Source organism: Stenella coeruleoalba (genome assembly GCF_951394435.1).
Source record: "Stenella coeruleoalba genome assembly, chromosome: 6".
NCBI lineage: Eukaryota > Metazoa > Chordata > Mammalia > Artiodactyla > Delphinidae > Stenella > Stenella coeruleoalba.
The window spans coordinates 7,013,138-7,081,324 of NC_137151.1; the positions used below are offsets into that span (position 1 = coordinate 7,013,138).

The 68,187-nt window shown below is 59.5% G+C and overlaps 1 protein-coding gene across 12 annotated transcripts; it reads left to right on the top strand.

The window, feature by feature from the left end:
- Window positions 1-3,322: 3,322 nt before the first annotated feature.
- BIN1 (bridging integrator 1) lies at window positions 3,323-59,209 on the top strand. Of its 12 annotated transcripts, XM_079925103.1 has the most exons (19): window positions 3,323-3,569; window positions 31,842-31,922; window positions 37,402-37,456; window positions 37,682-37,776; window positions 38,237-38,332; window positions 39,372-39,479; window positions 40,326-40,418; window positions 44,232-44,317; window positions 44,514-44,589; window positions 45,939-46,021; window positions 48,888-49,035; window positions 50,314-50,442; window positions 53,478-53,585; window positions 54,135-54,158; window positions 55,068-55,175; window positions 55,926-56,015; window positions 56,235-56,345; window positions 56,595-56,696; window positions 58,342-59,209. In XM_079925103.1, exons 1-19 carry the CDS (start codon window positions 3,486-3,488, stop codon window positions 58,447-58,449), a joined length of 1,785 nt encoding a protein of 594 aa, XP_079781229.1. In that variant the 5' UTR covers window positions 3,323-3,485; the 3' UTR covers window positions 58,450-59,209. The 12 variants fall into 12 exon arrangements, with proteins under 12 accessions (XP_079781229.1, XP_079781230.1, XP_079781227.1 ...); XM_079925104.1 differs by lacking the exon at window positions 40,326-40,418; XM_079925101.1 differs by lacking the exons at window positions 53,478-53,585; window positions 54,135-54,158.
- The last annotated feature ends 8,978 nt before the right edge of the window (window positions 59,210-68,187 follow it).

The following is a 68,187-nucleotide window of genomic DNA, read 5'->3' on the forward strand; positions in this document are numbered from 1 at the left end:
TATCTTTGTGATGAAAGCTTTGCTAAAATTTTATATTTCCTATACTTGGGATTCTAGGGTTGAAGAATATGGGTATTTTGATGATTCTTAATATATACTGCCAGATTACTTTCCAGAAATTCTGTATCTGTTATACTCTCAGAAGCAGTATGTGAGAGTATCTGTCTCTCTGGTTTTAACTTAAAACTTAAAAAACGATTTGCTGATTTGATGAAAGTGAGGGCAGGAATGGTATCTCATTGATTTAATGGACAGTTTTTTTTTTTTTCTTCTTCTGGTAAGACTGAACTTCTAAAAAAAAATTATTTATTTTTTTTGGCTGTGTTGGGTCTTCGTTGCTGCACACGGGCTTTCTCTAGTTGCAGCGAGCGGGGGCTACTCTTCGTTGCAGTGCGTGGGCTTCTCATTGCGGTGGCTTCTCTTGTTGCGGAGCATGGGCTCTAGGCGCCCGGGCTTCGGTAGTTGTGGCTCGTGCGGTCTAGAGTGCAGGCTCAGTAGTTGTGGCACGTGGGCTCAGTAGTTGTGGATCGTGGGCCCTAGAGCGCAGGCTCAGTAGTTGTAGTGCACAGGTTTAGTTGCTCCGTGGCATGTGGGATCTTCCCGGTTCAGGGCTCGAACCCATGTCCCCTGTACTGGGAGGCAGATTCTTAACCACTGCGCCACCAGGGAAGCCCAAGACTGAACTTCTAATACCTATGTATTGATCATTTGAATTTCCAATTTTGTGAACTGTCCATTTGTGCCATTTGCCCACTTATCTGTAGAAATCTTAATGTTTTTCTTATGAATTGTGAGTTCTGTTTTATTTTCAAAGATATTTCTTTAGTTTCTTACACTTCAATTTTTTATGTCAACTTTCTTTTCAAAACGGAAATAATTTTTTTCCTGATGGTGAAAACAATGGACTATCTTGGTAAAAAGTAAGACTAGAGAAAACCATAAAGAAGAAAGTAAAAATCGCCTACATTCCTACCCTTTGGCCTATACTAACATTTTTTGAGCATTTCCTTCCAAACTTTTATCCCGTGTGTTGACGGTATTTTTTGAGGTTTAAAAAAATTGAATTTTTGCGTACCCTCAAACAAGCGTTTTTTTAAGTCAATACTTCCTCCAATGGCTTTGTGCTTTAAAAAGTCTTTCCAATCTAGAGATCGGATAAAGAATTATCTTTTTTAAAGATAAGAGCTGTGCGTATTTTTTAGTTATGAAGGCAACATAGCATATTACAGAATAGTTAGGAAATTAAGGGGAAAAGATCAGCCATCACGCCTTGATTGTAGCACATCTATTTCCTTGTTCATGGTTCTTTCGAGTCTTTTATCATGAGCACTTACTTTTATGTTGTTGCAGGGAGAGGGCATGCACGATTTCCTATCATCTCCTTTTCACTCATAATTATACTTAAGCATTGTTTTCATGTTGCTACACAATCTCTGTAATTGTTTAAAATGATCCTCTAATGGTCTCTCTGGTCACTGCGCTGTCTAGCTAACCCTATCCTGCTGATAACCATTTAAGTTGCCTCCAATGTGTCTGTCAAGTGGTATTTTGAAACACCAAAGTCCAGCGAAGCAGAATCTCCCACTGTTCCCTGGAGGCTGACTGTAATATGATTTGACTTCTGCTCATTTCCTCCTTTCCTCAGAGGAGGACTGGAAGAAATCGCTCTTAGAGAACGGTTAGAAGAATGCCAGACATAAAATTAGGAGGAGAGGGACCGTGAGGTGAAAGCTTGGTGAGCTTTTAGGAGAAAGCTGCCTTAGAAACTGCACTGTTTAGGTTTTGTTCTTGTAACTCAGGACTCGGGCATGAGTTTATTATAATAATAATTCTGACAAAATGCCTTCCCCTCATGCAGTGCTTGGTGCTTTTCCTGGTATGCAGTTCTGCGTATCAGCTGAGGGCCTTAGTGCTGGAGGGCCTGGGTCTGAATCTCTGCTTATCTCTTGGACCTTCAGCAGCTGCAGAGCCTCAGTCTGTCTTTCTGCAAAAAGGAATCATAATAGGCCCGGAGGACTGAAGTCCTGAGCACTCTCGGGGAAATACCAGAGGAGTAGCCAGAGAGGTTGCAGAGGAGCCTTCCCGGGGAGCACAAGCCAAACCTTTTTTTCCTGGGCCTCGGTTTCTCCATGAGTATGGCAGGCTTGGTGTATGGTCTGCAAGAGCCTTTCCTGCTCCTCCCAGAAGCCTCCAGGGGACCCCTGCCCTGGCTCCTGCCTGGGTGCTGGACATGTCCAGTCCTCTTCAACAGGGCCTCCAGGACTCCCCTCAGCATTCAACTCAGCCCACAATTCCTGGGACACACCCTGACTTCCAGGACAGCAAAGTGCTGTGGCGTCCTTCCAAGGCCCTGACATGATTTTGGGGAGGGGTGTGGGTGGGATCAGTAAACCCAAGGCATATTTATTAATTTTGAACAAGTGTCATTGGTCTGTTGGCAAAGTTGTCATCGGTCGGTTAGCAATAACCATATCTTCTCTTTGAATAATGACAATTACTCATTTTTCTTCCAGCAGGGCATAGGAGACCACCCAGTGTATAGTGGTTGGAGAGCCTGGGATGTGGAGTCAGAGGTCTGACTCCAGGCCTCTCTGTGCCTCGTTTGCAAAACGGGAGAAATACTAGCACCTACTTCATCGGGCTGTCCTGGACACGGACCGAGATAATGCCTGTCGATGAGGCACTTAGCAGAGTTCCAGGCACACAGGAAGGCTCAGTACTGTTAGGCTGCTGTTATTATAATAATTATCTGCAAATTAGAAAACCGAGCGCCTGGTTGGCAAGGGACTAGGCAAGGGGAACAGTTCACAGGTGGCGCCCTGAGAGCCCAGGTCGAGAAGGGTGAACCTAGAGGCCAGGAGGAGGCCGAGCGTCGAGAGGGGGGGCCAGAGGTGAGCCCCGGGAAGGAGAGGCGGCTCCGGCTGGGCTGCGCGCTCCAGCCCGGGCTCCCTGATCGCCACACACTTTATCTTTGATTTTTGAAAGCACCCTTCTCCTCCATCTGGCCTCCTTTCCGGGGCTGCGGAAAGGAAAGACGGCCCGCGGCGGCGCCGGACCTGGGCCTGTCGTATTCGTCCCAGCCCCGGGGCGGTGTCATCGGAGGGTCCCGGGAGTCCCGCTCGCCACCTCAGCCGCGGCGACGGTGGGCGCCGCTCCCTCCTCGCCGGCCGAGCGGTTCCGGCGCCCGGGTGGCCCTTTAAAAGGCCGTGTCTTGTCCGGAGGGGGCGGGCGGGGGGCGCTGACCGCCGCCTGAGGCCCGGCCCCTCCTCCCTCCCCCTCCCTCCCCCTCCCTCCGCCAGTCCGTCCCTCCCACGGTCCCCGTGTCGCTCGCTAGCTCGCTTGCCGGGCGCACGCTCCGCCTCCGCCAGTCGGCTCGGCGGTCTAGTGCGCGGCGTGGAGCGGGAGCCCGGGCCGGACGCGCGGCCGGGGGCCGGGGCTGGGGGCTGGGTAGATCGGCGCCAGCCACCGGGCAAGCCTGAGCCGCAATGGCTGAGATGGGCAGTAAGGGGGTGACGGCCGGGAAGATCGCCAGCAACGTGCAGAAGAAGCTCACTCGCGCGCAGGAGAAGGTGAGAGAGCCCGAGACCCTGCAGCCGCGCCGTCCGGACACCTGTCCCCAACCCCTGCGCCGGGGGCTGGTCCTGACCCCGGGCCGGGCGCTGTCACCTCCAGACGAGCGCTGCCGAGGGCCTTCGGGGGTACACAGCCTGCGCCCCCCGGCGCTCTGGGTGCCCTTTGCCGTCCGCGTCCTCCGTCTCCTTTCACCCCCGGCGGGGTGCAGGAGAGGGCGCAGCTGTCCCTTCACCCCCATCCCCCCCCACCGCCGCCGCTTTGTATCTTCGCGGCACCTCTGCAGAGGAGCGGCGGCCCCCGCTCTTCTCCGGGCGCGAGGTCCAGGCTCATCCCGCCTTGGAGGCCGAGGCCCAGAGGCTGGGAGGCGAGGTGGCGCCCCTAGCCCTCCGGGACCACTTGAGCCCTGCGGGCGGGGCCGGCGCTGGGGCGAGGGGGGTCTGCCCCTTGTCCCCAGGGTCGCTTAGTTCCGGGAATCCCGAGGCTGCCCCTCCGCTCGCGGGTGCTTGCGCGCCGACTCCAGGCCTCTGAGCGCTTCCTGCGCTCGCCGTTCCCTTCTCTCCACCCGCCGCTCCACCTTCTGTCCCCGTGGGCCGAGGGAGGGGTCAGGTTTCCCTTCCCGAGAGGTGCCTGCGGCCTGGAAGCTCCGGCCCGGCTCCCGGGGAGCAGAGAGCTGCGCACCCCTCGAGAGGTGCCCTCGCCGGAGCAGGGGCTTCGTGTTTCCGGCCGCGGGGGGAGAGGGTGGCGGCTCTGCCTTTGGGAGCCCGCGGCCGGGGTGGGGAGCCGGCCCGGAGGAGGGGCGGCAAGCCGCCGGAGGTGTGGAGGGCCCCGCAGGAAACCCGACCCCTCGGCGCGGAGAGCCACTGTTTGCAGCCGGGGCTTCCCGTGGCCCTCGGACTGTGCAGGAAACGCGGGATTGGGCGGCAGGGGTCCGCGCCCGCCCGGCTTGCTATCCCTAGCCGCCTCTGGTTTATTGAATTGGATCACGCCAGCTGCTGACGCCACTTCCCCTGCCGACTCCAACTCTGAAATCTGAGATTGCAGAATCAGTGCTGCTGCCAGGGTGGCCCCCCAGTGCTCCCCTGGCCGGGTCTGTCCCCTCTTGCCGCCCGATCCCGGAGACCGGCTGGCCTTCCCCCGCCAGGCTTCTGGCTGTTTATAAACAATGACTTTTGCAGCCGAGACCTGCGGGCTCCCTAAGGATGCAGCCACGTGACAGTGGGGGTGGGGGTCGGGGTGAGAGCGGCGGCGGCCTCTGGAGCTTCCCCCGCGCTTCCCTCCGAGTCCTGCAGCTCATCCTTGCGGTCCCGGGCTAAGGAGGTAGGTGGGTGGCGTAGAGGGAAGGGCCCTCAGCCAGACTCCAGATCTGGCCTGTCCCAGCTGTCCTCCTCCCCTCCCCAGGGCGGGACGAGGGATTAGAGTACCACAGATAGCTGGCTGGGGGCTGGGAAGGCTTCAGTCGCCCAGGTTGGGGGGAGGGGAGGGGCAGATGCCTCTGCCCTTGCTCCCCTCCCAAGGCTGGGTAATCCATTTAGGTGCCTGGAGCCGGCAGCTCTGGGTCTAAGCCTGCTTCCTGCCCCCGAGGGGCTGAGGAAGATGAATGGGAAGCCTTGGGAAGGCAGAGGCAGTTTCCCTGCCCCCAATCCAGTGACGCCTTAGTCTTCCCCGGCTCCCCTTTGCTTTTGCTGTGTCCCCGTTGCCCTACTTGCCTTGTTTCTGCAGCAGCATCTTTCAGTAATTTCAGGGGCAGTGGGCATGGGCTGTATCCCCTCCGTGTACATGGCGAGAGGTCATCATTGACCCCACTGAGCGCCCCCCCCCCCTTAGCCTCTGTTCTGTGGCCGTGGGCAGTTGGCGGACAGCTGGTCAGCTGTGGATGCTGGCCTTGGCCAAGGGCTGGCCCTGCCCGAGCCTGGGCCTCATGGGACTGGAGTTGCTTAGCGTTCTTGCTGTTCTCTGCCCCGTGGGCTCTGGTTGGGAGGTCTTCCCCAGCGGAAGCCAGAGGGGCACCACGGGCGTCCTGGCTGAGTCTGGGGAAGTAGCCTCCCCTGTCGGCCCAGCTGCAGCCCCCTCCCAGGAAGCCCGATGACTTGACCCACACCAGTCTCTCTCCTCTGCCCTCCGGAGGCTCAGAGTCTGCGATGCCGCCTCGGTGCCGCTGACCTGGCTATCTCCTCGGCATCTTCAGGTGGCCCTCAGGACCGTGTCTAACTCGCAGTGGCAGTGGTCTCATAGGCACCCAGCCCCACCCTGCCTTGGTCAAATCTATGAGTAAAGGGGCAATTCCAGTGGTCCTGTGGCCACGGCAGGGTATTTCCTGAGCAGGGACAAGCAGGCGCTTGGGTGGAGGGCCTAGATTGTATCTGCATAGGAGGAAGGGCCCCCATCTCTCCTCTTCTTTTCCGCACCCTCCATTTCCCCCCGTGTCTTCTCTGCCCAGTCGTCCACCAGGATTCAGAGGGGGACGGTGAGGTGTGGGACAGCTTGCCCGCTCGTGCCCGTGGAGCCAGCTCTCCTGTCCCCCAGCTCAGTGACTCCCCGCTGGACCCTGGCATTGCCCACTGACCCGGCAGCATCCACCACCGGTCTGGGTGCTCCCTGGGGCTTGGGCAGATCCGTGTGGGCACCCAGCATTCACCTGGCCCCAGCAGGTGCAGAGTGACCGTTACGAAAAAACAAGGGCGTTTGGGGGCTTGGCTTGGGAGCCCTGATGCAGGCTCTGGGTGAGCTGATTTGTCCCATGTGTGCTCCTTGGCCTTCCCTCATTCAGCGAATCCCGCCTGCGCCTGGACCTGTGCTGTGTGCCTGAGCCTGGGCTGAACCCGGGGTGCTGCGGGGAGCAGGGTGTATGTGGCTCTGGCCGGCGTGGAGCTTACTGTCGTAAGGTCCTGAGGCCTCTGGAGGAGGAGGGTGTGAGAAGGTGTGAGACCACAGCGGAGGGCTCCCCGGGGTCCGCCAGCCAAGCATGGCACGGTCACCGCTCACCTCCCAGTCCCCAGCTGCCCCCAGGGTGCTCGGGTGCAGGGCATGTGCCTGGAGTTCGGACCCAGGTACCATGAGGTCATCTTCCCGTCGCGTTTGGCTTGTCGGATCCTCTATAAATGACTCTGTCCATTTTTGGGCCTCGGTAGGTGGCTGACCAGAGCCAAGTTGGGGTGGAGCCTGGGTCAGATGACAGAGAAGATTAGGGCTTGGTGGGCTGGGTCCCAGGGGTGATGGGACGGTTGGGGAGAAGGGACAGGTGAGGTGGGGGTATGCTCTGGCCTGCTTGCCCCGAGGTCCACTACCCAGTAGTCCTCACGGGGCATGCATGAGAGAGGCCGGCCTGTGCTGGTGGAGCCGGGCCCACGGAGGGCGCAGGGGAGGAGGCTCTGCCCACTGTCTGCCCCACCCCCGCCGCCACCCCGCCACTGGCCCAGCGCGCTGCTGGGAGTGGGGAGGCCTGGCCCCGAGGGGCAGGGCCTGGGGCTGTCCGAGCACGGAATAGCGCTGGCGTGTCACAGCAGATGCTCCCTAGAGGGAAGGTGCAGTGGCAGTTATCTATGGGACCCCGACACATGGCCATGATGGGGCCACGCTCATCTGGGTGGTCAAGGCCTCCCGGGCCGTAGCCACGGAGGCCTCCTCAGTAGGAGCCAGGCCTTTGCAACCGGTTCTTACGCTCACGGTGGCCTTGAGAGTAGCCACGCCACACAGAGGGCAGGGGGCAGGGAGCCCGCTGGGTCTGCTGGACGGCCTCTGAGGCCCCGGGCCCTGGTCAGCAGTGGCTCTCCTCGGCCCCGACTTTCCACTGTCCTCCCCATCGGGGTGTCTGTCTCGCCCCTGAGTGTCCTCTCTCTCGTCCCCTCCCATGTTGGCTTTGCCTCCATCACTCTGTACCTCCCTGCGCTGTGTCTCTTTCCTCTGAGCTTACACAAGTGTTTCTGCACCTCTCCAGGCTGGGATCAGCTGCTCCCTGAACCCGAGTTATTTATGTAGATGGTTCATCTTGCCGGCGCTGGAGAGAAGGCTCCTGAGCTAGGCGGCATCTCTGGGTGGGGTGTTTCTGGGGGCTCGGTGGACGTTTAGCTGAGGCCTGTGGGTGTGGGGAGGTTGCAAGCGTGACCTCCAGACTTCCCGGGCCCCGGCGGGCCGGGGTGGGCTGGGCCTCACCCCACTCCATCGAGCCTGCTGGCTCGTGGCAGGGCCCAAAGCAGGCTGTTTCGCCCAGGTCGGCTCACTGGGCTGTCTGGGGCCTGGGGAAGGTGTTCCCCGGGGGCGGGGGGGAACAGCTGTGGGTCAGGGTGCCTGTGGAGTGGGGGAGTGAGCCGCTGGTCACCCAGGGAAGGGGTGGGGTGTGTCGGGAGCGGAGAGGGGTGCCTGGGCCGTCGATTTGGGTTGGATGTGATCAAGTCTTGAATGCCGGTAGGATCTGTGGATCCTGTGGACTCTCAGAGAGGCTGAGGCCTCAACTCTTCACCCTCCTTCTTCCGCAGATGACCTCGCTGTGTCCCCTTCTCACCTTCGCTCTCTGCCATTGCCCAGGCCCTTGCGCCTGGATGAGGCGATCTCTGCCCAGCTCGCCCCTCACCAAGTTGTGCTTCTGTCCCCCCCTTTCTGCCTTAGCCCGGCCTTGCCTGGGCTTTTGCCATGAGGTTCTAGAATCCCTGGGTCCTACCCAGGGGCGTGTCAGAGACAGACCCCGGGCATGGGCTCGGCAGGCAGCAGGTGGGGATCCTGGGTTCCCCTGACCAGCCGGGACCTTGGGCAGATGGCAGGACCCTCCTGAGCCCAGTTTCTTCATTTGTAATACTGGTTCCCCTTTACACGCCCGTTGTGGAGAGTAGGGCCTCGGACAGTTGCCCGTCACACAGCAAGTGCTCAGTGGGCAGAGCCGCACGATGACCCAGAGACCTCCGTCCCTGCCAGGCCCTTGTCCCAGCCCTTCTCCCTGCAGTGTCCATTACAGGCCTCTGCAGACAGCTAATCCCTGCTGAGCCCTTGAAGGATCAGGGTTTGTAATGTTGTCCCAGCCCAGGGTGATATGTGTGCATGTGTGCGTGTGTGTGTGTGTGTGTGTGTGTCCGTGTCTGTGTGTGTGTGTGCAGGGGAGCGGCGTGTGGAGGGGGAGGGAATTGCACAGTTCCGGGGTTGGGGCGGGAACTGGACTCATCTGCACGTAAGTCCGGTGGCCCTGGGTAAGTGTTCCCCCCTCTCTGGGCTTCACTCCGGCCATCTGTAAAGTGATCACGGGGTTTGCTTCTTCATTTACTTGAAAAACCCACTGTGTGCTGGGCACCGTCTTGGTTCTGCAGGGCTGAGCAAAACCAAGCTGCTGCCTGCCTGATGTCTCGTTGGGGGAGACACTCAGGAAACGAAAAGGCTGGTGGCAGGTAGATACAAGAGCAGGGCAGGTTTTCCTCCGTGGAATGTGATGGGTCAGATCAGCCCTTCCTGAGCATTCCAGGGCCGGGCGCTCACATGGTGCAAGGGATTGGTTTGGGGAGAGGCTGAGCGGAAGCTTCTGGCTCCAGGTGAGAGGGCTTCTGGGGGATGATGCCTTCCTATTTGATGTCACCCTGCTATGTGGTTTTCTAAAGCTCCTTTTTTTTTGCGTGGCATGTGGGATCTTAGCTCCCTGACCAGGGATTGAACCTGTGCCCCCTGCATTGGAAGCATGGAGTCTTAACCACTGGACCGCCAGGGAAGTCACTAAAGCTCCTTTTTTGGCAAGTCTCCTTTTGGGATTAAAAATGCAAAGAAAAGGACACCAGAGCTGAAGGCACTGACAGTGCAGGCCAGGGCTTCTTTGTGGGCAGGGGCTCTCACCCAGGATGTAATAGGAGGTGGGAGGGGCCCATAAAAGAGGAGGAGGGAGACACCAAAGATGGCCCATCCCGGGGAGGACCACTTAAAAGATTTTCACATGAAGCAGCGACTCAGGGTGGTGGCAGCCACTCTCTAGGGAGCTGGGTTTGAATCCCTTCCCACACGTTACTACCTTTGGGCAGGTCACATTGACCTCTCTGAGCCTCAGTTTCCTCAGCGGAAGTCAGTGGTGAGAGCCACAGAGAACGCTGTGTGGATTAAATGGACACAAGTGAAGGGCAGGGCTGGTGGTTCTTGTACTGGGGATGGGGCATGACTCGTGGGACCTGGCTGGCATCTGGGGCTCCTGGGGCCTCCCCAAAGAGGCTGCCACCTCCCAAAGAGGCCACATGGTTCTGGACCGGGCAGCGAAGCTGGCTTAATGCTAAGGGCTGGCAGGGGTCAGGGCTGGGGAATTGAGAAGAGAAAGGCAGGCTCTTCCTGTCCCAAGGGAAGCCTTTGTCAAATATTAACTTAAAAATAACCTGGTTTGGGGGCTTCCCTGGTGGCGCAGTGGTTGAGAGTCTGCCTGCCGATGCAGGGGACGTGGGTTCGTGCCCTGGTCCGGGAAGATCGCACATGCCGTGGAGCGGCTGGGCCCGTGAGCCATGGCCGCTGAGCCTGTGGGTCAGGAGCCTGTGTTCCGCAATGGGAGAGGCCACAACAGTGAGAGGCCCGTGTACCACAAACAAAACAAAACAAAACAAAAAAAAAACAAACCTGGTTTGTTGCACACCCGCTGAGTGCCAGATGCTTGGTGAAAATTCTCATCCACACTGCAAGCAGGGGAGGTCATTATGACACCCATTCAGCAGATGAAGAAACTGAGGCTCAGAGCAGTGGTGTGACTTGCCCATGGGCTGTCCTGGTCCACTGTCCGGGGTGCTACCTCTTCCTTGGTGAGTAGGCCCTCAGGCCAGGGGGAAGGCCCAGATCATGCAAATAAGATGCGGATCTCTATCCAGGAGGGAAGGCCTGTCTGGGGGGGCGGGGTGTCATTTGACAGATTCTCGTCCCAAGATGTTCCCCACCATTAAATTAGATCTGGGGCTGCTTGTCTGCCCCTGGGTCCCCACGTGGGGTCTAAGCTTATACTTTGGGATGTGGCCTTTCTGTTTTGGGGGTGTTTGGTGGGCCCTGGGGTGAGGGGATGGCCTGGGGTTTCCTGAGGCAAGTCTAGGGACAGGAGTTCATACCTGCAAGTGAGGACAAATGAGGTGATGTGTGTGTGTTTTCCCAAATATGAAAGCTGAATCCGTTTTACTCAATATGAAGGAACACCCTTTATCCTGAGATTGTATCTACTTTTGTTCATATTGTTGCAACAGTGTTTCTTTTATGAAATGATGGTAATTCTGGTGGTTTCTTAATGTTTTGGGGCAGGAAATAGTCATAATGCTGACCGCACCCCCCCTTCCCGCAAAACACACACATACACACACACGCAGGCACGCCCACACACACACACATACACACTGGCCGAGAAAACACACACGCGCGCACACACACACAGGGAAGATTTTCCTGGTGTGGAATCTAAAAGTCTGGGGCCCAGTGCCCTGGGGCAGTTTGCTGCCCACCCTGTGGACTGGCCGCCTGGAGCCAGGGTGTTGTTGGCTGCCCTCCTGGGTCCAGGCTTGAAGCAGGCCCGTGGTGGCCTGGGGCAAGCCCCCTAGAATATCTGCTCCACAAGAGTGGGTCCTGCCTGCTGCAGTAGCTATGGTGCCCCCAGCTCCGCACACAGTAGGTGCTCAGTGCTTCCTTGTTGACGGGATGCTTGGATCCTTCAGGCAGGTAGAGGCAGGCGGACGGCTGGCAGAGGTCCGGGAGGCCCCGGGTTCAGGGTGTAGGGTGGGAGGGGGAAGGGCGATGTGGCTGCTGGATTTCAGGCCCCCAGAGAGCACAGGAGGCATCAGAGCCCAGGTCTTGGGGTCAGGTGCAGGGGGCGCATCCGGCCCTGGCACAGGCCATTCCGAGGGACCCCTGGGCATCGCTGCTTAGAACCTTCTCCGGCAGTAAAACGTCTCGGGGCTGTGATGGTGCTACCCTGAGCCTGGGGCTGCAGTGCTTGGGCCCAGACACTCGCGTTCTCAGGAGTGGGCTGGGGAGCCCACTTGGGAGCCAAGGCTGGGGAGCCCTCCTTGGCTTCGGGCCAAATGCCAAAGAAGGGTTGGCCTGGGCCGTCTGCAGGGGTCCCCTTCTGACCTGAGAAGGCTTTGAGGTGATCGGGGTGCCGGGGATCCCTGACCTGGGGGTCTGTGTGATTTGCTAGACCTGAGACTCACTGCTGCCCTCAGACCCACTGGGGCTTGCTGTCGGCTGGGCCTCTTCCCTCTGCCTCCTGGACCTCACCTTCAGCCCCAGTCCCTGACCCCAGGTCCCAGTGCCACGGCAGAGGGGGTCGGGTTGGGGCCACAGCGCTGGTGGAGGGTGGGTTTGGAGCCTTGGGGGTGGGCATCGGCCCTGGGTGCTGAGACCTGTCCATGGTGCCCCTGGGAGTGGACATGTGTGCCCTGTCCCCCCCATGCTGTACCTGGGGTGACCGGCTGGGTCTCTGCTGCTGTCCCTGCTCTGTGGACAGGGGGCGAGCTTGCAGACATCTCTGCCTCTGCAGTGCAAGGGCCGCAGTAAGGCGGGGGCTGAGCCCCAGGGGCTGGGAGTGAGTGGGCGGCAGCCAGCAGCAGCCACCGCAGTGCTGGGGGGAGGGACTTGTCGCTGTTGTCACTGCCAGTGGAGCTGGGGCTCTCGGGCCCTCAGAGGCCCTGCAAGCCCCCCCACCCCCATCCTGGAGCCCCCAGGGCACCTTTGTAGGGACATCAGAGCTGGCTCCTCGCTTTAGATGCCTGGACTTCTGGCGCCGAATTAGCTCCTCTTCCCCTTGTCATTCTCTCCTTCGTGGCCTGCCCATTGTGGGCCAGAGGGCTGAGGTCTGAGGGCTGAGGGCACTGGGAGGAGAAGAGCTGGCCCCTGCCCTCCAGGAGCTCCCAGCCCCACACCCAGTGCCCATCACAGCACTGGGGGGAGGTGACGGGAAGGACACTGGGGTCCTGAGGAGCCTCCCATCAGGCCTGAGCAGTCAGGGAAGACTGCTTGGAGGAAGTGGCATCTCCTCTTGAGGGAGTGACCTGGGTTAGGTTAGAATCCAGTTGTGCCCAGGAAGGTACGGGGGGGGGGGGTCTGGGGCAGGGCTGCCATCCTGGAGTCCACTGCATCAGGGCTGGGGTCACAGCCTTCCTGGAAAGGCTGCTGAACATCCTGTACCTCCTCCCAGTATGTGCAAACCTGCTTCTCTCTGCTTTGAGGTCACAAGGTGACACTGCGGAGGGGATGACACTGCCAAGCCTGTCGAGCTGGACAGCTGGGAGGGGTCAGTGGGCCAGCTCACCCCTGTTCAAGGCACCCCGGTGTGCTCCGCCCTTTGAGGCCAGACCAGATGGCCAAGTGGGGCGTCCCCTAGGTCTTGGATCAGAGCCGGGGAGGGTCCTCAGAGGACGAGGGGTCATGCCAGCTGGTGGGAACGCTGGCTCGGAGTGCAGACTGCAGGGTGAGGAGTGCACGGCCGTAAGGCAGCATTGTGTGCATGGTCTCAGGGCCAGTGGCTGGCTGGTGAGGGGTCCAGGGCTCCACCCAGGCCTCTGCTTGAGGAGCTTTGCAGGGGCCGTGGGGCTGGAAGGCGGCTGGGGTGACGGGAGCGCCTTGCCAGCCCTTTTTCCGACAGCTGCTGCTACTTTCTTTGGACCTTTTGGTCACCTCGGCCTCTCCCCAGGACTGCGACCAACATGCTGGAGCCCTGGCGAGCTGGGTCCCGTCGCTGGGCACTGAGGACAGACCTGGCCCAGGGAAAGCTGGCCCGAGGGGTCTCCCTGCTGCTCCCACCCCAGCCCCATGTGGCCGCCCCTACTTCTCTGCTCCGAGACGGCATCACCTCTCTCAAGTCGTGTCCTCCAGCCTGTCAGTAACTATCTCGGGGCCAGATGTGGGTGATGGAGAGGGTGAGGGTGCTGAACTGGGCCCAGGATCCCTGGCAGGTGGGCAAGAGTCAAAGAGAGATTGAACAAGGGAAGGGGAGGAAGGAGGTTGGGGTGAGTGCGGGAGAAAAACAGACCTGGACAGAGAGAAGGGAGCATGACCCCAGTGACCACCCACCTGCTCTGGGGTCCTGGGCAAGTCACGCCCTCTCTGAGCCCCTATTTCCTCCTCTGTAAACGGGAATGGGAGTTCCTGCCCACGGGCTCGTGGAGAGGGTCCAGGAGGAAGGAACATGATCAGTGCCCAGTGCCTGGTGGTGGTGGAGGAAGTGACGCCATCAGTGCCTGGCGGGGAGGGCGCACAGGTTCTGTTCCAGGGAGCATCTTGGGGAGCCCCTGGGAACCCGCAGGTAGGGACCGTTCTGGCTTTTGGATTCTTGAAATTGAACTGCAGTGCATTTTTGTTTCCTTTCTTTCCTGCATAGGCTGAAAACACTAAATCGGGAGGGGTGGTGTTGCCTCCCCCAGGAGGGAAGCCAGAGCCCCCCTGAGCCGGAGCTTGATTGAATGGGTGGGGCGAGGGCAAACAGTTCCAGGTGGGCTGGGTTGAGGGGCCTAATGAGAGGAGGGACCTGGGGACATAGGTGAGGGGTCTCCCATCATTCATTCATTCGTTCGTTCGAGGAACCCAATGCACAGCAGAGAGAGCTGGGGCTTGAGAGATGTGGGCTGAACCCTGGCTCGGCCACCGAGCCTCAGTTGCCCACCTAGGACCTGGGAAGCATGAGATGCCCCTCCCAGTGAGGGAAGGTGAACTCCAGGACTCCTGTAAGTGATAATGGTGGAGCTGAGTTCTGCTGGGTCCCGCTGGGTCTGGATGATTCTGGAGGGGAGGTCAGGGTTAGCATCTCCGTGGCATTTTGCGGTTTACTGAGAACCCTCCCACTTGCTGTTTTTCATTTGTTCCTCTCAGTGACCTATGAGGTCGGCGGGACTGCATTATGGTTCCACTTGGCAGATGAGAACACTGGAGCTCAGGGAAGCCCTGGGATTTCCTCCCTCCCAGTCTTGGACTTGGCCCCAGGTTGGCCTTTCCTGGGAGCTGCCACCACCATCCCTGAGCTGGGAGAGGGTGGTTGGAGGATGCTTGGAAGAGATTATTGTAGAGCAAATGTGAATGCTGAAATGTTTTCCATTAAAAATCAGTGGGTGGGGGGCTTCCCTGGTGGCGCAGTGGTTGAGAATCCGCCTACCGATGCAGGGGACACGGGTTTGTGCCCTGGTCCGGGAAGATCCCACATGCCGCGGAGCGCCTGGGCCTGTGAGCCGTGGCCGCTGGGCCTGCATGTCCGGAGCCTGTGCTCCGCAACGGGAGAGGCCACAGCAGTGGGAGGCCCACGTACCGCAAAAAAAAAAAAAAAAAATCAGTGGGTGGGGGCTGCCTTTGTGGGGCGAACACCTGGGGAGCGTTGTGTGTGTGTGTGTGTGTGTGGTGTGTATGGGGGCGGGGGGCTGGCCTGCTAGAGGAGAAGGTGACCCTGCAGAGCCACCTTGGGACTTTCCACATGGCCCCTGGGGGATCCCCCATGACTCCACCAGGCAGGTGGGGGAACCTGGCTTCATGCAGGAATCACGGGACTCCAGAGGGTCAGGGTCGGATGTGGAAGGAACTGTCCTGACTTGACTCCCAGGGGCAGCCTCAGGTAGAGAGAGACCTGAGTGCAGATTGAAAACAGAGTTGGGGAGGGAGGGGAATCCCACGGCGGGGGAGGGGAGGGGAGACTTGAGGAGGAGTTAATGGCCAGGAATACAAGTGGAGTCGATCTAAACGGAGAAATAGAATCCACAATTAATTGGGTGCATTTGCTGAAACTGGGACAGGATGAAAATATTGTGGTTTGAAATATAAACTAAGCCAGGAGCTAGTTTATAAGTTGTGTGTGTGTGTGTGTGTGTGTGTGTGTGTGTGTGTGTGTGTCCCTGCCACCCAGGCCTCCTGGTGGAGGGGACCATGGGCCTGGCAGGGGCCACAGCCAAGGGGGGTCCTGGGCCCTTCCTGTGGGTCTGGTGGACCAGGTGGGGGCCATCCTGGTACTGCACTGAGGAAGCTGAGGCGTGGGTGCAGGGCTGCAGGGCTGCCTGGGAGAGCTGAGTCAGCACCCTGGGAAACCCATGGTCAGCAGCAGGACAGAACCTGATTCCTGCGTCCCAGCTTTGAGTCAGTGCACCGTCGGGTCACGCTGTCCCACTGTGTGCGCTGTTGGTGGAGGTGAGAGACCAGGAGAGGCCACACCCACATCCTGCAGCCCGGATCCGAGCTCCTGCCCCCTCCCCTCCACTGGGGACTTGGGCCAATTACTCTCGCCTTCTTATTTCGATTTGCTCCTCCATACAATGGGATGACCGTCCTCCCTGCTAGACCCGAGTCTTCAGTGGTGGAGGCTGGTCCCGCTGTGAATGTGTGATCCTGACACCCGCACACAGTAGGCACTTAGAGGCTCCCGTGCACGAGGGATGGAAAAGGCTTCTCGGAGCAGCTTACATAGCGTGGCAGGTGGAAGGCCCACGTTCAAATCCCAGCCCTGCTCCTCCCAAGCGCTTGACCTTGGGCAAGTTACCTGTCCCCTCTGAGCCTCGGTTTCCCCGCATGTGAGGATTTAACGGGGGAAGAGGTGTCTCCATTTCACAGCCGAAGACACTGAAGGTTGGGGTTCCAGCTCTCGGGTGGGGTGGGGGTACTGAGGCGCCTTGGCGGATGTGGGATGTTCAGCTGTGCCCATGCCCTCCGTGTGTGTCCAGCTGGGCCATCCTGCCCAAGTCCGGGCCAGCCTTGGCCCAGCAGTGGTGGAGCCACCCAGGCTCAGCTTGCGATCCAGATGGTGAGGCCTCGTGGGAGGAAGGAAGGGGAACGTGTTGCCCAGAGAGGGCCCGGCAGGGGCCAGGTGACACCGTGGACCCCTTCCCACCACTTTTAGGCCTCCCCTGACCCCTATTCCGTCTCCCTGTAAGCAGCAGGAGTGTCTTCCAGCTTTTAGATGCTCCAGAAGTGTCCAGAGCTGCAGCATGGGCTGGCCAGGAGCCGACCTCCTGGGGTCTGGGGCTGGGCGTCCACCCCAGGCCATGCCCTGCACTGCTCTTTTCTGCTCTCCTCCTTTGGCACATTGCTGTGATTTTGTGTTTTTTTAAAAAAAGGAAGTGGGTAACTCTGACTGCCAGCTCAGCTTTCCCTTACTGTTGAACTGTGTTTCTCCTGGGAAAGCGGGCCCTGGGGGAGGAAAGGGACAGGTGGGTGTGAGCAACCTCTGCAGCAGGCCCAGACGGTGAGCTGGCACTGGCTGTGATTTCTGGGGGCCAGGGCCCTCTTTGTGGGTGGGTGTGGGGAGTCTCTGCTACCCCTCCGTGTCCACACTGCCTCAGCTCTTCTCAGGGAGGGACGTGGGTCAGACCCTGAAGACCTCCTTAGCAAGATAGACTCCAGGGCTGATGCTCTGTCCCAACCCTGGGAAGTCAGAGATGGAGGGGCCTTTTGCGCTCACTTGGTCCTTACCTCCCGCCTTTCAGGGTAGAGGTGGGACCCTGGGTGGGGACCTGCCCAGACCTCTGGCGGCCCCTGCATTGTCCCCTGTGGTCTCCGGGCTGGCAGGGGGAGGCCCCAGCTCCTGTCCACCGTGTGCTGATTTCCTGCATCTGCTGGGCTGGGAGGACCAGTGCCTCCCCCTCAGTCCCCTCCCTGCCCACAGTATTTCTCTACCCCGCCGCAGCCCAAGACCAGTTGTGCAGGGTTAGCAGGAGGAAGCCTGGGAAAGCCCCTCTTGCCCGCTGACAGTCAGCGCCTCTGCCAGGGGCGGGGCCACCACCGGACTCCCACTCTGGGCCCCTCTTGTTTCCCGCACCCTGGTCTTCGCCCTTGCTCTGACTGTGCTCCCCTCCAGCCCCTCCCAGCCCCGTCGCAGCCTTCCCCCAGCCCCTGCTCTAGTGGAAAGCAGTGGCACTGGCCCTGGCCCCCTCTTCTGCTCTGGGGCCCTGTACCAGTGAGTCCCCAGCCTTTGATTCTGCATCTGCAAAGTGGGGGGTCCTCACAGGTAGTGGCAACTTGGAAGCAGGCCAGGGCTGTGTTAGGGGAGCCCTTAGGACAGCTCCGGGGCAGCCGAGGGCCTGGGAGGGACCACAGGGCCGGGTGGGGAGAGGTGGGGCGAGGGGGGAGGGAGCCGGCCCTCCCCCGTGCTGTGTTGTGGGCAGGGCATGTGTCTGCACTTGGCAGGACTGGGTGGAGCTATTTAAAGCTGACTCTGGGCATCAACTCCTTTGAGTGACAAAAATAACAACAATAACCAAAATAAAAGCACTAACATGCTGGGAAAAAATACCACATGTCTTATGCCCTTTAGGTACTCTTTAATAGTTCCAGGTCCACAGATGTGGCCATGGAGGATTCCGAATGGTAAAATGAATGAATAGCCTGGTTGCACGTTGAGCCAAACAGACATAGGCAAAGGGCCGAGGGCATTCAGAGGAATGAGTGAAGCCTTGTGCCTGGGGTGGGGGTCAGGGAAGGCTGCCTGGAGGAGGTGATGTGAAGGGCCGGCTTGGCCTGGCGTCAGTAGGGAAGTGGTTTCCCGATGAATATCGTGGAGGTGGCCGTGGTCCTGCCCCGTCAGACCTTTGCTTGGCCCCAGGCAGGTGGGTGGAGGCGAGACCTTCACCTCCCCTGGCCTGGCTCTGGCTCTGTGCTCTGCTGAGTTGGGGGCTGGGCTCGTGCTTTGCTGCTTCTCCACACAGGCTGTTCCCCCAGGGAGCCCAGCAAGCAGCTGATGAGGGGCTGGTGGGAGGTGGCTGGGCTGGAGGGGCAGATTCCAGCCCTCTGCTGATGGCCGGCGTCGTGGCGCCTGGGGCTGAGAATAGCACCCACACTCGCATGGAGGGGACAGGTGGGCCGGTGGTGGCTGGGATGGGTGGAGCTGATGTCTCAGAACAGGTGGTGTGGAGGGCTGGGCGCAGGGCGGGGCTGTGCGCGTCCTCTGCCGGCCCCACCCAGCACGGAAGCAAGTGGCCGGCGGGTGACCTTGTGGCTGGGAGCCCTGCCTGACCCCTCTGTAGAGTGGGCGGCATCCTGGGCTCAGCGCTGGTATGTCGGATAGCAAGGCCCATCAGGGCTGCTTGTGGGTCGTCAGAGGCCAGTACTCTGAGCCGCTGTTTGGGCTCCAGGGGGCCTTTACCAGTTTACCCTTTTACCGGGGGTCAGGGTAATGGTGGTGGGGCTGGCAGGGCCCCTGCAGAGCCAGGGGGAGGAGGCTGCTGAGGGCGGTGGGACCAGGAACGGGAGGTGGGCTGGCTGCCGTGCAATGCTGTGTGTAATCCCGAGTGAGTCATGGCGAGCAGGTGCTTGGGGCGCCAGGCACCAGGCACAGGAAAGGGATGTGTGGGCCGGAGGGGTGGTGGAGGTGAGGGAACGAGGTGGGAGCGGCTGCTAGAGCTTTCTGGCTTGGGTGGGAGGAATCCCAGGTCGACATAGGGGTAAAGGGACAGGGGGAAGCCAGCCCCTGCTCTGTGCTGGACCCTCTTAGCCTCACAGCCCCACTTCATCCTTATACCCCCTTGAGGTCTTGGCTGGGTTTGCTGATGGGGCTCAGGGCTCAGAAAGGTGAGCCCTGGCCCCCTGGCCCCGCCTACCTGCCTTCCGACACCTCTGGGGACCTCAGACTCACTGTGACCCCCAGGAGTCCCCACCTCGGGTGATTCAGGCTCCTTCCCTCTTGTCGCTCAAACCTGGCGTCCCCCTCAGTTTTCTCCCTGTCCCCCCATCCTTGAGCACTTCTCGCCATTTCCTGTCTTGGCCCTAAACCATCATTGCCTCTCACCTGGGTCACTGTAGTCAGCCAAGTGGGCTCCCTGCTCCAACCTGCTCTGCAGTCTGTTCCCACACAGCCGCCTGGGCACAGCTCTCCAGAGCCTCCTACCCCCGCTGGAGTTTCAAAGCCCTGCGGCCTGGCCCTGGCTGCCAAGGCAGTTTGTGCAGTGGTTGGAGGGTCTAGCCTCTGGAGCCAGGCTCGGGCTTTGGATCCTAACCACCCCGCTGGCTGGCTGTGTGACCCTGGGGAGTTTTTAAGGCAGTGCCTCAGTTTCCATGTCTGCAAAGTGGGGATAATAATAGTACTTCCTTCCATGCGAAGGGCTCGGCACCTGTGTGCAGGGCATCTTCCTCCTACACCTGCCCTCTTGCCCTCTTTCACACTCTGGCCTGCTCTTCCCACCCCAGGGCCTTTGCACTTGCTGTGCCCTCGCTCCTTCATCAGGTCACAGAGGTCACGTCCCTGAGCCCCGCCCTCTCCGTGCCCTGCTGTGTGTTTGTTCAGAGACTTCCATCGCCACTGGACACGCCTCCCCCTTGGAGCACCCGGCCCTTCCAGAAGCCCTCCTACCCACATGGAGGCCTGCTTCTGGTTCTGGTTCTGTGGACCTCCAGGAATGGGCTCAGACTGGCGGGTGGTTCCTGAGGAGAGGGGAGCCAGTCATGACCAGGCCTGGGCCCCCTCCTGTGCCCCCTTGGGGCTCCAGGGCACCCCATGTGGGCTGACCCCCTCCCAGGTCCTCCCTGCGAGGAAAGGGGCTCCTTTAGAGCCATTTTGTGTGGAAACCAATGGCCAGGTTCAGATTCTAGCTCCTGTTTACTTAGCCCTGAGACCAGGGGCATTAGGCCTCAAGTTCTGGTGTTTTTTTCTTTCTACAACATATTTTTATTAATTTACTGCCTGATAGTTATCTATAATACCTTTTTTTTTTTTTTTTTTGGCCACACCGCGTGGCATGAGGGATCTTAGCTCCCCGACTAGGGATGGAACCCAGGGCCCCTGCAGTGGAAGCATGGAGCCCTAACCACTGGACCGCCAGGGAAGTCCCAGGCCTCAAGTTTCCTCATCTGAATACCTCCCTCTCATGGGATTTAGCGAATGCTTGTAAGGCTCTCCGGACGCCTTTGGATTAGCGGCTGCGTCTGATCTGTGGCTGCCTCCGCCCTGCACAGGCCCAGCCCAGCCCCGCCCCTCCCAGCACCCCCCAACCCCTTCCCCATCCCAACTTTGGCCCCTGCTGCCTCTGCTCCCCGGTGCTCTGTTCTGGGCTGTTCCAGCCTCCTGCACCCACCGCAGCCCACCCTAGCTCCCTCTGGGGTCAGGGTGGCCCTGCTCTGGCTTCTGGCCACTGGCTTATCTGCTGAACAGGCTGGAATTTCAGGCTTCCAGGGAGGGGAGGGGAGAGAGGAGAGGAGGGCAGGGTTTCTTGGCTGGAATCATCTGGAAACTCCTTACCTGGGAGTAAGTAAACTGGTTTCGACCAGACTGTCGTATTTCAAGGCGCTGTTGTGGGTCTGACATACATGGCGGCCAAGTGTTTGTGTACCAGTTAAGGACGTAAAAAAAGAAAACCAAACATCACTTTTCACTCTCGCCAGTCTTTCTAAAGGAAAGGAAGAATCACTAAAAGAGGAAGGAGATAATTTTAGAGTGACAGTTTCCCAAGAAAGGCCCGTTGGCTTCCTTAGTCGGTCAGCCGTTCTTACCAGGGCCCACAGGAAAGGATCATGAGTCTCTGTGGACTGGTGTCAGGGGATAGCGACTTCCAGAACATGAGGACTTGGGAAGAAAAATAGGTCACCAAGTGGGGTGAGGCCCTGGCGCTTCAGGGAGGCTTGGGAGGGGAACCTGGAAATGTTTTTCAGTTTTGTATTTCATTGCAAAAATGTTTGCAAACTTTGCATTCGAATACACAATCTGTGCCGCTTATGTCCCAAAAGTGGTTTCTTTACCAGTCAAATCTTTGGAACGCTGCAAGGTGGAGCAGGAATCTTTTGTAGTAAACAGACACGCTTCCTGTTACCCCCAGGCGGCTCTGTATCCCTGTTTATGGATCACAAGTTGAGGGATTTCCCTGGCGGTCCAGTGGTTAGGACTCCGGTCCAGTGGTTAGGACTCCGAGCTTTCACTGCCCTGAGGGCCCGGGTTCAATCACTGGTTGGGGAACTAAGATCCCTGCAAGCCCAGTGGTGCGGCCAAAAGAAAAAAAAAAAAAGAATCACAAGTTGGGTTTCGGTTTTGAAATCCATCAGGTTCGGGGTCCTGGCTCTGCCACTCATTAGCTGAGTGACCTCTCTGAGCCTGTTTCTTCATCTGTAACATGGGACCGACAGTCACACCTTGGGATGTCCTGGTGATATGAGCCCACCTGTAAGGCAGTGTCAGGGGTGGTGGGCCCCCCTCAAGTTGGGTCCTTGGCCAGGGCTCCCTGGGGTCATGCCTTGCACTATGATCTTTGTGGAGCTTCGAAGGAGGGGCAGATGCAGTCCATGGGGAGCTTGGCTGGGCGGGTGCATGGCTGGGAGATGACATCCGATGGTGAGGGGTACCCCCCCCGGGTGTGAGCTGAGCTCACAGACTTCCCCTGAAAGGAAGGCGGGTGGCAGCCTCTCCTGTCACCTCCTCCAGCCAGCCTGGGGTGACGGAGGTGCCCGAGCAAAGATGCGGGCACAGAGGAACCAGGGAAGGGGGCTGTCTCTTGGGGGCAGCCCTGCGTGTGTGCCGGGCTGGGGAGAGGGAGCTGGAGTTGGGACGCCCTCTCCTGAGATCCGCCGGCCCTGGAGCCTGGCTTGCCCCCCTGAGAGACTGTTGCTTTCCCTTTCTCTGGTTTTCTCCCCAGCTCCCTTCTGCATTCCGGATTCTTCTTCCACACCGTCTCCTGGCCTCCACTCTGCTTCTTGCCTGGCTCTGTGGCCTCCGTGTGTTTCCTGCCACCTTCCTCCTGTGTCCGGAGACGACTGAAGGGCTGGGGCAGGAGCTGTGTCCGGGAGCGTGTGTGGGGCTGTGTGCAGACGCATGGGCGAGCACCGGCACGCGGACACGCGAGTGTGCACACGGGCCTGCGTTGGGGGGCATTCTTGCCTGCTGGGGTTGGAATGCTGTTCCTGGCTCTTGCCCAAGGCCGGCGTTTTAACATTTATCTTTCTTAAAAAGTCATCGCCTGTTGGGGAAGTCGTCAGGCTGGGCCTGATGTACGGCCAGCCTGGCACCGCGGGAGGGCTGAAGAGTGCTGTTGGAGGGCCCTTGCCATGTGTTCTGGAAGCCTTGTGCTCTGGACCGGCTTTCCGGGCCCTGGGCTCTGCTCCCAGGCAGGAGCCTGAGCCGCTCCCCACCGCTGCCGGTCACAGCCGGGCCAGGGAGGCCAGACCCCTCATTCTAGCCGCTCTCTGCCTGGTGCCCACCCAACGCCAGGGTGCAGCGGCCGCTCTGGGGCTGTAGCCGTGTCACACTGGCCAGCAGATCGCCAGCCTTGGGCGTGAGCACTGTGGTTCTGGAGGCAGAGGTGCCTGATGCGTCTGCGTGAGTGAGTTCACGGGCCCTCGGCGGGAGAGGCAGCCTTGGTGTGGTCACCGGCCAGCCGGGGGCAGGGGCTGCAGCCCAGGAGCGGCAGCCAGGGAAAAGGACCCAGGAGTCAGGAGCCCTGGGTCCAGTCCTGGCCGGCCCACAATCTCCTTGATACAGACCGGGGTTCTTGGCCTTCCGCAAGCAATAGAAACTGACTAGGGGCCAGACCAGAAATTCAGGCAAGGCTTTACGGGCCCTCCCCCCACCCCCCTCCGCTGCAGCTGGTGGGAGCGAGAACACACAACAGCTTCCCTTGCTCGCTTGCTTCCTGAGGGGGGAGAGCTTGTTCCTTATATGGGGTGAGGGTAGAGGTGTGTCCAGGGGTCTGGCCGGGGGGGTGGCTGAGGTGCTTTGCCCTCCCCCTTGGTGGTGCTGTGTGCAGGGGGCATGCGCAGTACCCTGCTTTTCTCCCGACCCCCTGCTTTTGCGTCGGGCTCTTCAAAAGTGGCAGCTGGATTTTTTGGTCTCTTTGTATCTTTTGTCCATAATTTTGCCCCAACTGTGCATGCACGCAGTTACTTTTAGTCCCATATAATTTCTTTATATTTTGTTGCTCGTGGAGAGGTATGTCCAGGTGCAAGCGTTGCAGCAAAGGGTCCCAGGTCCCAGGCTGTCTCATTCTCATTCATGAAATGGGGGTGCCAAGGCCCACTGGAAGAAGAGGCCCAAGGGGTCCAGACGGCTGCACAGTGCCAAGAAGGGTTCGGCCAGGCCAGCAGGGCATCCCTGGGCTAGGGTCGACTGTCGGAGGAGCCCATCGCCTCTGCACCCCCAGGGCTCAGTCACTGGGTGGTGTGGCCTCGGCCTCGGCAGGGACGGACCCAGTGGGCAGCTGCAGGGCCTTGAGTCTAGCTCACTTTCCACAGCAGACGAGATCTGGGCCACACTTGCTCAGCCACGGGGTCCTGGCTCTGCTCCTTCTTTGCCCTGTGGCCAAATTCCTTCCTTTTCTCATCTCTAAAGTGGTGGTGAGAATACATAGCTCTAGGCCTGGCATAAAGATGAAAAGAAAGACCTAGGAACCGGTCGCCCAGAAGCAGTGAGCACACGTCTCCCCTAAAGGGACCCTGGGCTTCTTGGAGAAATGGCTGATTCTAGGGCCGGGGCAGGGACCCGCTGAGCCTGGAGCATCTCGTAGTGTCAGGAAGCAAGGAAGTGCTCAAAGACTAGTGGAGGCGTGTCCACAGGCTCCCACTGGCAGAATTTAGGAGAGTTTGAGCGTGAAAAAGAATAATGATGGTAATAGACTATAGCACATTGAATGCAAAACGGAGGCAAGAGTCCATAACAATATCCCCATAAAGGCGAGACCAGGGGAAGGACTTCTTTATAGCATGCGAGGTAATATAGAGGAGGTGATAGAAGCCCGCGATAACAGTTGGTTCAGGCAAAGATGAGAGGCACAGAGCTTCTCAGACTTTAATGCACGCAGAGCCCTAGGGGACTTGTTAAAATGCGTCCTCGAATCCAGCAGGTCTGGGGTGGAGCCTGAAATTCTGTATTTCTGCCGGGCTCCCAGAGGGCTGCGACGCCGCTGGTCCGTGGACCCCACTTTGAGTAGTAAAGTATTAAATGGACATAAAGACATCGGGTAAAAAGTTATTGGCCGTGGACAGTCACACAGTGGCGATGTATCGCCTTTCAGATGACTAGTCAATCATCTAGGGACAAGTCATCTCTACGGCAGAGGTCAGGCAAACACTGCCCGACCAAGTGGTCAAGCTCAGCACCGGAAGCAGGGGGCATCCTGAGGTGATGCTGTTGAAGGACACATTACCTCTGTAGTATGCTTGCCAAAACAATGTTTAACCTGGACTTAATCATGAGGGAATGAGCAGATGAATCTGGAGTGCAGGGCATGCTCCATGGGACTGGTTTGTACTCTTAAAAAATGTGTGGCCCAGGGAACCATACTCAGTATTTTGTAATAACCTATAAGGGAAAATGATCTGAAAAAGAATAGATATATATGTATAACTGAATCACTGTGCTGTACACCTGAAACTAACACAACATTGTCAATCAACTGTACTGCAATAAAAAAAATGTCAATATCTTGAAAGAGAAACAAATATGTACAGGGAATGGGTATGTGGGGGAATATTTTAGACTAAAGGAGACAGGAGACATGACAAGAAAAAGCAAAGTGTGTACTAAGTGAAGTAAGTCAGAAAGAGATATCACTTACATGTGGAATCTAAATATGACACAAATGAACATATCTACGAAACAGAAACAGACTCACAGACATAGAGAACAGACTTGTGGTTGCCAGGGTGGAGAGGGGGAGGGATGGATTCGGAGTTTGGGATTAGCAGATGCAAACTATTATATAAAGGAGGGATAAACAAGTTCCTACTGTATAGCACAGGGAACTATATTCGATAGCCTGTGTTAAACCATAATGGAAAAGAATATGAAAAAGTATACGTATGTATAACTGAATCAATTTGCTCTACAGCAGAAATTAACACAACACTGAAAGTCAACAATACTTCAATTAAAAAAAAAAAAGCAATGTGTGAACTATGAACTGTGTTTGGATCCCAGATCAAAAAACAAATAACCCAGACCTAAGGGAGATTTGGGGGACAACTAGGCATGTTTGTATATGGACGTATATTGGGTAATAGTAATAAGTAAAGAGTAAACATCGGGGGGTGCCATGGTACCACGGGGATTTAGGAGAACATTCTTATTCTTGGAAATGTGCCGACGTAAATGTGCCGACGTCGTTAGGGGTGAAGGACTCGGGGTACAGGGTCATGATGTTTGCAGCCTACTTTCCAGTGGTTGGGCTGACGTACAAACAAACGAACTAAACTGTTTCAGTAGAGAGAAAGAGAGAAAAATTGTGGCCTGTGGTAACAATTGGTGAGTTTGGGGAAGGGCAGAGAGCAGTCTGTTGTACTCTTCTTTCAACTTGTTTTGCCATTGATGTGGGTTATATTTCAAACTAGAAGTCAGGAGGGGGCCTATGCAATGTGGCCGTGCCTGGTGGGCTGGGGCTTACCTCTCCCCTCTCCCTCCTTGCTCTGCTGAGGCCCTGCCCACCTGGCTCCTAGGTTACTAGAGGGTTGGGAGGAGTGTGGGGACAGGCGTCCATCACAGGGGGCCCGGTGGGCCCGGGCAGCATCTGGGCTCGAGGACCATGAAGCCAGCCCATCCCGCTGTTTGGAACAGAGGATGGAGCCGTCGGGCAGGAGTCAGGGGCTCACCCCAGGGTGTCGGGGAATGAGCCAGAGACCCTGAGGCTGTGGAAAGTTGGGGCAGAATATCCTGGGAGGGGGCAGCTCCAGCCACCAGGTGGCCTTTGGCCCAATTCTGATGGCCACCTCTTCATTTTTGCCTCTTGGCGTGTCTCCATCCGAATGGGTCCCTGCTGTGTGACCCCTGGGAAAACCTGGCCTTCCACCTGCCCATCTGCCTGTCTGTCTGTGTGCCCCTGCCTGCCCGGGAGCCTCTGTGAGGCTGCAAGGACGTGCATCCTGTCGCTGTGGTCCCCTGACCGCAGGCCCTGCTCGGAGGAGGAAGTGCAGTGGTGAGGCCCAGCCGCCCGGGCGCAGCTCATTCCGTGACCAGCCTCAACTGAGGCCGTGGCCGTGGAGGTGCCGGAGGAGATGATGAGGAAGGTGAAGGCCTGCTGGGGTCTCAGCGGCTGGTTGGTGGGTGCCCGGGGGAGCTGAACGCTCCTCTGTGTGTGTGAGCGTGAGGGCTCCAGGTGCTGGGGGAGGCGGGAGGAGGTCTCCATCTCTGCTGGTCTCTAGAAGGGCTTTTCTAGCCTGGTCCAGAGCCTGGGGACCAGGGCTTCCGTCCTGGGCCCCTGGGCTGGGCTTTTCTTGCCAGCCCTGTGCTGCATGTTCAGATGTGGGCATGTGTCCCACACATGCAGGGGGCGGGCCACGCTCTGGGAGGAGGGAGGGGTCCAAGCGGGACCCCTGGGGTCAGCCGAGGGGTGAGTGCCTGCACGCTTGCTCCCCTGCGCTGTGTTGGCTGGGCTGGGGTGGCTTGGAGGGGGCCAGGTCTGCTGGGTGCCCCTCCTCCAGTCTGGAGCTTGGGAGCAGCCCTGTGCTCACGCCTGACTGTGAGGCCCTAGGCTGTGTGTCCTGATTTGCCTGCCATCTGTCGCGTGGAGCCAAGGACACTTCCCTGTGAGGAGGGGGCCCGTGGTGTCTGTAAAGTGCTGTGCTCGGTGGGCAGTGAGCGATAATTGGTCCCTAGTTCGAACGAGACTGGCCCCGGGTGCCCTTTCTGTTCTTCTGGGTTTGGTGGCCGGGTGTGTGGCACAGCTGGTCTGTCCCCTGGGGCCACTGGCCATCCAGGAGGAGAGGAGGTGGCCTGGCGAGATGGCCCGGACGAGGCCTCTGGGCCGTGAGAGGGGCTGGGGAAGGGGCGCCCCCCTCCCCCTGCAGCACCCCCGCCACAGGAAGCTGTCGCTGAGCCCTGGCACTTAGAGGCACTCAGCCGTGTCCTGTGAGCCTCCTGCCCCAGCCAGGGAGGGGCCACTGGCCCTGGGTCACGGCCCAGCCCGGACAGGCTGACCCAGGGACGCTGTCGGGGAGGTTCGTTCTGCCACCAGCTCCCCTTTTTCTGCCCTGCCCGGGGCTGGTCCTTCCGAGGCTCTCCATACCCTCTGCTATCTAGCTGCACTGAGGATGTGGTGAGAGCAGACGGGGTGGCACCGATAAGCCTTCCTGGACCGCTGGGCTTGGGCTGAGCAACTGCGACCTTGGTGTCATCTGTCGCATCGTCCAAAAGGCTCCCCTTTGTTTATTACAGGGGAGACATGCATGATGAGCGTGTGCTTAGCGTGACACAGGAGAGTCTGGGGCTCCGCTCTCGGCGAGGAGAGGGCTGTGAGCTTGTGTATGTGAGGGCTGGACAGAGCCACCCTGGGGCCTCTGTGGGGGTGGGGACAGATCGGGCATGGCCCAGCGGCTTTTAGCTGGCAGGGTGATCGGGTGCAGTCTGGGCACCCCAGAGGCTGGTCAGAAAGGCCTCTTCCCCAGTGTCTGGGGCGTGGCAGGAGGCCCAGCTATGGAGGGTGGCAAACAGGTAGCCGTCGGTGCTGTGGAGCTGTACTGCAACAAATTTTGTCCTGGTCCCTGGCCTGGGGCAGGAGGTGCCCAGCTTGTTTTTCCCCCAGTAGCCACACTGGGAGCTCCCCCTGAGGACGAGGACCCAGGCTGTGTGCCCTCCTCCCTTTGTCTGTAAAGTGGGATGGGTACAGTGAGCCATAAACAAGGCCAAGGCCAGCACACACTCACTGGGCGATGCCCTGAGCCTCGACGGTGCCGTGGGTACAGTTACTCCCATGTCAGAGGCAGGCACTGAGGTGTAGCGAGTTAAGCAGTTAGCCTGAGGTCACATGGAGCCGTGCTGGTCACCGCCCTCCACACTGACTCTGCAGGGCTGGGACCCACTGGAGCCAACACACGTTACCCAAGACCAGACCTCAGATTCGTGTGAATGCCAGAGCTCACCCTGATCCTAACAGCCACCTTCATGGTGAGCTCTCTGCGTGTCAGGCTGAGGACTTTCCATACACGACCCTCTCATTTTGCATAACAGGAAACTGAGAAGTGGACTGTTTTGTTCAAGTTCAAGACTCTGATCTCAAAGTTCAAAGCTCAGATGAGAACGAGTTTTGTGTCGACCCTGTGCCCGGCCCTGTAACGGAGCTGGGGACACAGAGAGGGCTGGACACTGTCCTGGCTCTCAGGCTGTGCAGGCTTGGGCAAGGCCAGAGGCAGACACTCAGGCAATGAGGAGAGTTGGTACAGGCCCTAAGTGGTACAGAGTGGGGTGGAGGAGGGAAAGGGCAGGGGCAGCTTCACAGAGGAGGTGTCGCCTGAGCGAGGTTTTGGAGGATGAATAGGAGTCTGCTGTGTGCACATGCATGCCTTCTGTCTGACATCTTGGGATGCCATCTGTCTGGACTGGGAGGGTGGGTTTGTGTCAGGTCCAGCCATCAACTGTGTGAAGGCTGTTCTGAAAGTCTTTTAGGGGATCACCTGTACTTGGGTACCTACTATGGGCCAGGTACAGAGATGTTTTACAGACATGAGCCTTAAGGTGGGCGCTAATGTCCTTTATTAAAAAAAAATTAATTAATTACTTGGTTGCATTGGGTCTTTGTTGCTGTGCATGGGCTTTCTCTAGTTGTGGCGAGCAGGGACTACTCTTCGTTGAGGTGCTCAGGCTTCTCATCGCGGTGACTTCTTTTGTTGCGAAGCACGGGCTCTAGGTGCGCGGGCTTCAGTAGTTGTGGCACGCAGGCTTAGTAGTTGCGGCTCACGGACTCTAGAGCGCAGGCTCAGTAGTTGTGGCACACGGGCTTAGTTGCTCCGCGGCATGTGGGATCTTCCCGGACCAGGGCTCGAACCCATGCCCCTGCATAGGCAGATGGATTCTTAACAACAGCGCCACCAGGGAAGCCCGCTAACGTCCTTTTTATTTTCCGACAAGGCACTTGAGGTTGAGAGACGTGGTCAGAGTCCCTTTTCTCAGGGTTCTTCTCACCACCTGGTGTAGTCTCACCATGGCTGGCCTCTTTCTCGAGGCCTGAAGCTCTCTCTGGTGGCTTCCGCTGGCTGGGGGAAACCCACAGCTGTGTTGGATGCCTGGGGCCAGGTGTACATGTCTGTGTGTACATCGGGGCCTTGGCCTTCTCAGGAGCCCTGATAGCCGGGCGGGCACTGGTGACTCCACTGATGGAGGGCATCTCCTCAGGGAGAAGGAGAGGCAGGGGGTGGACAGGCTCACTTTCCAGTTCTCCTGCCTGATGGTTTGCTCCAGTGGCCCCTGCTGACTTCTGCAGGTTCTTTCCCACCTGGTGGTCCATTTCTTTCTCTGGAGGTGGCGGGGCTGTGGGGTGGGCGTTGATGGGTTGAGTCACCTACCTGTGCTCAGTGTCGAGTGGGCTGGGCATCCCCACAGCTCCACCCTGTTCCCATGGGGCCAGCCGGATGTGGCTGCCAGGGGAATGGGGAGCCTGTGGACTGAGGGAAGCGCCCGTTTTCTTTCTTTTACTTTCTTCTTCTTTTTAAAAATCTTTTCTTGGCCACACTGTGCGGCATGTGGGATCTTAGTTCCCTGACCAGGGATCGAACCTGCGCTCCCGCCATGCATTGGAAGCGCAGAGTCTTAACCACGGGACTGCCGGGGAATTCCCAAGTGCCTGTTTTCCTGCGCGTGGTTTTGCTTGTCTCCTCTCAGTCCCTTGTCGGCCCTTGGCGTCCAGCTGCACTTCACCCATGGAGTGTCCTGACTGCTGTAGCACAAAGTTGTTGGCGGGCTGCTCCCCAGTGTGCGCCGCTGCCCCCGCACCCGCCACTCTCGCCTTTCCTCTCCATCCTTTGCGACCTTTAGTCATCTCGAGCGACTTGAAATTCCCTGGTAACGGACCTCATCTTTCTGGTCCTCCTCGCCTTTGCTGCAAGCTCTCCCCTCCTTCTGAGCTGCCCCTTCCCCCTGGAAGTCTTCCTTGATTGCCCGACCTGGATAGGATCTCCAACCTGGGCTCCCGCAGACTCATGTACCTCCCTCTCTCTTGGGACTGGGCACACGTCTGAATGATTTGCTGACCCAGCAGAGATGAACAGGGCTGGGCACAGAGCGGGCGTTTGGCAAGAGATGGCCGAATGCATTGCATGATGAGAGAGAGGGTCTGAGAGCTGACTGGCCTCGCCCTGGCTCCTGGGCAGCTGGGAGAGGGGGAGCGGGGCAGCACAGGCCATCCTAGGGTCAGTCAGGGGTGGGAAGGGTCCAGGCTGTGTTCTGGGACTGGGCATCCCTCGGTCTAGGACCCTGGCCTGACATTCCAGCCCCATCTGGTACTCATCCCTGCCAGGGGCCCACCTGTTTGTCTCCTCCACCTGCCACCCTCACCCACTACCACCTGCTTACTTGTTATTCTTGTTGGGTCTTGGCCGCCGTCTCTGCCGACCATCGTCGCGGTGTTGTCCTTTTTGCTTGCCTGCCCAGGCCTGTGGAGGGGCGTCTTTGCCTCCCTCTTCCTGTACCCCCATCTCATGTTTTTCTCTGCTGTCTTCCCATTGCCCTCACCCTTCCTTGCTTCTTTATTGTCGCTCTCTCTCTCTGCCCATAGAGAACTCTGGGATTGGAGGGACAGAAGCTGGGAGAACCTGGTGGGCCAGGGCTTCCTCTCAGGCTCCTGGTCCGGCTCCCTCTTTTTCTAGATCTTTCCCCCCTCTCTCGGCCTTGGGTCTCTCTCTCTCTCTCTCTCTCTGCCTTTACCCACCCACCTCCCCATCTGTGTCCTCAATGCCCTCTCTGCTGACACAGCTGAGAAGGGACAGCTGTGACTCACAGAGGGGCGAGTCTGCCTCTGGGATTTGGGGAGTAGAGTGTGTGGCCGTGAGCCCACGTGTGTGTGCACTTGTGTGCCTGTGTGTGTGAATGCACGTGTGCCAGTGTGAGTGCCAGGGGTGGGAGGGAGTCTAGATATGGGCTAGAATGGGTCATAACTGAAACTCTGGTCAGATTGGGAGCTGACTCCCAGGGACCGCAAGAGCCTGACGCCCAGCCACCCTCCCTGCCCTCCTGGTCCTGGGGCGGTCACTTCCCTGCCCCTCCGTCTGGTATTTATGAGCCTTGGGCCCAGGAAAAGGAGTCATGTGGGGAGGTGGGGCTGCCCCTACTGGCCCCCTCATGTTCAGCTGCCAGGGTTGGGGGGGAGCACCCAGGGGTGCAGTGTAAGTTCAGCTAGGAGGGGCGCCCGACCCCTCATACTGCTGTTTCGGTTACTACAGCAAGTCTGTCCTAAGTTCCTCCTCTTGACTGATGGGTGAGCCCTGTGTAGAGGATGAAGAGGGTCTCAGTCCTGCCCTTGGGGGTCCCAGCAGCCACAAGACCTCTGATGGTCCCGGTGCCCTGGGCTGGGTGATGTTGGCCATGGGCCTCCCAGACCCGACCCTGGCTGGGGTGGGGAGGGGTCTGCAGTATTGGTGACAGGGCCCTCTTGGTTTGGCCACTTCCCTTCTCAGAGTAACACACTTTCTTTCCCCCTCTGCCTCGGCAGGTCCTCCAGAAACTGGGGAAGGCGGATGAGACAAAGGATGAGCAGTTTGAACAGTGCGTCCAGAATTTCAACAAGCAGCTGGTGAGTGTGGGTGGCCCTTGGCCTCAGGGAGCTTGTGAAAATGGAACTGCGGCTGCCAGGTGGAAAATGTCAAGAGCTGAATTTGTGGGCTAGGGGAACTTGAGAAGAGCGTCAGTGTGAGCTGGCGAGGTCACGGAAGACTTCTTGGAAGAGGGAGCATCGGCCCTGGGTGTGGACCGTGGGGGAGAGGAAGGAGGGGCAGGGGTATACCTTAGGTCCTTGGTAACACTTCAGGTTGGGGTGGGAGCTGGCGTTAGATTGTGCCCAGGCTCTGGGAAACCTTGAATGTCAAGGCAAGTGGGATCTCTAGAAGCTTCTTGTGAGGAGAGTGGTAGCTGCAGGGTTTAAGGCGGGAGCAGAGCAGACTGTCTTTGGTTTGGGCACCTCGATCAAAGTGTCGACCGTGCCTGGCTGAGTGGCAAGCTCCAGGCCTGGCCATTTGTAGATGGCTTGTGGGTGCCTGTAACAACCCTGTAAGGCAGCTGGTGTCGCTGTGCCCCTTTTACAGATGAAGCAGTTGAGGCTCAGAGAAGTTGGGTGATTTGCCCAAGGCCATCCAGCTTTGGGAGTGGATTCAGACCCATACTTGTCTGATTCCAAAAACTGCAAGGGACTTGAAGGGCATCCTTAGCAATTCCTTTTACAGGCCAGGGGCCGGTGACAGGAGGGCCTTAATTATGTTGGCAGCCTGGGGGCAGTGGTTAGATCCAAGGGAGGACTTCCTGACCAAAGGGCTCTAAATACCCAGACTGGGTTGTACCCGAGACCTTCCCCGCTCAGGTCTGCTAAGTCTAGAATAAGCTACTTTGGTGGCTGTGTCTGAGTGTAGTAGAAGAGGGGAATGAAATGACCCTGGCAAGTGTCCCCTCACTGGGCAGGGCCAAGGAGGCAGGGAGAGAGAGCTGGGCCACGGCTCTGTGGCTTCTGCAGACCAGCCCCAGTGAGTGACAGAGGGGGATGGGGGCCAGAGGAGGCCACAGGAATGGGCATGGCTGTGGGGAGTGAGGTCAGGGTCTCAGCTCTGCTAGGAAAGGGGCCAGGTGGGCCTAGACAGGGGCTGGGAGGGCCCAGGCCTCTTCCTGCTTGTCCACACCTGACGCCTCAGAAAGCACGGAAGGTACCCACCACAGCCTCTGCGGCTGGAATGGAACCTCTGGCGGAAGGGGCCTCCTCTGGAAAACTCTTGACAGCCCGCTGGCCAAGGGCTGGGAGCAGCTGGGAGAGGGCCGAAGAGCATGCTGGGAGAGGGCAGGGGTGCATGCTGGGAGAGGGCAGGGGAGGAGCTGGGAGAGGGTCGGGGAGCCTGCTGGGAGAGGGCAGGGGTGCATGCTGGGAGAGGGCAGGGGAGCAGCTGAAAGAGGGTAGGGGTGCATGCTGGGAGAGGGCCGGGAGCATGTTGGGAGAGGGCAGGGGAACAGCTGGGAGAGGGCAGGGGTGCATGCTGGGAGAGGGCAGGGGAGCAGCTGGGAGAGGGCCGGGGAGGCTGCTGGGAGAGGGCCGGGGTACCAGCTGGGAAAGGGCCCAGGACCAAGTCTACCCTCACCTGCCAGAGAAGCTGAACTGAGGGGTTCCCCAGAAAGGGCTGGGAGCCCCCATGGCTGCTTGTCCCCCAGGCCAGGAACGTTTCAAGGCCCAGAACAGAGACGTCTGCTGGCTGTGTGGCTCTGTGTGAGCCCTTGCCCCTTGGGCCTCACGTTTCTCACTTGCAAAATAGAGGTTTGGACAAGAACCCTGAGGTTCCCTCTGGGTCGCTGGCTCTGGGCAAGGAGTCACGCACTGATCTTTGCCCAGAGGGGCTGGGGAGTGAGGCCAGGGCTAAAGATAGCCAGTGCTGGTGGCTCCCTGGCTGTGGACATGGGCGGTCATTTGAGCTGGTGCTCTGCCCTCAGGCTGGGTGGGGTGGTCGCCTTCTCAGGGGCCAAGGGTGGAAGCAGGGCGGGCAAATTGAAGGTCTCGTTTGAGGCTTGGGGTAACCCTCCCGTAGGAGTTAGGGCAGCTGGGCAGTTCTGGATTTGATGGGTGTGTGGAGATGACTAGGACCTGGGGGTGGGGTTCAGGATTTACAAAGGTGTGAGGGTCACTATTCTCAGGGGAGCTGCAGGGCTTGGCGGGGGGCGGGGGCGGGCGGCTTGGGAAAGGCCAGGTGAAGCTTGAGCACAGGGAACCCTGCTTTTCACCTGGGAACACCAGGCCTGGTGGGCCAGCCCTAGCTGAGTTCAGGATGGCAGGGAGTTTGGGCTTCAAGGAAGTGAATCTCCCACCCCTTCCTATGGGGGTGGGCCCTAGGAGAGGGTGTCGGTCACCTTGCTGTCACCTGCTCTCACAGGGACCCAGTTTACATAGCTCCTCTGGGCCTGCTCGGTGTTAGTTGCGACATCCCTGCCCCTGCGTCCCGTCCCTGCACTGTGAAACCCTGGAGGGCCCACTCACACTCCCGCCCACCTGAGTGCTTCAAACCCAGCTCAGGCCCTCCCGGAAGCCATCCTGGGTCCTCCAGGTGGCCCAAGCTCTTTATCCTAGGAGCCACCTGGACCTTGCACCCCAGGGCTCATCATTGCTGTGTATCTGTCACTGAGGTGGGGCGGGTCTGATTCCTTCTCATCCCCCAGGATCCACCCAGGCCTCTGCTCCAAGGGGGCATTGCTGGCTATCTGTCGTTTGAAGCTCCTGTGGCATTGATTGCAGAGGGGCAAGAGTCAGCTGGAGCCAGAGAGGTCCGTGCGGGGGAGGACTTCCCTGCCCCCTGGATTCCCTGGGAAGATGGGGGCTGACGTCAGGGAGGCAGGGAGAGCCTCTGGAGGGAGGTTCGGGGGACATGGGCTGCCTGCTGGCCGCCCCATGGAGCCGCCCCTGCCGTCGGTCCCAGGCTGTGGTGCCCTTCCGAGACTCCCAAGTGCGGAGCCAGGAGAGCAGGCTGAGGGGCAGGGGCTCCAGGACTTTATCCTTCCCCAGCTGCTCTGCAGGGCGTTTGTTAGCGCCCAGGAGCCTCCGCCGAGTTGTTTGTCAGAGCCAGCGTGGAGGGGAGGTGGCTTGGGCGCCCGCCTGAGGAGACAGCTGGCTGGGGGCCCCGGGGCGGGGGGCGTCGACCCTGGGCCCAGCTGCAGTTGGCACAGGGCGGGCCTTGCACATCTGTACCCAGCGTGCCTGCTCACAGCGTGGCCTTGTTTGGGAAGCACAAGGGGCCCTGGTACGGCCTGAAGCCTGGGCAAGCGTGGCAACCCCCCCCCCCCCCACCACGGGCGACCCCTTTCTCAGGGTGCATTGGAGACAGACGCTGGGGGACTCTGGGGAGGGGAGGCCTCTGGGATGGAGGCTAAGCTGGGTCTGGAAGGTTCTGTGACATCAGATGAACACAATAACATCACATCACAAACATACTCGAGTCTTCATCTCTACCACCACAGCACTGAGTTGTGAAGACTGGGGGCGGGTGCATCAAGGCTGCATCAGGAGTGGGGTGGACCCTTCCTCGTTCCCCCGTCCCATGGGGTCCACATGCGATCCCTGAGGGAACTCCAGAGAGGTCTGAATGCTTGTGGATTGGCCTTTTGTTTCGTACTTTAATCAGCACACACCTCAAACTTGGATGTTCCTAAGAATGATACGTGGCCAGGGTTTCCTTCTTTGAAATGCGATGTGCTGAAACCCTCCTTGCACAGTGTCTCTGCTGTCGTCATAACGAATAGGCAGCTGCCTGTTCCGGCCCCTTCGTGACCCGTTCGGCAGACTGGGGCCTGAGTGGGCAGGTATTGGGGGTTCTCGCCGGCTCTCCCAGTGCCTGTGTGACCCTGGGCAAGTCATGCAACCTCTCAGTTTCCCCTTCATTAGGTGGAAACCGTGGTGTTGAGAGCTGGTGTGTGGAAAGTGCCGGCCCCAGTGAGGAGCTGCTGCCCGGAGCTCTGAGGACACCAGGGCAGGAGGAAAGGGCTCTGGCTGTAAAGAGGGGGGGCCTGTTTGCAGGGGGATAGGAGAGGTTTGAGGGTGCTGGGGGTGAGCCTGTGCAGGGGGGCTGGGTCCCTGCATGCCCTCGGCTGGAGCCTTGACCTGCAGGGGTGGACCACCACCTTCCGTCTCCTGCGGGAGCTCCAGGCTGGCCGGGTGGAGCTCTGTAGGGACTCAGGTCTCCTGGGACTGTGGCTCGATGCTGTCATCTATCTAACCCTCCACCAGGGGGAGGGACTTCAAAACAAGGTGTCACTGAGGCGTAGGCTGGTGTCAGGGTAGGGAGAGCCCAGGAGGTCTGCCGTCACGGCCCTCCAGAGGCCCCGGTCTCCTGTGTCCCCCTAGGTCCCCCATCATTGTTCTCAGTGTACAGCCCACTTCCTGAGGCTGGCCTTCACGACCTCGGGCCCGGCCCAGCTCACTTAAGCCATTTCCCTGAAGGCCTGTGATGTGCCAGGCGCCCCTGCAGGCACTCCACGCACATGTGCCTGTGGTCTCCCAGGCTGGGGTCGTTCGACCCAGTTGGCAGGCAAGGAGACCGAGGCTCAGAGAGGCTACGTGTCTAGTAAGGGACAGAGCTGGGTCTTCACGGCCCCAAAGCCTCTGTGTGCTTTCTGCCACTTTCCACGCGGCTTCTGAAAACTGCAGCATCTCCCTGGCGGTGGTCTCAGACTTTCCCCGCTGGCCTCAGCCTGCTCGCCCCTCCTCGCACCTGGAGCTCAGCTGTCCTGCTCCTGCCTTCTGCGGTGCTGATGGCCAGAGGGAGTTGAGGCTGTGCCTGTGGTTCCACCCTCTCTGCTGGCCCTGCCTGCTGTTCCAGGAAGCCCCGGAAGCTGCCCTCCCAGCTCAGGGTGCTTCACTCCCTGGCCCATTCTCCCTCATCACCCTTTCCTCCTGCATCTTCCCTCTCAGCTGGGCCAGTGTCCCGAGAGGCCTGGACATGACCCCCATACTTCTCTGCGCTCCTTCCAAAGGCCTCCCCTTCCGGACCTCTCCTCTCCCCATCAGAACCCTCCTGACCCTGGTGGGATGCAGTGGGAGTCGGCTGGCCTCAGGTACCAACCACCTAAGCTTTCAGGACAAGGTGCTGGGTGGCTCCTGTACCCCCGGCCGTGTTCCTGGGCTTGTTGGTCGCCTGGTTCATGGTTACCCGACGGCAGGCCTGCCACACGCTGGTCCCATCCTACACCTGGGCTGTGCGTGTGTGTGTCCTTCGGCCGTGCTCCAGTGTCTCGTCCAGGGTGGAGGGGTCTCCGTCTTCTTGCCTTCCTTACAGGGCTGAGAATACTGTCTGAGAGAGAAGGTGCTGACACCCTTGGGTGAATGTTCCTTCGGGCACAGGCTCCCGAGAGGGAGCTCAGTGTGTCAGTGGCCAGAGAGGAGACAGCTGCCGTGCCCCGGCGCGGTATCCTGTAGGCCCCCAGTGCCTTGCCGTGGACAGCCCATCCGTGGCAGGTGTCCGTGAGGTGCAGGAGGCAGAGGGCAGGTGTGGGCTGTGCCCCAGGCCCTCACCTTCTTCTCGTCTGCCTCTTTGCAGACCGAGGGCACCCGGCTGCAGAAGGATCTCCGGACCTACCTGGCCTCGGTCAAAGGTAAGGGGCAGACCTGGCCTGGATGGGCGGGCTTCCTGGGACGCAGAGAGGGGGCCCTCCCCACGTGGAGCTGATGGGCGCAGAGCTGGGAAGGGGCAGCAGGGCTGTCAGGGATGTCCACCTACCTCCTGGGACTTCAGGGGTGGGGCAAGGGTAACCCCCACCACCACCCCCAATCAGGGGTCCCCATGGCCCTAGCTGCAGCATGGCCCTTCTGCCCCACAGCCATGCACGAGGCCTCCAAGAAGCTGAACGAGTGTCTGCAGGAGGTGTACGAGCCTGACTGGCCTGGCAGGGATGAAGCGAACAAGATCGCTGAGGTGAGTATGGGACCGGTGGCCTGGGCCCTTCCCCAAGGGCCCTTCTGACCTCAGCTGGCCGCCCGTCGCACCCTGCGGCGCCCTCTGGGACCAGCCGTTCTGGCCCTCACGTGCTGTGTGCTCTTGGACAAGTCCACCTCCCTCTCTGACAGCCCTCGCACTGAGATGGGTTTCCTGATGCGGTCCTGAGGCACCTCTCCTCTCTGCGCTGTGTCTCCCGGCTCGGGAAGCCTCCCTCCCTGGCCCCACCAGCCCTGGGCCTATCTGATCCTCAGGGTCACGTTTTGAAAAGGCAGGAGGTGTGACCCCATTTCATAGATAAGGGGACTGAGGTTCTGAGGAGCCGCCCAGCCGTGAAGCGATGGGGCAGAGCTGGCCCCCGGGTCCCTGGGAGGTGAGAGCCGGACCGGCTGTGGGCCGGCTCCCCTGGTGCGCACTGCTGTGTTCTCGTCTCCCGCAGAACAATGACCTGCTCTGGGTGGATTACCACCAGAAGCTGGTGGACCAGGCGCTGCTGACCATGGACACGTACCTGGGCCAGTTCCCTGACATCAAGGTGAGAGGCGCTTGGTCTGTCCACCCTGCTGCGGCCTGGCAGCCTGTGTCGGGGAGCTGGAGAGGGAGAGAGGGCAGCCCCGGCCTGAAGGCAGGCCTCCCCCACTCGCCTGGCACGTTGTCCTCCAGGGCTGCTCCCTCTGAGACCAGCCTGCCAGCCCCCAGACCTGGGCCTTTCTGAGCTGGAAGCCCTGTCCCTTTGGGTCTCCAGACTATGGAAAGAGACCTCATGGGGCATGTAAGTGTGTGGCCGTGTCCCTGTGGAGTGCCTGTAGGGTTGACGAGGTGTATTAGGGGGCTGGAAGGCCTGGGTATGTGTGCCCCGTGTTAGGCTCTGTGTGCTTGGAAGGGAAGGTGTATAGTTGTGCGTGTCGCCTCTCACCTGGGTGTGTTTGTGCGACTCCGCGTGTTCAAAAAGCCAGCTGCCTTTGCTGGGCCCGGGTGAGTGAGGACCCGTCGGTGTGCCAGGATCGCCGCCGAGGTGACTGGGACCCCAGGTGCTCCGGACATGCAGGCAGAGTTGTCTGGAGCTCAGGTGGTGACCGTAGTACTGGACCCGATCCCCTGGGTGGGTGGGTGCGGGGGTCCCGGTCCACGCTGGCCACCTCGGCCACCCAGTGCAGATGCCTCAGGCTCCCGCAGGTGCCTTACGGGGAGAGTAGGAGGGAGGCAGGTGGTGGTGGCCCGGGCGGAGAGAAGCCCGAGGCCCAGGAGGCCTCTTTAAGGAGCTGAGGGCCAAGGGAGGGGGCTCGTCGGACGCGGCTGGCAGGAACTGACAAAAATGGTTCACTGTTGCGAGGACCTCCATAGAAGAAAGGACCGCAGAGGGCACGGACTGCCTCGAAGGGTGAGCTCTTTGCCACCAGGAATGTCCGAGAGACAGTCGCAGGCACGTCTTAGACGGACTTGAGCCTGGAGTCGGCTGCCCTGAGACCTCCGGGTGCATCTAGGTCACCGTGCCCGTGACCCAGTTTCCCCGGGTCAGCATCTCAGCGTGGGCGCCAGGCCCTGTTCAGCGCCCTCCTCCTTCTGTCCCCCAGTCACGCATCGCCAAGCGTGGGCGGAAGCTGGTTGACTACGACAGTGCCCGGCACCATTACGAGTCCCTCCAAACCGCCAAGAAGAAGGATGAAGCCAAAATTGCTAAGGTAAGGCTGGGGGTGTTGGGTGCTGCCGGGGAGTCTTCAGGGAGTGGCAGGCAGCAGGGCCGCAGGGGTCCCAAGCCCTCCCCCGGGGAGCCTTCTTCCTGTGCTGCGTTCACCGCACCCTTGGCGGGCTTGTTTGTCACTGCGCCCTGGCCCGCGGGCATCCTCAACCCCCTTGCCAGATGGCTTCATGGCTGGGGACTAGTCCCGGTAGGTCTGGCCGAAGAGCTGGGGTGGGGACGGCGCTGGGCCCAGGGCCTGAGTGAGAGGCTCCTGTGGGCCCCTGGGCGAGGCCCCCCGCCTGGCCCCTCCTGTAGTGCCGCCCTGTCCCCTGGCCCCTCCGCCTGCTCTGAGGCTGCTTTCCAAGATGAGAACAGGCCTGGCTTGGGTTTCACTGGCCCGGCCCCTCCCGGCCTGGCGCGCTCTGGCTGGAATTCCTTCACCGGATCCCAAGCGACCCTGCCACAGCTGGAACAAGCCGGGCGGGGGTGGGGCGGAGGTTGCACACACACTCTCCAGGTGAGGGTCTGCGGGCGGAGCCCCCCGCCCAGCCCGGGCAGGACTGTGCTTGCTGAGCCCCTCTGCCCCTGCTAACGATTCTCACATTTTGCTTTGCAGTTGGAGTTCACCCCCTTCTCCGCCCCGCTCGGGGCACCCCTTAATTCTCAGCCTCGGGGCCTTTACCTGCTCTGGGGGGCCGGCCCTCTGGAGGGTGGCAGGTGTCTGTCACTGCACTGGAGACTGTTTGGACGTGGTGTTTAATGTCTGTGTCTCTGTTTCTTTCTCCCGACCTCCCTCCTGTTTCTCTACGCTCCTTGGCCTTGACCTTGACCTCCCCTCCCCCCCCAGCCTGTCTCGCTGCTTGAGAAAGCCGCCCCCCAGTGGTGCCAAGGCAAACTGCAGGCTCATCTCGTAGCTCAAACTAACCTGCTCCGAAATCAGGTGACACTGGCTTCTAACCTTGCACGTGCTGGCGCCTTCTGGTTTGTCGTCCTGTCCTTGGTGCTGGGTGGTGCTGGGCGCCCATCTGCCCAGACGCCCTGGGGGGGGGGAGGGGCGGGGGCGGGGGCGGGCTCCTCCCGGGTTGGGAGGCAGGGCTGTTTTCATTATGTCTCTGCTGCGAGAGCTCCTGCTTCTGAGATCTGAGGTCCAATGCAGGAAGCGGATAGAGGCTGGGGGCTCTGCTTGACCTGGGATGGGCCCACCTCTGTTTGCGTGGTGCCCGGGGCTCTGGTCGTCCTGGGACCGACTCTGAAATCCTAGCCTCCAGGAGCCCAGGAAAACCTCGGAACCTTTGTCCTCTGTGAGGGCTCTTGCGGGGAGGGATGTGGTGTCGTTAATGCATTGTCCTTCAAGCTTCATAAGAACTGTGAGGTTGCCCTGAATGTACAGAGGAGACCAACCTGCCCAGAGAGGCAGAATCTCCTGCCCAGGGTCTCAGAGCCGCTTAGTGTCTGAGTTGGGGCTCACCCGACTCAAGCCCTGGGTCATTATCCTGGCTCCCTGGCCCGGGGCTCCATGTGGGTGGTCCTGCCACAGCTGGCCAGAGTCATGGTGACCCTTGTAAGTGGACCTGTAGGCCCCATGGTGCCCCTGGAGGGGACGCCGGGAAGGCTCTTCAGTCTGGCTGGGATGCTGAGACCTGGGGCCGAGAGGATTGGCTCTTTGGGAATTTCATGGAGGGCAAACAGTCCGCGTCACAGTGGTCCCTGAGGGCTTCCTGGAGGAGGCTCTTTGTACGAAAGTCATGAGTGATGACTACTATCCTGGCAATACCTCGGAATGGGCCGGGCCCTGGGTGAACACAGTGTGGCGAGGACCACGATGCAGTGTCCTGGGAGAGGTGGCCTCGTGGTTCTCAGTCCGGTGAAACTGACCAGGCTGTAGCACCCCTTCGTGGTCCTGGGGTGGGGGCAGGTGACAGAGGCCCCACCCAGGAGGTGGGGTTTCGCTCTGGGCAGCTGCCCCCTTTTATCTGGGCCACCTTCTGATTTCCTCACCTTCAGCCCACACGTATTGAATGCCTGTGATATGGAGAACTCTGGGCTCCGCGTGGGCTCGTGGCTACCTGTTGCCCGATGTCTTTTAGGCCAAAGCTGTGGGCCGACTTTGGAGGCACTGAGCTGTTGACAGCCTTACCTCTCCAGGGTCTGCGGTAAATGGCCGGGGGAATCTTGGACAGGCCCGTGTCCTCCCCTGCTGCAGGAGGTGGAGGAGGGCCGAGGGGCTGGAGTGGCCTGTCCTGCCTGTAGAGTTCAGGACTTCTGGCTGGAGGGGGAATGGGGCCACTCACCCAGAGCCAGGATTTCTGCATAATTTTCCCTGAGACGGGTTTGGCACAGTTGCCAGGTGAACATTTTTGTTCTGTGGGAGAAGCCCCTGGGAGACTGTGGGGCTTGGGGTGGTGGCCGTGGCCGCTTTGGGGCTCCCGGGATGGGTGTGGTTGGGGATCCTGCTGGAGGGCCCCCAAGCCCCCGCCCTGGAGGATCGGTCCTGGAGGATGGCCGGGGCAGGCCAAGGCACTGGGATCTCATCTTTGCATGTTGGATTGCAGATGTTTCGCCTTTCGGCCAAATTGACATTCCCATTTGGATCCTTTTCATTTGAGCTTCTCCTCCTTCTGCCCCACCCTGCCTCACTCCTGGCTGGAGGCTGGGGAGCCTTCAGGCCTTTGGCTGGCAGTGAGCTGGGGCACTTGGGGTCCCGGGGCTGCCCTGCTGGCTAACTTGACGTTGGGGAGACAGTGCCACCTCCTGAGGCTGTGCTCTCCTGAGCCGGCCAGCTCCGGATGTCCCCTGGGCTGCTTCCGAGCTGCTCCCCATGTGTGCTGGGGCCTCCCCAAACCTGCCTGCAGGGCCCCGGGGCCCTGCTGCATGGCGAGCTTTCCCACTGCTCTCCATGTCCGCCAGCGGCGTGTAGTGGAGCCGCCAGGGCTGCAGGGTCTCCCCCCACCTCCTGCCACCCCTAGTGTTTCTGAAAGAGCCAGGATATGAGGAATGTGACTCAAAGGGAATAAAAGACACAGGCCCTGACTTCTAGGAACTCTGAAACGGAGCCACCTTGTCCTTTCCAGCATTGCTGGGTGTGTGAACAGCGCTTGGTGCACAGCTATGAGCTGCTGTGCTGTCCGCCACCGTCTTGGCTACGCTTGTCCATTTGGGGAGTTAGGACGAGCATCGTGGGGACCGGAGTGGTGGTCTCTGTGGCTGTAGGAGCCGGGGCGGTCAAGGTGGTCCTGGAGGATGTGGGACTTGAGCTGGCCTGTGGGTACTTGGGTGGGAGGCCCACGTGACAGTGCGAGGTGCTGGAGGCTGGAAGTGTGGGTAGTGGCCCCCCATCAGGCACTGGGATTCTCAGAGGACTAAAGCAGGGATGATGCGGCCCAAGGCCTGGAGGGCACCGCAGATCTGACCCATTCCAGGAGTGGCCTGAGGCATGCATGCTTAGAGACGTTTCTTTTATTTCCTATTCGCCCTTTAATTTTTTTTTGATAATATTTGTTTTTATTAGTATTCTGTGGACTCCCTTTAATTTTTAAATGAGATTTTAAAAAGTGAGGCGAGGAGCCCTTGCTCACTCTAGCAAGTTCCAGCAACCTGAAGGCCATGTAGTCAGGGGCATGGTGGCCCTTTTTCCCTCCAAACCCCACCCCCACATTCACCACGGCTCGGCCCCGGCACAGCGGCGGGTAGGCCCTGACTCGGGCTGATGCTGGTGCCTGAAGCTGGATGGGACAGCTGGGGGGGCTCAGGTTGGATGGGGCAGCTTGGGTGTGCTCTGTGGCAGCTGGCGGTTCCGGCCAGTTGGCCTGCGAACGTGAGGCTGCCGGAGGAGAGTTTTCTCCTGGGCGGGGCCTCCACGTTCGTTCCTGGGCTGTGACTCAGAGCCTGAATCCAAGTCACCCCCTCTGAGTCACTGTTTCCTGCAGCGTCCTTCGGAATGTGTTAGCCGAGCCCTTTCTGGGGCCGGGGTCTGTGATTCACCCCTACCCTCGTCTCAGCCCTCGCCAAGCTCCTTTCTTGGGCTCTATGATGGGGTCTTAGCGCCACCGCCTGGTGGGTGTGGGCAGGCCTGGAGGGCGCCCGGCCGGCGCCCGGTCCCCTGCCCAGCAGCCCGGCTCCCTCCTCCCCTGCCTCTCGTGGATGTGCCCGATCTGCTGCCTCTGGCCTCAGTCTGGTGGGGAAGGGTTACAGAGGAGAGAGGGGTCGGGAGAGGGTAGGAAAGACTCTCCCAGGGAGGCCAAGTCAGGCTGGTGGTTGAGGCTGAGTAGGGACCAGACCTGGGAGAGGAGGGAAGGAAGAGTCAGAGGGGCCGGCACGAGAGCTGGCGGCATGCGGACTCCTCGCCTGAGAGAGGCTCCCCTGGAAGTGAGCAGGGTCCCACCTGGCTGGGTCTGGGGCCTCTGCCCTTCCTGTGCCCCAGCCCCCTTTGTCCCTTGTCTCATGCTTTCTTGCTGTGCTCCCCTCACCTCCATCTTGGCGCATCTGGGCCAGATGTGGGGGGGCGGGGCGGATTCTCCCTTTGGCCGTGGCTGCTCTGCCCGGAATGCCCCCGACGGGCCTGGCTGTAGGGGCCCGAAGGGCTGCATGGGGAGGTCTGCCCGGGCGTCCACATCCACTTCAACCTCCATCTTGCCCGAGCCCTGGTCCCCGTGCACTGGGGCGGGGGGGGCGGGTCTTGGGAATGGGCGTGGCCTAGCCTGGGTGGGCTGGGACGGAGGCCTGGCGGAGGGGAATGACCCGTCTCGCCCTCCAGGCCGAGGAGGAGCTCGTCAAAGCCCAGAAGGTGTTTGAGGAGATGAATGTGGATCTGCAGGAGGAGCTGCCGTCCCTGTGGAACAGGTGAGGGGCGGGGGGTGGCGGGCCGAGCCTCGGCCGCCCTCCCCTCCTGAGGCGGCATGGCCATTCTGCGTGCCCTGCTCCGTGCCCTCCCAGGGCTGGGTCCGGTGAGGGTGGAGGCGAAGCAGCCCGTGTGGCTCTCCTGGGCTGCCCGCCCTGGTCTGCAGTTCACCTGGCCCTTCTTCCCTCCCCCCTGCAGCCGTGTGGGTTTCTATGTCAACACATTTCAGAGCATCGCAGGCCTGGAGGAGAACTTCCACAAGGAGATGAGTAAGGTAGTGCCCCTGGGCTGTGCTCCACCTGCCAAGGGCCAGGGTCAGAGGCATGGGTGGGCCGAGCTTCCTCTTCCCTGCTGGGGTTGGACACATGCTGGTGACCACAGGGGGACCCTCTGGGCCCCTGAGAAACAGTGTCAGGGCCCAGTCCTCAAGGAACAGAGTGTCAGGGCCCAGTGGGAGCTGCTGGGTGCTCTGGGGAGGCTGCGAGTGGGCCCCAGGGGTCCAGCCCCGGCCCCCTCCCAGCTCCCAGTTCTATTCTCCTTGCCTGGGTGGAGCCCACCACCCTCAAACTGGAAACGTGCTCTCAGGCAGCCTTGGCCCAGGGAGCTCAGTGTCAGAAAATGGTGGCAGTTTCCTAATTTGTAGGCAGATAAGAAATAAATTACTAAAATTTTCCCAATTAAAAAAATGTTTTAAGTTTGCTCTACCTACAGAATCCGGCGCAAGCTAATCTGGGTCTGATTAGCTTAAATTCTTATGTTGTGTTGTCTTCATCCTGATTGAACTGGCAGTTAAGCTGCAAAGCTGCGTTGGAGAAACGTGGCGTTGGCAGCTCCCTCCCTCCCTGTGCCCTGGGTGGACCTGACTTTGTCTCCTGGGCCCAGAGGAATGAAGTGATTGTGGGGCATTCCAGGCCCAGGGCAGGAGGAGGGCTTTTGCCAGCTTGGGGCCTGTCCTGAGTGACCACCCTCAGTATGGTTTCTTGCCTGGTAGGCCTTCCCTTTCCTTCCTACTTTTTCTTCTTCCCTTCAAAGATTTGAGACAACTTGTAAAAAAATTTAAAAAGACAGAGAGAGGTGTTTTGGGAAGAAAACATTTATGTAAGGTGGGAGGAAAATTCAGTTCTGGGCTTCCTAGTGGCTAAAGCAGAGGGAAGTATACTCAGTAAAGAGAATCACGAGGTGCATGGGGTAAGCCCCTCGTCTTGCCCGGGCTTTTGGTGAAACCTCTGGCAGTTGTAACGTGGCCTGAAAGCATCTTGGCAAGTGACTTCAGCAATTAGGATCAACAGTTAATTTGCCAAAACAATTGAAAAAAATTAAAAACAGTACAAGCTCTAGGGGCATTTTAAGAAACGCCCCGTAAGTAGGAAGAAGAAAAAGGTGGTCCCAGAAACAGTAGCTGTTCTCAGGGCAGCCCACTGCCTCCTCCTTTTTTCCTGTGGGTTTTCTGGGACAGGTGTGCTGGTTCCCTGCGCCCAGTGATGGGAAGAGAAGAGCTTGCTCCTGGTTGGGGCACGGGCACAGGGGAGGGGCTGGTGGGGAGGAAGAGAATCAGGGATGTTGTTAGGGAGAGGGGGGCTGTTTGGTGGCCCCCAGCCAACCGGCTTGCTGTCCCTCCTGCAGCTCAACCAGAACCTCAACGATGTGCTGGTCAGCCTGGAGAAGCAGCACGGGAGCAACACCTTCACGATCAAGGCCCAGCCCAGGTGTGTGATGCCCCCCCCTCCCCTGCCGAGGGCCGCTGGGGGCTCAGGGAGGTGAGGTCTGGGGCTGGGCTGTTTGCTGAGGTCCTTTCTGGCTGGGCCTCCCTGTGCTCAGGGGAGCAGGTGAGGGCCCCCCTCCTCCTCCACCCCGTGTCCCCTCTGGGAAGGAGCTGCCCGGGCAGCCTGCAGCTCCCCTGCCTGGGCCTGGCTTCCCTATCTGTGCAGCTTTGCAGGTGGGCCCGGGGACTAAATGATTCAGCCCAATGGGAAGGGAGCCTTCTCGTAGAGCGGGGGCCTGGTCCCAACCTTATCCGAGGCCCCGGATGGCGAGGAGGGGGGGTGCCCTTGTTCCTGCCCTCTGCCCAGAGGGGAGCCCTGCTTCCTGGGGGGAGAGCTCCAGGGAGGAGGGGAAACGCCTGGGCCTCGGCCGTGGCCCGTGGGAAACCACGGCAAGTCTGAGATTCCCCTTCCTTTCCGTCCGTGAGCTGCCCTGCCTCGCAGCACAGTGTGGAGAGCAGCGATGCACCTCGCCCTCCTCGGCTACAAGGCGGGTGATTGCATCTGGTTCTTGGGGTAATTAGGGTGTCCCCTAGGAGGAGGAAGGCAGTCAGTATTCAGCGAACGTCACTGTCCCTCTTGTCCCCTGCAAACACAGTATGTGTGAGGGAGGGGGCGGCCCACAGGGTGCCCTGGGGGCAATAAAGGCCAAAACGTGTTTCCCAGGTCACCGCCTGGCCTGGAGGTCATGGTGGCGCGTCCAGGATGGGTGAGGGGGGTGGAGGGCGCCGCCCACCCGGGCAGTGCAGGCAGCGGGGGCCAGGCCGCCTTGGGAAAGGGCTGGTCTGAGGGGAGAGGAAGGGCCTTGGAGGCTCGTGAGCCCCCTTTGCAGCAAAGCGGGCAGCCAGGTTGCCACCTCTCCCAGGGCCCCCCACTGACCCCGGTCCTTCTTGGGCCCCAGAGCTCCTGTGGCTGGACCCCGGGCAGGGCGGGTGGCCAGCGCTGTCCCGGCCTGAGCCGCCTGCCGCCCGCCAGGTCCTGCTTCAGGGCAGCGTCCTCTTTTTGCTTGTTCCGTGGGCACCACCTCAGCGTGCCTGGCAGGACACGGAGGCCAGCGGGGGCCCCAGGACGGGACAACCGGGGCCGTGGGCAGGACTGGGCCCTCTTCCCGGCCTCCGGGAGTTAGGAGGGCTTCTGCTCTTAGCCCTCCTCTGAGCAGAGGGGCTGCCGATGAGGGAAGGGAAAAGGCCGGGCCCACACCTGCATTTCCCCCAAACAAAGGCCTCAACGTCCCGCCCGTCCCCACAGAAAGAAAACTAAACTGTTCTCGCGGCTGCGCAGAAAGAAGAACAGGTACCGGCAGTGAGTGCTGTGTGGTGGGGGCCTCGGAGGCCAGCGCCCCGGCCCCTGTGCATGCGCCTGGCCCTGCCCAGGGCGCCACTAACCCCTAACTCGCCTTCCTGTGTGTGGTGTGCGTGTTGGGGGGCAGAGGGGTGTCGGTGGGAACGGAGGGCGGGCAGACCGCCTCAGCACGTTCCTCTTGGGCTGCGGCCTGAGCAGGAGTGGAGGAAGGGAGGTCCGGAGGCTCAGGGAGAGGGCTGCTGTAGCCCCGCGGTGTGTAGGAATTCTGTGTGTGTGCGTGTGTGTACATATGCTGGATGTATGTGTATTCTTTAAGGAGGCAAAGACGTTCCCATAAAACACATTCAGTAAAGGTGAGAAGGAACCAGCGAGTCTCCCACGCATCTGTGCCATTGTCTGGCCCCCCGCCATGCTCGGGCAGGTGATGGGGTCACTAGTTTCTGTCTGTCCTTCTAGACCTGCCCGGTCCAGCACAGTGGCCGCCTGCCTCATGTGGCTGGTGGACACTGGAAATGTAGCCAGGGTGACTGAGGAGCTGAATTTTTAATTTATTTAATTTAAACAGCCGCCTGTAGCTCGTGGCTGGTCTCAGTCAGCACTGTTCTACAGTTTCTTTAGGCAAGTACAGCATAGATTTTTATTTTGCACCCAGTAGCGGGCCGTGCACACCGTTTGTCCTTGTTGGTACTGAGACTCGACTTGGGGGCCTCACCCTCTCGTCCCCGCTGTGAAGACCCCCCCCCCGTTTATTTACCCCCTCTGCCCGTTGCCTCTGCCGGTTCCCCGGGTTCCCCGGGAGGACCCGTGGGAGCAAAGGCTCGGGGCCTGGGGAGCGGGGCTGGCTGTGCGCTGGCGTGAGGGGTGAACGGCAGGCAAGCTGGCCCGGAGGCCCGTGGGCTCAGGCTGAGGAGCGGGGCCGCCCTGAGCGCAGAGGCTGCTGCGTGACGCGTGGGGGTGAGACTCACCTTGCTTCTAGGATGCGTGGCTTTCTCCTGCTGTGGGGCTCGGCGCCCCTGCACCTGGTGGAGGCCTGAGGGAGGCTGGCCGGCCCCTGGCAGCGGCTCCCGGCTCCCGCCCTGGTCCCCCCGCCCGGGGCCCCGCAGATCTCAGCTCCCCCCCCCCCCCCACCCCCGGGGCCCGCAGACCTCAGCTCCGGGTGTGGTTGTCACTGTGGTTGTCCAGGGCAGGCCCTGCTGCGGACACCTGCCTGTTCCCAGTGCTCACGCCTGTGTTGCCTCATTTCCACCTGTCCTTCTGCACACGAATGTGCAGTTTCACACGTGGGTGCACAGGGACACACACTTGTGCACACGTGGGCATCACGTTTTTCCAGTGAGTCTGGACACACCCTCAGTTTCCCAGGATCTACGTGGACACACACACGTGCGTGCACATTTTCACACACGGGTCCCCGGGGCATTGGCACGTGCACACACCCTGTCACACGCACACCTTCCTGGACGCCGCGGCCTCCCTGCATCCGGGCCCCTCTCTTGTCTCGCCTCCGCAGTGACAACGCCCCTGCGAAAGGGAACAAGAGCCCCTCTCCTCCGCCTGATGGCTCCCCTGCCGCCACCCCCGAGATCAGAGTCAACCACGAGCCCGAGCCGGCTGCTGCGGCCACCCCCGGGGCCGCCCTCCCCAAATCCCCGTCTCAGGTAGGCACGTGTCTCGGTGGCCTGTCCCTCCCTTCCTTCCTCTGCCTCCTGCTCTGCCGCCGTTCCCCTCCATCCCCGTCCCCTGTCCCTGCCGGCCCTGGCTCCTCTCCGTGGCCCCGGCCCCTGCCAGGGTCACAGGGGCATCTGTGACCGTCTGTCTCCTCCTTAAGTGTCTCCCCACCTGCACCTGCTGTAGCATCCCCTTCTCTCCTTTCCCCTGGCCTTTGGGCTGCTTGACCTTCTCCGTCTTCCTTTCCTCCCGAGACAGTCTCCAGGGGAGACTGCATCCAGATCCGTGCAGGTGGCTGCCTCCCCCTCTTCCTTGCCTTCTTCCTTGCGGGGGGCCATATGGGACTCTGAAAGGGGCATCGTGAGGAGGGGCTCAGTGAGGGGAGAGGGAGGGGGAAGCCCGCTCCCCCCGTCAGTTTTCTCCAGGTTTCTGCAGCGTCCCCAGGGGCTGCAAAGGGAGGAAGGAGGGGTGGGGTCCGCCAGGCAGGACCATCTGAGCCCTGCTGGGCTGTCCCCTGGCCCTTCGGCTCCTGGCCCGCTGGACAGCTGATTAGGAGAGCGACGCTAAGAGGGTGTTGAGAGCCTGCACTTGACTCGAGCACTTGCTCGGGGCCGGACCCCGCGCCAGCCTTTCTGTATTTTCATTCATTGTCCTCACAACCAGCCTGTAAGGCAGACGCTGTTATCACCCCAACGACAAGCGATGAAACCCAGGCCTGGGCGGGGGGGGGGTGACTTGCTGAGGTCCCCGAGTGGGCAGGTGCGTGGCCCTCTGCGGGGCCCTGGCTGTGTGCTGGCCTCGGGGGTGACGGCCAGCGGCTGGGCTGCAGCTCCTCCAGGGGTTGGGGTGGGCAGAGGGCCCGGGTGTGCCGGAGCAGAGGCAGGGGGCTGGACGCCCGGCTCTCTCTCAGCTCCTGTTTCTTTCCTCAGCCTCCCCCGAGGGCGGTGAGGGCCAGATCCTCCGAAGCCAGCCCCTGGCGGCCCCGCAGGCCCTTCTTTCTTTCTTTTCTGTCCTGTTCTCGCCTCTTCTCTCTTCTTTCGCTCCCTCGCCCTCCGCCCTCCCCTCTCTCTGCACAGGGTTTCCGACCGCCTGCTTCGGCCCCTCCCGGGGGCCCCTGTGGTCTCGGTGTCCGTGTCTCGGGGAGCAGTGGCTCTCCTTGTTTCGTCCTCCTCGGCGGCTGGGGGTGTGACTAACGTGGCTTTGTCTCTGTCTGTCTCCCTGGCCCCCATGCTCTGCTGTGCGGCCCCCCAACTGCTGCCGACCCCCAGCTCCGGAAAGGCCCACCGGTCCCTCCGCCTCCCAAACACACCCCGTGCACGGAGGTCAAGCAGCAGCAGACCCTCAGCCTGTTTGAGGACACAACTGTCCCTGAGATCAGCGTGACCACCCCCTCCCAGGTCAGCCGCGGCCGCCGCGGCCCAGCTCTCTCTCCCTTCTCTCGCTCTTTCAGGGTGCGCATGACCTTCCCCCCCTCCCACCCCCGGTGCCTCTGCCTCAGGAGCAGGGGTCGGCTCTGGGCCTCTCTCTCGCACGTCCCTCCGTCCCTCCACCCGTCATCCCTCATCTCTGAGCACGTGGCCAGACCTAGGGACACGGGCAAACAGTCCTAGTAGAGACCGTCAGCTGCACAGTGGCCTCTCCGTTCCATTGATGCTGTGGCCAAAAGGGGCAGGGAGCACGGAGGACCTGGGCCAATCATGGAAGGCTTCCTGGAGCAGGTGACGTTTGCCTACGAGCAGACACCGTGCGTTGGCCAGAGGTGGTAGCGTGCGAGCGTGTAGGTCAGGACGGGTGAGGGACAGGCTCAGGATCTGCCGCGAGTTCCGTGCGCGACAGGAGAGCACTGCTTGGGCGGCGGTGAGAAGGTGACTCGCAGGGTTGGGAACACCTGCAAGGTGCTGAGACTTTAGCTCCCAGAGCTGCTGACCCCACTTGGAGCCGGGGCTGTGGCTGGGCCGCAGAGCCCGGCTCCTGCTGTCCATGCCCTAGGAGGCACGTAATGCCCATCCCCAGGGGGACGGAGGGAGGGCGGAGCAGGGGAGGTCACTGTGGTGGCAGGGGGGTGGGCCGCACATGGTCGGGTCAGCTCACAGAGGCCGCAGTGCGCCGACCACTCCAAGCCTGGCCTCCGGGCCTCACAGCCGGGCTGCCCTGTCCTCGCCGGGTCTCGCCATTCGTGCAGGCTGGCTAGTCCCAGGCTGTGCTGGGCCCACGTTGCAGCACTGCTGTGGGCTTGTCCTGCCCGGGTCTCCGGGTCCTGCCTTGTGCAGCTCAGAGGTCTGCAGGGAGGGGCAGGGCTGGGGCTGGCACATCGGGGGAGAGGCAGTTAGGAGCGGAGGACCGTGCTCTCCGCGATGAGGGACCGTGGGGTGAGTGGGCTTCAAGCCCCCATGGGAGGACTTCGGGTCGGAGCTAGGAACTTTCAGTGCAGGGTGGCTGGGGGAGGGCGGGGGTTGCCCTGCCTCGGGGGACGGGAGGGAGCCTTCCTGGAGAGCCTGGCTGAGGCTGGCCCCGGGCACTCCCGGGGCCTTGGGGAAACTGTGGCCTCAGGGCAGCCTGTGGCTGGGACGCTTGCCGCCTGGAGCCTACCTTCGCCTTGGGGTGCACTTGAGGGCTAGTAGACACTGTGCAGGGGGTGGCGCCAGCCGCCGACCTACAGGGCCTGGTTCAGTCCCCTCTGGGAGGGGCTGTCCCCACCTCACAGGTGAGGAATTGAGGGCCTCACCTGCAGCCAGGCTGCCCGTTGAGCGTGGCCCTTGCGCCCCTCCGTGCTCTCTGCATGCCTCCCGTCTGTCCTTCCGCCCACTCCTCGGAGCCGGGGCCCCGCCCAGCGGGGTTGGAGAGCGCTCGCCAGGGTGCTTTGCATGGGGCTGGGGTGGGCTGGTCCCCCCAGGCTGCTGTGCCGACAGCGCTGCTCTGCTGGGCTGTGGTGAGTAGCCTGCGTGCCTGCCCCCGAGGCCGGTTCCGGGCCTGCATGGTGGGAGGCTGGCCTGCTGGGAGGTGAGCAGAGCGTGCGCGGTCTGCCCTTGGCCTGGTGACCCTGTACCCTTGGAGTCTGGTGGGTGGGGCGGCGGCTGCCTGGGCCTGGCTGGCTTCTTAGAGGGGTGGGTGGTGGGGCCGTGAGGGGCAGAGAAATGCTGCCTGCAGCCGGTGAGGGCACCCAGGCCCAGCCTGCGCGGCCTCCCGGACACTCGGTCCCCTAGAGGTGGCAGTGACCTTCCTCCCAGGCTCGTTGGACAGGGCTTGACTTGAAGGAGAGTCTGTGGCTGGGGATGAGTGTGGGGCGGGAGTGAGTCCCCTGAGCTTGGGCCTGGGCCCTCTGCGCTCTGCGTCTTATCCCCTGAGCTGTGCGCTGGCGGCACCAGCCCTTCTCAGGAGTGCGGGTGTTGGGTCTCCCCACACAGGCCGCAGCTCAGGTGGGAAGGCCCCCCCTGGAGACCTCTGCCCATGCTTCCAGGTCTCGGGTCCTTCTAAATGGAGGACCTCGGGTGCTTTGGGCTGGAGAGTGTGTTCCGTCAGTTCTGGGCCCCATCAAGGGAGTGGGGAGGGAAGCTGGCTGGCCTGGGCTTGCGGGGCTGTGGCGCTCCCGGCCCTGCCTGAGGGGAGGACCCTGGGCTGAGCCAGGGCAGGCGTGTCCCCAGGGAAGCCCCTTGTGTGAGATGGGGCCACAGGGGAGCAAGCCCTCCTCCCAGGAAGGCAGCGTGTCTGCTGGGCACTGGTGCCAGGCGGCTTGCCCTCCAGGGTGGCTCTGGGAAAGACGCTTTTCTTCCACGATCGTCTGGCCCAGCTTACTGAGGGGCTGGCTTCTCACAGTGTGGACAGGGCCACTGCGGCCCGTCTCCTGGGGCCATTCCTGTTACGTGCACATCCCAGGGCTGCACTCAGCCCCGCTGAATGGGAAACTTGGGGGGGCTGGGGAGGGACGTGCAGTGTGAACGCGGGTGCTCAGGTGTTGGGGACCCCCCCCGCCCCCTCCGTTACGACGGGGCTCCTGGGCTCTGTGTGCTGGCTCGGCCCTGAGCTGGCTGGGGGTGGGTGTCACCACAGGACTGCCTCTCAGTCTGTGGCAGCAAGGGGAGGCCTGTACCCGTCCAGGGGCCCTCCGAGCCGGGGGACTCAGTGTGGTCTTGTCCAGCCCGTGCCTTGGCCTGGGCCGCTGCTGGGGGGCGCAGGCCCGGGGAGGCCTCCTCGGCCTGCAGGATGGGACAGACGCGAGACAGTTGGGGGCTCGGCCTTGGTCTGGCGGGTGGCTGCCTGGCGGCTGGCCCCGCCCCAGGTGTGTCCTCGTGTGGGCGGAGCCTTGCCGGGGGTGTGGTGTGGGGCGTGTCCTCGTGTTGGTGGGTGTGTCTGGGAGCGGAGCCTGCTGTGCCGCCCTGGCCGAGTGCTCACAGCCTGGCACTAACTGCCTTCCTTCTCTGCTGCTGTTGCCAAGTTTGAGGCCCCGGGGCCTTTCTCGGAGCAGGCCAGTCTGCTGGACCTGGACTTTGACCCCCTCCCACCTGTGGCAAGCCCTGTGAAGGCGCCCACGCCCTCTGGTCAGGTTGGTGTGAGCCCACCACTGCCCACGGGCCCACCGGCCTCTGGGCCCCGGGGCCTGGGTTCATGTCTGTCCTCCGGCCACGTGGGCCCATCTAGGCCCAGGCCTTTGGGGGTCCTGGGGTCACCAGGCTCCCCGCCCACTCACTGCCCTTCCCCTGGAGCCCTGGTCCCCAGCTCTTGTCACCTCCCCTGGTCCTGACCATGGGAAAGGGAAGAGGGCGGACACAGGTCAGCAAGAGGACCTTCGGGACAAGGTCAGCTGAACACTCACCTGGCAGCTTACACGGTCCATCTCAGCACCCTCCTGCCCCTCTCATGGTGGCAGCCCCGAGTTCGGGCACTCCCTGGCCTGGGGGTCTCAGTAGCCTGGAAGGTGTCCAGGACTTGGTGCTCTGGGGACCGCAGAGCCCGGCTCTGTTCTGCCTGCCCTGTGCCTGCTGGGCTCGAGGGCCCTGGGATGGGTGCGGGGTGGGGGTCCCTGGGGACTGCTTGCCTGCTGCCGCCTCTAACCTCCGTGCTAACTCTGTCCTTCTCCCCCTGCTGTGCTCAGTCAATTCCGTGGGACCTCTGGGAGGTAAGCTGTGTTTGCTCTGTGCCCACCCTGCCTCGTCTTGCACCTGGCTGGTTCACAGGTGCACACGCACACGCACGCCTGGCCGTGCCCACGCGCACAGGGAGCTGTCGGGCCTCCAGCTCGTCTGCTTCCCCCCCCGCCCCCCCCCCCCCCATGGAGACACTGGGCCTTCAGCCAGGCCCTGTGGGAAAAGGCTCCTCAGCTTAGCCTCTGAAGAGTCCCCCGTGGTGCAGCCCAGTTGTCAGGGCCTGTGAGTGGCGTAGACAGTGACCAACTGGTCCCCGAGGGTGGATGGGGTGTCCCCGTGCTGGGCCAAGGCCTGCTGGGTAGGGGGGCCCTGAGGTGGAGGGTCCTTGCCTCCCAGGAGCTTTCTGTCAGCAGGGGCCCCGCAGGGCAGTGGCACCAGGGAGCTGCTGGGACAGAGGAGGGGGGAGAGATGATTCGAGAAACAGGACAGACAGAGCGAGGCCAGGCGCCTGCCCGACAGGTGCTGCCATCACCTGGTGGCTCAGACATCCACGCCCTCAGGGAGGACACGGGATACCCCACAGCTGGTGACGCGGCTCCCGCAGGACCAGGAGGGGCTGGCGAGAAGGCCCTGCAGCCCAGGCTCCGGGGCTCGCAAGCTCCAGGGTATTTCCCTGGAGGAGGCCAGAGAGAGCCACGTGCTGAGCTGCGTGTGACACATTCACACCTTCCTGTCCCCTGCGCAGTGGTGGGAGGAGGTGTCCCTCTGGGGAGTCTCTGTCTGTGCCCCGTGGGGCGGCCAGGCTGCAGGTGCCCATCTGCTCCCGTGGGCCCACGCTGGGCTGCTCACGACCTTCTTCTCTTGTCTCCCGCCCCCCCCCCCGCCCCCGCCCCTCGCCCCCCGCCCCTCCCACCCTGTTCTCCCCGGTGGCCCATCACTAGCCCACAGAGAGTCCAGCTGGCAGCCTGCCTTCCAGGGAGCCCAGCGCTGCCGAGGGCACCTTTGCCGTGGCCTGGCCCAGCCAGACGGCCGAGCCGGGGCCTGCCCAAGTAAGTGCCCCCGCCAGCCCCTCACCCGCCCCCGGCCTCTGGGGGTCTAGCATGGAGGAAGAGCCCGGAGGAGGGGGCACAGGACGGACAAGGCCACCGTGGGACTGAGGGTGAGGCTAGGGCCCTGAGCCAGGAGGCCGCGGGGCAGGGCTGTGGCTCAGTCAGGTCAGCCCCTCACCCGCTCGCCGACCCCGCCCCAGCTTCCCAGCTCAGGACTCCCACGGTGGGAGGGAGGCATGTCTCGAGCACCTCCAGGTCCATGGTGGGCACTCTCCAGAATTCTTTAACCTGCAGCCTGACCTAGACATTTCCTCCTGCAGATGAGGAGGTGGGGCTGGGAGGGCCGAGTGATTGCTGCCAGAGCTCAGAAGTGGCTGCAGCCTGACTGCAGCCGGGCAGCGTCCGGGGTGCCCTGCCTGGGCCCTCGCCACGGGAGCCACCTGTGAGGGGCCAGCGGGACCAGGCGGGTGGCAGGAAGCCGAGGCTTGGCCAGGGCTTGGGCTTAGAGGGCAGGGCCTGTGAGGGAGGCTCAGGGGTGGCAGCCAGGGGCCTGCGCTGGGCTTCTCCGCAGCATGTCACTCGGGGTCCGTGTGTCTGCCAGCACCTTCTCCAGCCGCTTCCGTGCCCGGAGCCTTTCTTTGAGGGGCTCCCTGTACCAGGCAGAGGCACTGGCTCTCCGTGGCCCCTCTCCTTGTCCCGGTCTCAGCGCCCCATCCTGTGTCTGACCCCATGCTGCCATTTATGTTGCAGCCAGCAGAGGCCTCGGAGGTGACGTGTGGGACCCACCCTGCGGCTGGAGCCCAGGAGCCCGGGGAGACGGCAGCGAGTGAAGCAGCCTCCGTAAGATGACAGGGACCAAGGCCCTGTCTTTTCTCCCCGCCGCCCGTGGCTCCCTAGCCCCGTGTCTTGCTCTGTGCTGGTCCAGGTCATGGTTCCTGGTGAGGAACCTGGAGGCAGGCTGGTCTGGCATTGGGCACAGACACCCCCTTCTCTGCCCGCGCGGCCCCGCCCTCCGGGACCCACTCCCCGCCCTCGCTAACCTGCGCCCCCTCCCGCCAGAGCTCTCTCCCCGCGCTGGTGGTGGAGACCTTCTCGGCAGCTGTGAACGGCACTGTGGAGGGCGGCAGCGGGGCAGGGCGCCTGGACCTGCCCCCGGGGTTCATGTTCAAGGTGAGCCTGGCCTGCTGACCCGCAGCCTTCGGCTGCCTCCGTGGGGGGGGGGGGGAGGACGCTGGGCCCGAGGCTATGTGGGGGGCCCAAAGCCGTCCCTCCCCGACTACCCGCCCTCTGCTCCCCGATCCGCGAGGTGGCTTCCGAGCCCCGCTCCTGCTACTTTCACCTTCTCCCGGCGCCCACGGGGCTGCAGGTGGGACAGAGGCTGCCGAGGAAAGGGGTGTCAGCTCTCCCCACCCTCTGCAGGTGCAGGCCCAGCACGACTACACGGCCACTGATACGGACGAGCTGCAGCTCAAAGCTGGGGACGTGGTGCTGGTGATCCCCTTCCAGAACCCAGAGGAGCAGGTGAGGCCCGGTCTGCAGGGAGGCGGCGCGGCCAGCAGGGGGCAGCAGAGCCACGCCAGCCGACCCGCGGCCTCTCCCCACGGCCTCGCCTTTGCTTCCGCCTCCCTTCCCTGCGGCCGGCACAGTTCCCCTTTTCTGCTCTCACCCTGTCTGCCCCCCTCAGTTTCTCACTTCCTGCTTCTTGCTTCCTCCTTTCCTCAGCCTCTGTCTGCCTTTCTCTCGATTCTCTGCATCCTAGTTCCTTGGGCCCCTTCTCCCTTCCAGGCCCCCCCAACCCGGACCCCCCTCCTCCAGGACCGCATCCCAGGCTGCCCCCCACCCGCCGCTCTGCAGCCTCCTGTTGGCCCCAGGTGCCACCCTCCAGGCTGGCCCCGCCCTTCCCTGCCCATGTGACAGACCCCCGAGTCCACAGCCCTGTCCCCAGCTGGTCCTCACCCTGTGCCTCGCAGACCCTTCTCGTGCTGTGGCCTCTCCTTGTTGTGAAGGTCCTCAGAGTGGGCTTTGCTGAGCAGAACTGCCCCCTCTCCTCCCCCCCAGGTCTGGATGGGCTGCTTTATTCAGGTCGCTGGGGCCCCGCAGCAGGAGCCCCTGTTTGTGGGGTGCTGGCGGTCCAGTGGGGCTGCCCACATGGGTATCCAGGTGGCAGCCACAGTGCAGAGGGGACCTAGTGGGACTCTAGTCCGTTCAGTCACCACCATGTCCCTGTGGTGGAATTGTCAGAGTGGCCGAGGGTGGGAGGAGGGCTGGATTGGGGTGAGGCCAACCTGGCTGGGGCGTCCTGGGCTGGGGCTTGAGGACAGCAGGTACTTACTGAGGCCACAGTGGGCTGGGAGGTTTGAGTGACAAGGATTTCCTGGGCCTGGCGCTGAATCAGCCCATTTTCCTAAAGCCCCAGGTCCCCGCCGATCTCCCCAGTGGGCCAGCCCCGGCCTAGGTGGGGTTTGTAGGAGCAGACTGCTGGTCTCCCAGCCCACAGTGGGAGCCACCTGGGATGGGTGGAAGTGGCTCAGGGTCTAGGACAAGGCAGGTAATCCTGCAGGTGGGTCCCAGGCATAGCCCCGCTGCAGGAGCAGCAATGGCAGGGGGTGTGTGGTCACTGCAGGCCCTGGGGTCAGGGCTTGTCACGGCTTGGGTAGATGAGCCCTCTGAGGGGTCACTATTAAAGCAAAGGTCAGGTTCGACTCCGAGGGCTTGGTGGGATGGCCTCAGGTCACTCTAGAAGCTTTCAAGTGGTCAGTGCTCAGCAGAACTTTCTGGCATTGTTTGTGGAAGGCCGGAAGAACAGTTGATGTCCTCCTCGGTGATGTGGCCTCTGTGGGCACCAGCTGGTGGGAAGCTCTTTGGTGGGGGATTGAATGAGTCGTTTAGAGGCGTTTGGACCAGTGCAGCAGTCAGGCTGCCTTCCCGCCTGAGGACTCACCAAACAATAAAGAGTTAAATGCACCTACTGCAGGGAGGGATGGCTCCTGGGCTGGGGTGCCCGGTTTGGGTCTCAAGAGAAGAGCAGGGAATGCTGCCTGGAGGAGGCGTCCTTTAAGGCGGGTGTGACGGTCTAGAGGAAATGAGCGGCCAGAAGGAGGGCTCGCCCTGTCGGGGTGGACGTCGTCCTCCCCCAGCCCCATGCAACGCGCTGGCTTCCCCTCAGGATGAAGGCTGGCTCATGGGTGTGAAGGAGAGCGACTGGAATCTGCACAAGGAACTGGAGAAGTGCCGGGGCGTCTTCCCCGAGAACTTCACCGCGAGGGTGCAGTGAGAGCAGAGCGGCTGGTGGTGCTGCGGATGGATGCGTGAACAGCAGCACCTTTTCCCGAAAAATGTGTGTTTCTTTTTTTTTTTTTCCGTTTTTGTTTTTAAACTTTTGAAAAGCAAAGGGAAATTGAGGGGAGAGACCTAAGCCAGGAGGTGTCTTCCCAAAGATGAGGTGGTTTTCCAAAGAGCCTGGTTTCGGCGAGTCCGGCGGAATCGCCAGTGTTCCTGAAGCTGCTGTATCCCCTAGTTGAGTTCCCGGCCGCCTCCCCCGCCCGCGCCCGCTGGGTGGCGCCACTGCCGCCGCCTGGGTGCCCGGCCGCGGGGCGGGTCCTGGGGGCCGCCGCGCACCGCGCTTGCCTGAAGCTTGGGCCGGCCGCCGGGGCCGGGGCCCTCCTTTCCTGGCAGCTGCCGCGGGTGGCGTCCAGCGTCCCCTGAGACCTCGGGCCCAGACACCAGCCTGGCCTGGCCCTGCCCCGCAGACGTCTGTGTGCTGTTTGAAAATAAATCTTAGTGTTCAAAACAAAATGAAACAAACAAAAATGACAAAAGTACTCAAAGTGTGTGTGTGTGTGTGTCCCTCCATTTCTGTCTGCTATGCAGTGCAGCCGCGATTATCTGTGCTTTTGTCCTGAGACAGCCCACCCAGCAGGCCCTCTGCCCTGACCAGCACCCCTGCCCGTGCGTGACCTCCATGTCCTTTGGGGCTCATCTGGGCCCGGACCCGGCAGGGGCTTCGGCCCTGTTCCGTGATGTTTTCACTGGCTGTTGGTGGGGATGCAGGAGATGGGGGCCAGGTGACGGGAAGGGCAGACAAGGGGCTCGAAGAGCCAGCTCTGTGCCCAGGAGTCTGCTGGGTGCCGCCCTCAGTGACCCTATTTAGTGCGTGTGAGAACTCGGGGGCGGTACCAGGGCAGCATTGCACAGGTGAGGAGTCAGGCTCGAGGGATTTGGGGGTTTTGCTGGTGAGTGGTGGGACAGGGGCGGGAGTAGGGGCAGGGGCTGAACCGGAGCAGTTGGCCCCCGGGCGCGGGAAGGCCTGACGGGCTGGCTCCGCCCCGCTCCCCACCTGCCTCTCTTTCTGGCATCAAGGCCCCCACTGCGCGCAGCCCGGCTCTCCAGCTCCATCAGTGGACGCGGGCTGCTCTGAGTGGCATGTGGCGCATGCAGCAGTGGCCTGGGTCCTTCCCGGGGGCCGCTGGAGTTGTGCTCTTGGGCCCAGGGACCAGCCTGGACTTCCAGGTGGCAAGGATTTATCTCTGCATAAATCTCTTCTGCAGAAAAAGCAGGTGAAAGGGCTGAATGTTGGAGTCTTAGCTTTATTTTTGGGTATAACTCCTGAGCTTTGTTTCGGGTGGCGGGATGGTCACTGCCGTGGTTCTGCCTTGTCCTGTGTCTGACAGTGTCTGCTCTGTCAACCAAAATTTCTATGAGCAAGGAAATTGTGAGAGTGGGGCACAGGAAGCTGATTTCTATTGCCCCTGCTTCGCAAGCTTTAGCATTTCCTCCTTCCCTCCCTCCCTCCCTTCCAGGTTGACAGGTTAGTTCTCTTGCCCAAAGCCACTCAGATCATTGTTGTTGGAGCCAAGCTTGAAGCCCAGACCAGGCGAGCTCCACTGAGCTTCCAAACCTGGGGTGTGTGTGCCCTGGGGTCTGTGGAGGCCTGCAGCCACGGTGCCAACACGAGAGGCTTCACTTTTATTTCATGATGAGAAATTTAAAGACATTATTCAGGAGACAGTATTTGCGTTAGGTTTCTCACAAGGTGAGATTCAGAGAGGTTTCAGCTGGTGGCTGACCCTCAAGGGGGTCTCCCCCCTTGCAGCTGGGGCACTTTGGCAGGAAGAGCCCTGCTTTGTGTCAGGTGGGGCCTGCAGGGAGCTCCACGTGGGAGTGGGGAGGGAGCCGGCCCTGCAGGGACAGCTCCAGCCCAAGCGAATAAGTAGCTAGCTCGAGGCCTGGGCTGCGCCGAGTGTCTGGGAGCTGGGACATCTCCAGGTGTGCGTCAGTCCAAGAGAGCTCAGAGCCAGTCAGCTCACACCTTGTCGGCCTCCCCTCCCCATCCTCGAGGCCACAGCCGCCCCTGGCTCATCTCATGGACTCCCCTGGCCTCCCCTCCTTCCGGCCGGCTCCCCAGGAGGCCTTCCACAGTGACTCTGACGCTGTCCAGCCTGCCGGCTGGCCTCCTGTTTTTCCTCCTCGGTTGGATTTGGGAACCAGGCTGGCATTGCTTCTCTTGGTTCCACTGGCCTGCAGACCCTCGGCTCTGCCTCTGGGAATTCAAGTGTTCACACCTCTAGCCTCACCACCCCAAACACCAGGCTCTATGCAGGGACTCTGTGACCGAACGTTGGGTTTGTTGGCTCAGCAAACCTCAGCTGGTAGAGTCTTCAGCGCCTGAGGTGGGTGGGCAGTTGGGCTGCAGCTCAGGCCCTCCGAGATGCTCCCGGTTCCCCTGTGCCCTGAGGGTCAGCTTCATCTTTGGGCTGCGTCCTCAACGGTTTCAGGTTTGATGTCTGCACAGCCCACCCAGAGCGGCAGGGGACTTCCTTCCCAGAAGCACCTCAGCAAAGCTCCTTTGTCTCATTGGCCAGAACTGGGTCAGGTCCCCAGTGCTGAATCAGCCGTGTGGCCAGGGGTGGGACCTCAGGATTGGCCCCAAACTTACAAGGCCTTGAGATGGAGGTGGGGTTGGGCTGGGGGGCTGGGGAGAGAGGACACCTGAACAAAAATTTGGATATAGCTTCCAAGGAGAAGAGGGATGGTTTCTAGGAACTGGAACCAGTGACTGTGCACACCACGGTGGCTTCCAGAAAGGGCCGAGAGACCAGGGAACGTACCTGATGGAGACCATAAGTGTATGTGTGTGACATGTGGGAGACCCTGGCTTTATTCACCACATCCAATCTATCTCAAGGTCAGTGTGTGACCGGTGAACACAACCCACGCAGGGCTGTTCCTCCATGTTCCAGGAGTAATGTTCACCGACCGTCCCCCGCTCTCCCGCTGGAGATAGGACCTGTCCCACTACCGGAGACCCGTGTAGACTGTGACCTTCCCCAGCCGCTTGGAGACGTGTGGCTGGGGATGCGCCTGTGTCTGCATAGATCCAGTCTCCTGACTGTTCATTCACTGTTCATCCGGTCACTGATTCGTTCCTCGCATCTCCCACAGGAGATGACAGAGATCATTCAGTGCAGCTCCTACCCCGCTGTGCTCAGTCTGGGGAGAAGCAGACGGGTACAGTTAAGACCACAACAGGTGCTCTCGTGGTGGTGAGTCCAAGGTTCTAGAGACAGAAAGGCGCCACCACCTGGCTTCACACGGGAGGGGGTGTCTGCGCTGAGCCTTTAGAGTTAACGGGGGTCCCCGGGAGCTGACTCTGGGGGGCCTACCTCAGGCAGAGAGAAGCGGGCGGAAGAGTAGGTGAGTCTGGGGGTGAGGTCAGTGGAGGTGGAGGGGCCTGTGAGGGCTCAGGCTCTCGCAGGGGGCCTGGAGCTCAAGAGAGAGGTCTGGGCTGAGGGGCAGCGAGGTGGAGATGGCCCGGGGGAGAAACGAGGGCACCTGGGAGGGGGAGGGCCCTGGGGGTGCGGCCTGAGCACAGCCTCAAGAGGAGGGAGGAAGAAGTTTTGCGGGCACAGAATGCTACGGAGTTGCGAAATGCCTTCCTTTAAGAAGAGTTCCCTGGTCAAGAAAGCCACTGTGGGGCTTCCCTGGTGGCGCAGTGGTTGAGAGTCCGCCTGCCGATGCAGGGGACGCGGGTTCGTGCCCCGGTCCGGGAAGATCCCACGTGCCGCGGAGCGGCTGGGCCCGTGAGCCATAGCCGCTGAGCCTGCGCGTCCCGAGCCTGTGCTCCGCGGCGGGAGGGGCCACAACAGTGAGAGGCCCGCATACCGCAAAAAAAAAAAAAAAAAAAAAAAAAAGGAAGCCACTGTGGCCAGTGAGGCCAGAGAGGATGTGAAGGGCAGTCAAGACAGCCTTGCCTGGGCTGCTCTTGGGTCCCCGGGGCTCCGGGGAGAGGCTGCCGTGGGCCTGCCAGAGAACACGGGCGGGCCACTAACAACAACGTTTAGGCCCGGCTCTGGTTGTGCGGACAAGCAAATCACTGAGGAAGACACTTCTCGGTATAATAAAGAAGGATAGTTAACAATGAGGCAGGAAGCCAGCCCCTGATTACAGATGAGGAGCCCGACTGCTGATGGGGGAGGGGGTGAGAGACCTTCCTGGCCTCCCAGCCCGCCAAGGTCAACGCACAGTGGGCAGAGACGGATGCCAAGTCCTGGAATCCCAGGGTGGGCAGAGGCTCATCTCACCCCCACAGTGACCTGCCTTGTGTGAACTGCCGGGGTGACCAGGAAGGAGGCCCAGCTCTTCCCCCAAAGAGGTGATAAGCTCGTGGTGGGCCAAGGTTCGCACATAGAGACCATCCCAGCATGGAGGCAGTGGCATTCCTCCTTTGGAAGCCTGATGTGACGCCCCATTCTTACTTTGGGAGGTCTATGGGGCAGAGTCACAAAATGGGCTGGGAAGTTTGTAGAAGGTCATCCTTCATGATGAGCTGGCAAGCCTGAATTCATGGCTTCTGGCCAGTGACCTCACCCAAGCTTCAGGTGGAGGTGTCTAACTGCCCATCTTCCCCGATGGCCACGGCACCTCTCAGATGGGCTTGTCAAACCCGGGGCGTCCCGCTGACGCCACGTCGTGCTCACCCGGTACTCACCTGCCCCTGCCCCCTAACTGAACTCTGATTTTGTCCAGGGTACCAATCAACTCCACTGAAATCACTCAGACTTCCATGCAGCTATGAGTGACCGTTTGACACAATCCCGGCCAGCGAGAAGAGGGAGGGCATCCTCTTCCCGTAGAGTCAAAGCCTTCTTAAGACAAGGGCCCTGGGAATTCCCTGGCGGTCCAGTGGTTAGGACTTGGTGCTCTCACTGGACTCCATCCCTGGTTGGGAATTAGGATCCTGCAAGCCGTGCGACTTGGTCAACAGGAAAAAAAAAAAAAAAGAGCACGGCCCTCGCCTCCTTCCTTGCCTGGAATGAAACAAGCCCGTCACGTTCGTGAGGTTTCTGTTACCAGAAGGGTCCTGGTTGTTCTGTGCTCCGGTGTCTGTCACCAAGTCCTCTGACCGGCCTCTTAAAGAGCTCTAAATCCTTCCGGGGGGCTCAGGCCCCCCGGAAGCTGGTGATGGGCCGGTCTGCAGCCTGCCTCTGGGCTCCAAGCATGTGGCCTTGATGGTGGAACATTGCCTTGGGCCTCAGACTGTTTTCTACGAAATAGTGGTGACAACGCTTAAGTCGCAGGGTTGTTGCATGAACTAAGAAGTATTAAAGAATAGTTTTTAAAAGGTAAAATCATACATACATATATACATACATATCATACAAATAAAAAATCAACACATTTTACGTAATTAATGAGGAACCAGCGAGATGCTACAAGGTAGTTTCAATGGGCACTGGATTCCCAGAGATTCACGGTCTCTCCTGGACAAAATCCACGTGCCCTGTGACCAGGAGTCACATGTATTCTGTCAGTCGTGCGTGAACTAACTCAGTCTCCCCAGAGCGGGAGCACCAGGCTGGTTGCAGGCGCGCACCTCTTACAATCAGACAACCCTCTCACTGGGTGACACCCAGGATGCCGTGAAGGGACACTCAGTAATTTTTTTTTTTCTGCGCAGTAAAGTTTCTCACAATTTTTAGGGCCATAAGCTTCACCTTCAATTCCTCTCGGTCACAAAACTACGGTCTCATTAGGTCTGGCCTGATTATTTACTTAGATGCAGTAAGAATGTTCATTAATTTACGGACCTCCTTAAATTTTCTGTGAGCCATCGAGTAACGGCCAAGGCCCTGGAATTAGCCTTTGTGGGAAGTTTTCATGAGTCTCAGACTGGATTTTTTTTTTTATTGAGGTATAGTTGATTTCCAATGTTGTGTTAATTTCTGTTGTACAGCAAAGTGATTGTTATACTTGCTTTTTTATATTATTTTCCATTATAGTTTATCACAGGATATTAAATATAGTTCCCTGTGCTATACAGTAGGACCTTGTTGTTTATCCATTCTACATTCTATATCTAATAGTTTGCATCTGCTAATCCCAAACTCCCAATCCATCCCTCCCCCACCCCCTTCCCCCTTGGCAACCACAAGTCTGTTCTCTATGTCTGTGAGATTGTTTGTTTCATTTGTGTCATATTTTAGTTTTCACCTATAAATGATATCACATGCTATTTGTCTTTCTCTGTCTGACTTACTTTGCTTAGTATGATAATCTCTAGGTCCATCCATGTTCCTACAAATTGCATTATTGCAATTTTTTATGGCTGAGTAATACTCCATTGTATATATAGACCACATCTTCTTATCCATTCATCTGTCGATGGACACTTAGGTTGCTTCCATGTCTTGGCTATTGTGAATAGTCCTGCTATGAACATAATGGTGCATGTATCTTTTTGAATTACAGTTTTGTCTGGCTATATTGCTGGGTCATATTGGAATATGATCCAGGCTGGGTTTTTCAAAGCCTCTATTATTTGCTGGGAAACAGACCCCCAAGGAACTGTTGCCACTGGATGATGGGATATATTTCCTCTTTTCTCAAAGCTTCTCCGATTGGGGAATCCTCCCGATCTGCAGGAAGCGACCTTCTTCACCACCTGTGAAGCTGGGATGGGCTTTGTGGTATTGATTGTGTCTATAAAGTGGCTCATCACACCTGATGAAATGAGAATCGTCCCCAAGTATGACATCCCAAATACACAGTCCAATTATATTCCAGGAAAAAGGAGGACAGTTTCTCATTAAACATATGACAATAACTGCATTTCCATGCAAAGTTCAGGGAACTAAGCAAGAGACTCTGAATCCTGGAGTTGAGGGGGTCAGAAATAATTGGATGAAAATGTCTCTTTCCATGCCCAGCTATGAACTGTTCAGCAGCTAAAAACCATGCCCGTTTTCCATCTGAGGTGGTTCTACTCAGTACACAGGTCATCAGACCTGTACCAGACGTTTAGTGTACCATATATGGGTAAAAACTGGAAACAACCTAAATGTCTACCAACAAAAAATGATTAAAGTGTAGTCACACGATGGAATATACAGACAGGAAAAAGAATAAGCAAGAACTATATAGACCAATACGGAGTCATCTCAAAAACAGTGTCCACCACACTCTCCCCAAAAAAGTAAACTGCAAGAGGAGAGTTATGATTCCAACTTTAGGAAGATTGAAAGCTTGCAAAAAACTATGCCATATATCGCTAATGGATATCCATATATAACAAAGTGTTTAAAAATGCATGGGAGTAACATACATCAAATTTAGATGAATAAGTACCGCTGAGGAGGGAGGAAGGTGGGGAGGGGTTATCCAGGGACTTAAGTCATCTCTGGAAAAAAAAATGTCTCTTTTCAATTTACGAAAGCAAAGTGAATTAAACTGTAGGTTAAGGAGGAAGAGAAAGGCCTCTGTCACAGAATCTATAAATGAAAAAGGCGAAAGCAACGTCAGGAATTTTCCAAAAAAAAAAAAGTTACCCACAATAAAATGGCCTCATTCAATCCTAAGTAATTAATTCTCGTTCCTTGCACCCTGGGTCAACAGTCTGCTTTCAAGAACGGTCTCCTCTGAACATAGAGTCCTAGAAATCCTGATCTACGGGTTGGTGTGGTCTGATGGCTGTGCAGGGGAGGTCAGCTCACCAGTCTGTCCCCAGGAGATGGTTCCATGAGGCATCAGTGGTCTTTTCACGGGGCTCTCAGGCTGCACGTCACTGACGAAGACAAAGCATCCGGTCTGAAGCTGATAGCAGAACTTCCAGACCAACAGCAAACTAAAGACTAATTTTGTCGATGACAAAAGCTGTGGTTCATTTATGACAGCAACTAGCAATGCAAAAATGGAGGAGAGTAAAAATCTCTATTGGGAAACAACTATTTCATAAGAGTTTTGATCAGTGTTTCCCTGAAGGTAAAATGAATTATGAAAAGCAAGGTCACTGACCAACCTTCAGGGCCTTCCCATAAGGCATGCAGTGTCGGGAATATTTATATTGATGACATTTACCGATACCAACTTAGCCTGCGGAAGGCTGAGGGGCTCCTCTGATGTTTCAGCTCCTCCAGTGCAGCTCTGATGAAGGAATGTGGAACCCATTAAACACACAATTCCTTCTGGCATCTCACTCTCTTGTTTCATAAGGTGAAAGAACAAATCTTTGTGAGTTTCTAGGGCCCCTCTGAGAAGTTTCAAAGAATGTTTTAAAGATATCTGAAAGTTTTATTTTACTGTTTCTGTAGTTAGGACCTGATCTTGGGACGGAGAAATCAAAAGAGTTGTCAGAGAGGATCTGGGCATGTGATTAAGAGAATATCAGGCACTGAGAAACAATTCTTGCTCTCCTACTTGGGAATAATACAAAATTGTGAAGCCAACCTAGAAGGTGGGATGATTCTGAAGAGCTGCATCTCTTTCCCAAGTGAGGCTTTGTGTGTGTTTTGTTTGTTCATAATCAAGGACATCATAAAGTCAACATAGAGCACAGTAATTTTTATGGTAAGACCCAGACTATCTGTTATCTGGGCAGGTTACATGCAAGGTAAAGAGTCACCTTTCATATTGTAGACAAAGGCGCTAGTCAGTAAACAAAGGCAGCAGGCTCGTCCATAGGGAGTGAACTTGGCCAATGTTTTTAAAATTTAATTTTCATTTTATATCAGAGCCTAGTTGATTTACAATATTGTGTTAGTTTTAGGTGTACAGCAAAGTGATTCAGTTATACATATACATGTATCCATTCTTTTTCAGATTCTTTTCTCATATAGGTTACTACAGAGTATTGAGCAGAGTTCCCTGTGCTCTACAGTAAGTCCTTGCTGATTATCTATTTTATATATAGCAGTGTGTACATGTTAATCCCAGACTCCTAATTTATCCCTCCCCACCACCTTTCCCCTTTGGTAACCATAAGCTTGTTTCCTATGTCTGTGAGTCTGTTTCTCTTTTGTAAATAAGTTCATTTGTATCATTTTAAAAAATTCCACATATGTGATATCATATGATATTTGTCTCTGTCTGACTTACTTCACTTAGTATGATCATCTCTAGGTCTATCCATGTTGCTGCAAATGGCACGATTTAATTCTTTTTTATGATTGAGTAATATTCCATTGTACTTATGTATCACATCTTTATCCATTCCTCTGTCAATGGACACTTAGGTTGCTTCCACATCCTGGCTATTGTAAATAGTGCTGCTGTGAACATTGGAGAGCACGTATCTTTTCGAATTATGGTTTTCTCTGGCTATATGTCCAGGGGTGGGATTGTTGGATCATATGGTAGTTCTATTTTAAATATGTTTCATGATTTCTTTTCAGAATCAGGTATTCTAAACCAAGACAAATAAAATTTACTTTTTCAGTTTTGTCCCTCACTGTACTCTTTCACATTGTGGAAGAAAACTGCCCTTCGCTGCCTCACGAAACAAAAGCACATCCACAGTTGTTATTTCTTTGTTACAATTGCTTTGTGTAGAACATCAACCACCCATATTAGTGATAACTTTCATCCAAAGTAACCAGCTTGTATTTTACAGAAAAAACTGGGGAGGTGGGTGGAAAACTGAGAACTTTCCCGCACAAGCCTGTGAGCTGACCAGCAGGGCACATGAGTTCACGGGCACACACCTCCCTTACTCCTTCTTCTTTTTTTTTTTCTAATTTTT

What these genes read in the sequence shown, in the direction of transcription:
- BIN1 (XM_079925103.1), top strand. Translation starts at nt 3,486, where the DNA reads ATGGCTGAGATGGGCAGTAAGGGGGTGACGGCCGGGAAGATCGCCAGC. An exon ending in GCGTGACCACCCCCTCCCAG is followed by an intron (nt 50,443 to 53,477) that starts GTCAGCCGCGGC and finishes GCTGTTGCCAAG; the next exon opens with TTTGAGGCCCCGGGGCCTTT. An exon ending in CGCCCACGCCCTCTGGTCAG is followed by an intron (nt 53,586 to 54,134) that starts GTTGGTGTGAGC and finishes TGCTGTGCTCAG; the next exon opens with TCAATTCCGTGGGACCTCTG.